General features: G+C 41.4%; 3 protein-coding genes and 1 long non-coding RNA gene across 6 annotated transcripts in view; 2 read left to right on the top strand and 2 right to left on the bottom strand.

The window, feature by feature from the left end:
* Positions 1-1422, bottom strand: part of LOC122669912 (ATP phosphoribosyltransferase 2, chloroplastic-like) — an 8318-nt gene extending 6896 nt beyond the window's left edge. Inside the window, exons 1-3 of one of the 3 annotated variants that reach the window (XM_043866819.1) lie at positions 1368-1422; positions 296-538; positions 123-182 (exon numbers count right to left, since the gene is read on the bottom strand). In XM_043866819.1, the coding sequence (XP_043722754.1) occupies positions 123-182; positions 296-526 (291 nt within the window). In that variant the 5' untranslated portion in view covers positions 527-538; positions 1368-1422. Of the gene's footprint in view, positions 1-122; positions 183-295; positions 558-908; positions 976-1367 lie in introns of those variants that run through there. The other 2 variants (XM_043866820.1, XM_043866821.1) reach the window with 2 other exon arrangements.
* Positions 1423-52924: 51502 nt separating this feature from the next.
* On the top strand, positions 52925-54460 carry LOC122667531 (uncharacterized oxidoreductase At4g09670-like). Its single transcript, XM_043863832.1, has 2 exons — positions 52925-53463; positions 53740-54460. Exons 1-2 carry the CDS (start codon positions 52978-52980, stop codon positions 54358-54360), a joined length of 1107 nt encoding a protein of 368 aa, XP_043719767.1. The 5' UTR covers positions 52925-52977; the 3' UTR covers positions 54361-54460.
* A 246-nt stretch (positions 54461-54706) lies between these two features.
* Positions 54707-71838, top strand: LOC122667533. The gene is made up of 3 exons (XR_006333809.1): positions 54707-54717; positions 64189-64201; positions 71766-71838. It is a non-coding gene; the product is annotated as an uncharacterized LOC122667533 (long non-coding RNA).
* Positions 56103-58359, bottom strand: LOC122667530 (UV-B-induced protein At3g17800, chloroplastic-like). The gene is made up of 3 exons (XM_043863831.1): positions 58174-58359; positions 57150-57448; positions 56103-57061 (listed from the first exon to the last, which is right to left on the bottom strand). Exons 1-3 carry the CDS (start codon positions 58315-58317, stop codon positions 56221-56223), a joined length of 1284 nt encoding a protein of 427 aa, XP_043719766.1. The 5' UTR covers positions 58318-58359; the 3' UTR covers positions 56103-56220.
* Positions 71839-72089: the final 251 nt, after the last annotated feature.

Raw genomic sequence — 72089 nt, 5'->3', positions numbered from 1 at the left:
AAGTACAGGTATACAGAGGATTTTATTGCAGACAAGCATCACAAATAAAATACTAAAACACTACAATATATAAGAGTTTAAGCTTCTACCACGACCAAAAGAATAATAGCCTAAGTACGCACCTGTGGAATTGCTGCAACATATTGTCGAGGATTCACCTGCCTAACAGAGAGTTGACAATCCTTTTCAAGGGGTACAAAAAAAAATGAAAGAAACACTAATATTAGATAAACAAAAGAGCACCATATAGTGAAATAAAAAGAAACATGGCCAACAATCAAGACAAGAAAAATACCTTAAGAAGATCTAAGGTGTCTTGAGCCATGCGACCTTTACTTGGTAATCCAAGACGAATTTCATCCCTTTCAGGGACCCTTCTCTCCAGATGTTGGGAGGAAGAAGAGACTGTGGTCTTGACAGACGCATGAGGGAGTAAATACGAAAATGAGTCTACTGGGTACATGTGCAGAGAGGGCATAGCTATAGTGGTGGGAAATGGTTGGACGAGAGATTGAAACGAGTTCATGGTTGAAGATGACCGGAAATAACACCTCAAGCTAGAGCCTAGAAACAAAAGATGCCAATAAAAGGAATAATGTCCAATGTGATATAATCATTTACAACACATCAACAGATAACAGAGATATAAACTTTTTGTGTGTGTGTGTGGGGGGGGGGGGGGAAGGGATGTGGAACAAAGACCCACTACAAATTGAAAATTTAAAGCCTACCCACATAAGAGAATGGGTAAGGGAACCAAACAGTGAGAAAGTTAATTAACATAAGTTTTGGGGGGTTGGGGAATCCATTAATAAAAATGACCAAGAAAGCAAACCTGAGACCACAACTAAAATTGAACAGATCAACATTTTAGAATTTAAGAATGAAAATTTTAATTCTCCGAATACCTAATAAAGAGGAGGAAAACTAACTGAGAATGGCAGCTAAGTTGGTTGGCCAAGTCTTCAAGTCTTCAGCAGCCGCCCAATTAATTGAACACTATTATGTTTCCTACACAAAAACAGATGTACATTGCATCTGAGATTTAGAGAATAGTTTGATAATCATAAGTTGTGGGATTCCAAGACGCTAAGGTATATCTTTCATCAGAATCTTCTGCATTCATATTTAAACGAATAACAAATTTTCAATATCTGTAATGAGAAGTGCGTTTTAAGTCCTATTCCAGTACCCTAACGGAAGAGGAAGACAAAGCTCAAAAGGAATCATTGAAGTAAACAGCAAAAAACAGGACATAGTAGGGGAGAGAGAAACAAAAAACGATAACAATGATAAGGATTTACATACTCAAAAACTTCTAATTCTAACAGCCAAAAAAAAGACTCAAGTTGAAGAAATCCCCTCACCAAGAAAATTGATTGTTATAAGCAACGCCTCTGTGATTGAACTCCCGCAATGTAAACAAAAGGAGCGACTGGCTGTGATAGCCGCCGGCGGAGAGAGACAGAGATAGACAGACACACAATTGAATCGGTATGGGTATGTAGCCGAGTCAATACTGTTCAGGTGGAAGGGGAATATCCGCTGCATCTACAGACTACAGAGGCAAATGACAGCATCTAATCGGATTTCATATCGCCAAATCAAATCAGGTTCGAGCTTCATAGCGGTAGACACTAGAAAGACCGACTTTGCTATTTTAGTGAAAAAAGAACCTATGCCAGGCTCTTGTGATGTCGCTGGGATGAGGGGATTCTGACCCTGAAGTGAGTTTCGAGAGGACTCACGATGACCAATGTGTTCTGTTTGGGTCCAAGAGCTTCACGGCTCAGTATAGCCACCTGTCCAGCTCCTCTGCTGACCCACCAAGGAGAAGTAACCTTAGATCTGCTCAGGCCCCCGGAGAGCGGACTACTGAGGGTGGTCCTGCTCATGATGAGGAGGAAAATGAGGCCAAGGAAGAGGAAGGGGCCGACGTCAGGGAGGATGACGACGATGAGTCCGATTCTGACGTCGGTGACGCTGGTGAGATCGTCAAGAGGTGAACTCTTATGAGAGTGTCCTGAACGATCGGGCTTTGGCAGATTTGTGGAGCTAGTATCGGATCCCTAAAGAGATCCGGATGCGCGCCCCGACCTCGATCGATAAGGTATGCTACTTCCGTGAAGGAGAAGTGTGTCTGTACTCGATCGCGTTTATCTGCGGCCTTCGCCTCCTAGCCCAAAACTTCGTAGTGGACATCCTCAACCATTTCACACTCTCTCCGGGTCAGCTGGTAGCGAACTTGTGGAGGCAGATTTTTGGGTTTTTTTTGTACTTTGCTCAGCTCGATCGAGAGACAACTGCCGCTCTCTTCGCCCACTTTTTTATGCTGAAGAAGATGGTCGGGGGGTGGTACTATCTCTCTCTTTGCCCCTTGAAGGGGTCATTGAAATCGATCCAACTGATTCACTATATGCCCCAATTGGCTAAGAAGTGGAAGGATCGCTTCTTCTTTGCTCGAATCCCAGGGAATCCTTTTCGGTTGGAGTGGAGGGAGATCCACCTTAAGGCCGTGAACCACCTGCCCGAGCTCAACCCATATGATCAGGCATCCCTCAATGTGTGCCTAGGCAGTGAACCTTTTGACGTCCGCAAGCTGAAAAGGGAAGACCTGCTGGCTCGCTATGGTTTGAGCTCGGCTCAGGGTGAGTGTCTTCAGTCCGGGTAGATGCTCCTTTCGTGTTATTTTTTTGTTTTGGTCCTGACATGTGTTTATCTAATTTTCAGTGGACGTTCAACTGGATCGCAAGGCGTTCAGATCTGATGCAGCTGCGCGCAAGAGGAAGTTGGCAGAGGAACATGCCAACCGTGAGAAGGCAGTTGCAAGCCTGACCATCGTGGACAGGCCTTTGAAGGCCCCATAAAAAGACAAGGGGTGTGTCATTCCACGCGCTCCTCAGTCGTCTCCAATGGAGGAGAGTCGCAAAAGGAAGGGGAGGGAAAAGCCCCTCGAGATGGCCGACCCCAAGAAGAGCGCTCTTGCTACGGGCACAAGCGGGGAAGTGATCCCCCTGGACGACGAGGCTGGGGAGCAAAGAAAAGATCGCTCTCGAAAGAGACCTTAACTGGTCCCCAGGTGGGAGATTTTCGAGGGTGACAGCACCTTTGAGGATCCAGCTATAGCACGGGAATGGCTCGAGCAGGGCTGTCTTCCTAAAGATCGGGCCACCGTAAGGACCCTGACTGATGAGGAGCTTATTACTTCTCTTTGCTCAGACCTAACCTTGGTGGGTTTCTCAACCCTATCCTTCTTCTCTCTGTATTTTTTTTTCCTTATCTCTTGTGCTCGCCCTTTCAGGCTGTTTCTAAGGTTGTTGATACTGTCCACCAATTGGAGAAGTATCTCAAGCTTTATTCTGAGGAGAAGAAGGTCCGCAAGGATGCCGAGGCCCAGCTGCTGGATCTATCCAAAGACTATTCCTCGTTGGAGGTCAAGGTCCGGGATTACAAGGGGGCATTCTCCGTTCTGATCAAAAGGAAGGACGCTCTGGAGGAGGAGGTCGTTACTACGACCAAGAAGATCGAGGCTGTGGAGAAAGAGTTGGAGGACCTCTGAATGAGCAATGATGCGATCCAAGCTCAGGCTGTGGAGGATTTCAAGAAGTCTTCTGAGCTTGAGGACTTTGTCAAGGGGAAGTCGCAGGAGGCGTATGTGTCATGCCCCCATTCTAAATAGGAATAGAGTGCAATAAAATGGGTGACTAGGATGACATGCGTCATTCCGTTAAGCTACCAGGATCACAGACACAGTGTCCCAATCCACATTCAATAAACACTATAAAGCAAAGCAATGACAAAGTGCGAAGGGAAAGGGAATGATCCATTACAAATTAGATCAATACCAAGCGGAAGCATTTAATTAGCAGTTACAATATGTTTAGCTAGCTAAGTGATACAAGATAATGTTTAGTACTGTTTACCGACTGACCATGATGTAACTACTCAAAATATACGTATAATAATAAATGTTTATACACGGCTAAAAGCCCAAAAGTAAACAAAAGAATAAAACCCATACGCCACTATGGTCCGTAGGTACAATCATCGCAAGGGCATCCATCACCATGCTCTTCAGTCACGGTCTCTGGATCCGCAACACCTATATCATCATAACTCGAGGCTTGAACCTCGAGACCAGCAAGATAACCGGTATCTGCATCAAAGTCTAAAAAGAGTGTGCACAGTGGGGTTAGCTTCACTTTCGCCAGTGAGGGGATGGGGAATGCACATACACATAGTTGCAAATAGTCCATGATGCATGTAATGTTAATAAAATTTTCACCTAGCACACAGTCTAAGTCTGTGTTCTATGCTACTATGACAACTCAAGTAAACATTATGGGTCACTTATGTTATCGCCACAGTGTTACCTAAATTGTCACCAGGGAGCCCACGCCAGTCGAAGCCCTAATACCACCCAAAGGCAGACCCCAATGATCAGCAGTCATCCCTAACCTAACCTCTCTCCCCGACAGGCAACAAGGAGCCATGATCATCCAACAACTAAACCCCTGTTGGTAAGGGTCGTAGCATAGGGAAAATAGATACATATCCGCAGTTATACTACATGCAAATCCTATCGTCTCGAGAGGTATTCCCGGTGCATCAACGTCCTATACCATCTAGTACCCGGGTACCAGCACAACACGGCACATACAAGCCAATATGACAAGCAATAACAGTTTCTAAGTAATTTTGGGATTCCAAAACCGGTGTCCCGGCACCATAACCCAATACAAGATGAGCAATTCATATATCACAATCATAACTCTTCATAATCAAGATAATAATATACAATAATGCAACATGCTTAATTTAATGATGCAAAAGCATGCTAGATATATGTAATGTAAGCAAACCCAACAAGTCACCCAAACACACTCACAATAGTCGAGTATCGTTCGAGTTGTTTGTTATAGATTTCCTCGGTACACGCTCTCCCGTACTAGTTAAGTAGCCTAAGGATGTGTGAAATATAAGTGTTAGTAGATGTAGGTGGACCCCTTGATGAGTCCCAAGAGTTAAAGTTAAGTTTAACAAAAGGCAACATGGACGGACTCAGGGATAGAAGAAGCAGGGTGAATCCGTTCCTGGATCAGTCCAGTCCATGGAGTCAAAATGTAAGGGACGGACTCATGGACGGAACCTCCCTATGGGTCCATTCGTGCATCTGTCCATTACCATGAGAAATACCGAGAGGGAACGGAACTACAGACGGAACCACAGGTTGAGTCCGTTCCTTGATCCGCTCGAGCAAGACACCATAATACATGGGACGGATCTACAGACGAAAGCACGACACTGGATCCGTTCTTTGATCCATCCGAGTTCCTGCCCAAGTTTTAGAAATTCATATACTTCCACCCCCCCCAACCCTTGAGATCTCAAGGCTTCAAGAGCTGGGAAGGGGTGTCCCAAACCTTCCCAAGGTCATTAACATATAGTACATTCATTGGTCTTAGGGGACCCAAAGAATTAGAATCAATTTAGGGTTTCCCAAGCCTAAGATATGGTCATAGGTTCCTTAGAACAGCAACTTGAGTTACAAGAGGGCTTTTATAATATTAATGGAGAGTAAGACTCCATTTAAGGAGCTCATAGCACCAAGCTCACCCCTTTGGGTTCCAAATGGAACTCTAGGCTATGACCGATCCAAAAGGGAAGGGTCCTAATGGCTTAGGATGGAGAGGAGAGTGAAATGAGTGAGGTTCTTACCTTAAGGATGATGTCCAGTAGGGAGTCTCCAAGTGGCAAGCCTCCTTCTTCCTCCCACACCTTCCTTCTCTTCTCTCCTCCTTGAATGCCCAAACGGTTGGTAGGAGAAATGAATAAGCCTTAAGGCCAAGGCTCCTAATAACTAAGTAGTTGGCCTAAGGGCTTGTTTGGCTTGGGTCACATAAGTCAACATATCTAATTAAATGGGTTCCAAGGCTTATGGGCCCAACAACATAGCACACACAATACGTGGAGGTCAAGAGTGGGGTCCGCCTTGCCCAGGGTATAGTCACGAGATCCAGGGCACGGGGATGTGGGCCCCACACAAGAAAACACCTAAAAGCATGAGATAACACGAATGGAACATCGTACGGCTTCAGTCCTGTGGCTCTGTTCGTGACTCCGTCGTTGCTGTAAAGGTTGAAAACTCACTGAAAGCCATCAGGCTTTGACCCACACCTCAAGTCCACTGAGGGGAGGAAGATTAAGTGTACTTGAGGTCAGTAACTTACCCCTTAGTTCGTCACGGCGCATCCCCCATGACTCTGAAAAGTTTTCCCACAACAATGCTGAGTTCATCTCTAAGCAAAGTGTCCAAATGGGGCGACATTGGGTGTGCCTTCCGGTACTCCTCGCTCTTAGGGCTGGTACTAGGAGGTAGTCAACGAAGTCGCCATCGACGAATTTTTTCCACTGCCGCTTAAGGAACCTTTCTTCGATGGGTAAGCCTATAAAGTGGTCAATGATCTTATGACTAGGCTTGACCACCAAGGAGAACAGCTCACTGGCATACGTGGTAGCACCATCTACAAGTCACAAAGATAACAATAAAATATTAGGGCCACGGGCGTGGGTATAACAGTATGACTATGGTGTTAGTGACACCATTGAGTACATCCTCGGTGAGGACCCCAAATTCAAATTCGACGCATACATCCCTCCTCCAATGAAGTCTCTGGCTCAAGTTGTTCCCAGTGAGATCGTCCCCAATGCTCTAGATCAGGATCTCATTGTTGGCCCTAGATTTTCTTTCTTTTTTTTTTTTATGATGATGAACGGGCCTTGTAAATGTTGGGAAAACACTTCCCTCCTCCATGATTGTTTTGATGATAACAAACACTTTGATACAAACCATTATATATGAGAAGATATTATGTTAACAGGATTGAAGACTAAAGAAGATCAAGCCTGGACATAAAGAAATATGGGAACATAGGTTTAAAGAACATATCAAAGAAGCACAAGTGAAGAATAGAGAAATTCAAGACAAAGCTTGGAAGGAACAAAGACTTGAAAAACATACCTTTAATCTCAAGCAAGAGTTCGTGAAGAGAAGATTGCTTGAAGACCTTCAAGAAGACCTCCAAGAAGACCTCCAAGAAGATGTTCGTGTGCACATACATACACACTTGCATATTTGTAATTGGATAATATTAATGAAATTGCATTTGCATCATATAGAGACCTTAGGAGATTGTCATTTGAACCTATATAACTTTAGGAAATGTTGGAAAATGGTTGGAGCAAAACCCCACAAAACCCTATAGTCAATACTGTCAGAATCAAGCCTAACAGGAGAATGGGACTGTGATCCAGTTGACCGGATCTTAAAGCCCAGTTCGTTCGGATGCTAGCAACAGCATCATGGGAACGTTCCTGTGACTTGGTCCGATCGATCGGATCAAGTGGGACGATGGTCCGGTCAATCAGACTATGATTGGATGAATTTTTGTCCTCCAATGGTTAGTTTCCAACAGATCTATTTCTCCAATGGCTATGATCCAGTCGACCGGATCATTCTTCAGGTCAATCGGATGGACCAAAATAGATCCGTTACAACACATTTTGCACATGTTTTTAGTGCATTAAATAAGCCTATAAATAGAGAACTTGTGAGAGCTTTTCACTCATCCAATACAATCCAAAATACTACTTTTGTGAGAGGTGAAAGTCATTCTAAAGTTCTATTGATTAAAGTCTAGTAGTCTCCATCAAGATCATTCAAGATTGACTTCAACACTCAAGACCTCTACAAGCTTTCATTCTAAAGAGAAGTTCTAAAAAGGTCAAAGCATTGAGCATCATTGCATATCATTCACCAATTGCAAAGTGTACATATCACACTCCTTGTCGTAATTCTTATCTTTTTTTTTATTATATTCACTGTTTATGCTTTTGAGTTGAGAAAGCATTAGTGTATTAATCTAGACTGTACTTAGATTAATACATGGGATTCTCTTATCTTTTGAAAAAGAGTTAGGATCCTCATATCCTGTGAAAAAAATTATAAAGGTGTTCTTCCCACCTATTATACTGAAAGGAAGAAGCTAGTGAAATTCTCTCAATGTTGAGAGGAATGGATGTAGGCTGGTTTAGCCGAACCACTATAAATCTTGTGTGTTCTTTTTTTTGAGCATTTATCTTTATCTATCTTGTTCTTATCAAAGAAAATTTTAAAAGGCTAATACTTCACTAGTGATAACCTATTCACCCCCCTCTAGATTATCTCACAATTGATATCAGAGCGGGAGCTCAATACTTAAGACTTGAAGATCCCTGGGATCACACCATCCTAATGCACTTGAGGGATTAAATGTCTCCAGACCTCTATTGTTTAATTGTGATAATTTTTCTTACTAGAGAATTATATTTAAGAATTTTATATGTGCTCACAACCTTGATATGTGGCATGTCATTGAACATGGATCATATATCTTTATCAAGAAAGTTAATGAAGAATGTGTTCAAAACCACGGATGAATTAACCTCTACTGAAAAAGAAAAAGTTCAACAAAATTTTAAAGCTATCACATTTTTGCAATATGCATTGAGTGAATCTGAGTTTGATAAGATAGTGATGAGCACATTTATGTGTGAAATCTTAGGGCATAAAGCATGCATTTTACCACATTGGACAGAGTTACTTTGGTGCTTTCTTGTGTTTTTCAGGTTTTTGGCTATTTTATGCTAATCTGGACTATCGAGAGCAGCATGTCCTATTCTACACGTAAAGTCATCATTTTTCTTTCTATGGCTGTAAAGATGACTAAATTTTGAGCAAGATGGATGTGACGGAATTCAAGTACGCATCCGTTTAGGCCTCCATGCAAGCAATTATACTTTTCAAACTAAGAAAGAATGATAGGCCAGAAATGAGCTGGAATGCAAGCCCAAGCCTGTTTACCACTGCTCAAGGGTACTTTTGACATTAAAGAAGGTGCTTTTAATCAAAGACTGAGATTTATGGCAAGTACAGGACCCCTTTTACGATTTCTAAATCTTGAAGAGAGAGAAGAGCTACCATCCACATGGAGGGGGGCCCACAAGATTCCACATTTTTGAAGGCCCACAAGCTGTCCACGATTTTTAGAGGGAGCACACAAGGCTCCATGATTTTTCTAGAGGACAATATGGGTATTTAATTAATGCTTTGAGTGGAATCCTAGTCATCATCATCACTCTCTCTCTCCTCCAAATTTCCAAGGGCACTTTAGGGATTTGACTATGGATAGATTTCTTTTGGAGAAGATTCCCTTATCCTTGGAAGTAGGGCTGCAACATGGTTGGGTTAGGCCGGGCTTTTTAAAACCCTAGCCCAACCCTGAATCCCCTTAGCTAGGCCCAAACCCGCCCTGACCCTGACTCAGGGCCTAAAAACCTTGACCCTAACCCTGACCCTGACGGGCCAAGCTCAGTCCAAGCCCGCCCTGATTGACCCTGATTGGGCCGGACTGACCTTGATCCTGACCCTGACCTCATCTTTCCTTCTAATAAAATCACTTTACTAAATAGAAAAAAAAAAAAAAAAAAACAGAGCATAGTGATCATTTTAAGAGGAATTCAATTCGGAGGGAAGGGAGAAAGAATGAGCGCTTACAAAATTACAGAAATCACAAGCAGTACAAACCTATAACAGAACCTTATTGAATCACAAAATAGGAGCTTCTAGTTAAATCTTGGTGAACAATTGGAAGAAAAAAAATTATCATTGAGGCTTTAAAATCACCCTACTCTAATCAATAAAGCAAACTCTGAGTCAAAACCATTCTTTGGAAAGGTACAGAGGCAAATTCCCATATCTTCACCATTCCATCATCGCTTGTTGAAGCTAACAGACAGGTTTCCTACAGAATATCAAAAAGCCAAGGACATGAGTGCTAAATACTCTAAACCAACATTGGAAAGGCACCAATTTGTAGATAAATATGAGCTGTGGTGTTTAACAGTAGAGATGGGACACTCTTCCTCTTACCATGATAGTGGTAAGGTGAAAGAGTGAAGGAAAGGAAATCTGGAAGAAATATTTAGCCCTATGAAATACTAATTAGATGGAATCTTGAACCTAAAAATAATATACAAGGCATAACAGATTGTTTTATGCAAGATTGTTGAAATATTCAGCCCTATGAAATACTAATAAGATGGAATCTTGACCCTGTTGCAGCCCTATTCTGCCATTAAATAGCAATGAACAATGCACAATGAGCAATAGACCCACATACATATAGAGACATAAAGAGAATGAGACATGCATAGATCTTATAAGGGTTAGATTCCATCTCTTTCTTCATCATCACCACCACCACAACCAAATAAAAGAGAATTTTAAACGACTCTTTACCTTGTTTTAGAAACAGAACCTTCGATCGTTCAGCAAGTGAGAACCTTCGTTTCTCCAGCAAGTTAGAGAGAGAGGTGATAAAGAGAATCACTCCATGAGAGAGACGAGTTTGTCTGCTTTAAATTACAAACAAAGGGGTAGGGGCTTGGCATTCTTTGAGAAAAAAACTTACAGACAGAGAGGAAGAAATGAGAGATTCGCTACTGAAATCGTTGGCTGAACGAAAACAGAGAAGAAGAAGAGGATCAAAGTGTGTCCACACTCCACCGCTGTAGTCACTTTGGAAATAGATACTATATTTTAGCCGCTGCAACTAATCGGAGACGGAGAAGAGGAAGGGAGCAGGATATTGAGGTTTTGAAGATGACTAACCGGCTGCCGTCAACCTGAAACGAGAACGGCAACAGAGCAGAAGGAGGCAGCAACTAGGGTTCCAAGCATTTTTATTTCAATTTTGCATTGATTTCATGAAATAGTCAACAAATAGATTTTTGGTCAAGAAATTGAAATTGTATTTCATTGAAAATAGGTGTAATTAGGGCTGCAACAGGGTCGGGTTGGGCCGGGCTTTTGAAAACCCTAGCCCAACCCTATGTCCCCTTAGCTAGGCCCAGACCCGCCCTAACCCTGACTCAGCCTTGTCAAACTCGGTCAAGATGAGTCAAATTTTTTTATTATGCTATAACTATGATTATATTTATATCATTGTATGATTTGGACAATTTATGACCTTCCTCGTCGTTGGTCTTTTGTCGAGTTTATCATGACTTAGGTAAAATATCGAATCTTATTTGACTCGGACAATTGATGACCCAGTCTCGTCATTTTTACCTTGACCTAATCTACAAAGTACAAAGTCTACAAACTCTGCACTTCTATAGTCTACCCGACTCTTGACCAAGTTTAACAAAATTTGACTCGACTCGGGTGACTCGCCACCCCAAGTCAAAACCCGATTTTCCAACTATGCTTTAAATAACTACTATGTTTTTTTAAGGTTTATGCCTATTTGATGAAGTGTCGTCGTGTAGGTTTTATGTGTGTGAGATTCTTGGGATCTTCAACTATTTAATTGATTAGAAACAAAAAGGGGAAATGTAAACAAAATACAAAAGTTGGAATCAAATATAGTTAGTAAATCAAACATTTAATTGAAAATGACGGTTTTTCCCATATAAAACGTTAGATATGGATCTATTATTTATACGTGCATTTTATGTTGGTTTGCATATGTACTTAGAGGTCATATTTTTTTCTTTGATGTCCCCCTCTGGCCCCCAATACCTAAATTTGGTTTTTTATAGTTTTATTTGTTTAATGAATTTGTACATTAATCCTTCGCAACCTAGTTGTAATAAATAAATAAATAAATATAATATACTTAGAGGTTAAATTTATGAACCCTATTTTTTTATTTTAAAAAAATCAAAATAATAGAAAAAGATTTAGAACAGTAGTTGGTGACTTGGTGTCGTATTATTATATTTTGTAATATAATATCTCATATAATATAATATCATATTATCATTAATTCATTATATATAATCAAGGCCAAGACCAGGGTCAAAATCAGGGCCAAAAGGGCCAAAATCAGGGCCAAAAATCAGGGTCAAAATTAGGGTCAAAATCAGGGCCAAAATCAGGGTAAAAAATCAGGGCCAAAATTAGGGTCAAAATCAGGGCAAAAAATCAGGGCCAAAATCAGGGTCGGGCCGACCCCAGGTCTCAACCTTGACCCGACCCAACCCTGACTCAGGGTCAGGAATTTTTTATCCTAACCCGCCCTCAGGGCCAAAAATCTTAGCCCAGGGCCTGTTCGGGCTCAGGACGGGCCAGGGCGGGTTCGGGCCGACAGGGCCAAACTTGCACCCCTACTTGGAAGGTTGAAAAGTCAAAGATGTCTTGATCATATTACTTGAAGAAGACTCCTGCATGGGAAATGAAGCACAAGAATAAAATTAGAAAGTCCACTTTTTAGAAAATAGCAGGTTTAGGGAGCTAAGCTTGGTATCTCTCCCACTTTCTATTTTTTTTATTTTCCTTGGGGTTCAAGCATGATGTAAAGGGAAAGAGAGATGAGAGAATATTTAATTTTCCTCTATTTTGGAGATTCTCTCCACCATACACTAGCCCCCACGGTTTTTAGAAGGAGAGAAGCTCCCAAAACCGTGGGCTCTCTCCCTCTCTTCTCTTCTCCTCATTCCCCTATAAATACCCCTATGCTCTTGGGTTGTAAGAGTGTTAATTCTAATTCAGTTTTAGTTCAATTTTAATGCAAATTCTAGTTCAGTTTTTTTATGAGATTTCTTCTTCTTCTCCTTCTAATTTGTGATTTCTCTAGTTCTAATTTGATTTTATGAGCTTAGTTCAATGATTGTAATAGTTTATGCAAGCTTTAATTTCAATTAATGTCTTCAATATGGTTGTAATCTCTTAATTCTAGTTTAGTTTTAAAGCTTTCTCGTCTAAGTTCCTAAGTTTGTGAGAAGACTTGGAGATTTGAAAGAGGAAGCCATGCAAAGATTATTCAAGTTGTTCAAGCTTCTTCAATTTCATTCATGCAAAGCCTAATCAATTCATGCACTTTCAACTTTGGTAGAAGGGAGTATTAGTTCTTATTTTTATTTTTGTTCTTGTCTTCTTCTTTTTAACTTCTTAATTCCTCCATTATTTTTATTTTAATCCCAATCTCATCCCCTCCATTCCATCCATTCTAGTAGGACCTTAATTCCTCACTTTTTATTTTCATTCTCATTCTCTATCTCTCTAATTCTTCCATGCTCATGGAATTCTATTTTTTTTATTTATTCTCATATCATGCACTATGTTAAACATCTTAATTTAATTATTTTTGTTTTAATTTCAGATTTGGTAGGAGCATTTCAAGTGTGGTAGAGAAGCAAGCAATTTCAGTCCGGTTCAAGCACCTTCGGGTTTTACCTCTCAAATCTCTTAGTCCCATTCTTCCTTTTTTTTTTTTTTTGTGTGGTTGTGATGTGTGGCTGTGGTTATTCAATCCTTCAAGCCGCGTTAGTATTGATAGGTTAGATGAATATGTGTTAGGACGCCAATTCAATTCGTTAGATGAGTAAATTCATTAGATGGATGTGTGTTAGGATTCGATTCGCTAGATGCTTGTGAGTTAGGATACATTAGTTTAATTATCGTTAGCTTAATTCAACATTATAATTAATTTGGTTCACTTTGCATTGCTTTTAAGTGAGTAAGATAGAGTGGCATACACCTCCTTGAGTTCGACCCGTAGCTACCATTGATCCGTACGCTTGCAGTTATTATTTCTTACAAACAAATTTTTGGCACCGTTGCCGGGGAGATTATTATCCGCTTTATTTCTCTGATTTTTAAGTAATTCGGAGTGCTTAGTTTCTTTTCTTTTTTCCTTTTCTTCCCCAAAAAGAAATTTTTTTTTGAAAATCTCATCTTGTTTCTCTTCTGTTTCAAAGACTGTGCGCCCAATCTAAAGTCCTTCATATGCCCAAACCCAGCCTCCTTTGGTGTCCCTCATAGGATTAACTTACCTATGACGCTGCATCTTGACTTGGTTGGGTGGATTAGCATGTGTTTTTTCTTTGGAGATGACCAACTTTGATAACAGGAAAGCGACAAAGTGAGTGCTTTTCTTTGGAAACAGAAACGTATAGTAGTCCTCCACTCTACATCAAAATCCACTTGGAGTTGCCCGTAGGTGGCTCTTGAAGACTATACGGGTTCCCTTGCTGTTAATCTATATGGCAACCTTACAGCTTTGGAACTATTGTTTTGATTCTTGAGAGACAGATGCACCATCTACCTTGGACTTCCTCTTGTTTTTAGTGATTTTTCTAGTCTTTTATTTATTTATTTTTTTTCTAAAGGAGACCTTATATCCGTTTAGGTGGCTACAATGTGGACCCATGATTCAAGCAACTGTCTTATTAGAATAACACCTTCTCCACCACCTTTGACCCCACCTTTGACTATGGGTGACCAACAACCCAAGACTCTTAAGGATAAGTTTTACCCTACCAGGGCTGCACAACCTTCATGCATCAGTCTGCCAATTGCTATAGGGAACAATTATGAACTCAAGACCCACTTCATTAGTATGCTACCCCACTTCCATAGGATGGCCAATGAAGATGCTTATCTCTTCCTTAGGGAATTTGAGGAGGTCTGTGTCCTAATTAAGGTCCAAAATTTAACTGATGATGTAGTTAGGCTTCGGTTTATAACCTTTGCCCTGAAGGACCATGCCAAGAAGTGGCTCTATGGACTATCAACTAATTCCATCACTACATGGGATGAGTTCACAATTGTCTTCTTGAGAAAAAAAAATTTCCTCTTCACAAGACCAATAAACTCAAGAGTAATATACTCCAGTTTAGGCAGAAACCACATGAGTCCTTCTCTAGGTTCATGGAAAGATTCAAAGACCTCCTGTTGGAATGCCTTCACCATGGTATTGACTTGTGGCAACTCTGCCAAATTATTTATGAGGGCATTGACTTTCAGACCAAGCAACTTTTAGAATCCATATGTCCTATAGGCTTTACCTCTTTACTGATGAGAATGAGGTCTGGACATTCTTGACCAACTTGGCTGAAAAGACTAGGGAGTGGGAATCCTCCCAAGAGGCTGAAAGGACCACTAAGGGTTACCTCATTGAAGGTGTGCCAGCCAAGGAAGCCAAACTGGATAGCCTCATCAAAAGGTTAGAGTCCATAGTCCCTAAAGAGCCTATACCGGTTAACCAGATCAATCATGTGTCAATATGCAGCTGGTGCCATACACCTGGACATCTTTTAGAGGAATGCCCCAACACCTTTGTGGGTAATTCCAACACTGAAAATGTGAGTGCTCTCAACCAAAATAATCCATACAGCAACCCTTACAATCCAAGATGGAGAAATTACCCCAATTTCTCCTAGAATCAAGGGAACCAAGTAGGCCCACCCAACTTTCACCATCAAGGCCAGCTTTGTCTCCAAAGGCCCAATTTTGCATCATAAAACCAAGGTATGTCACCCCACCCCCTTCCCTCTCGTCCTCATTTAGGACCTCCATTGAATGTTGCTAGGCCACCTCTCCTTGTACCTTATCAGCAACCCCCAGGGTTTACTAATACAGGAGAAGCAACAAGAATAATTGAGCTAGAGAAAAGCATGACCCTTCTCATGACAAGCCACAATAATATGGAGAAGCAGCTCACCCAGCTTGTCACCATTATGCATGAGAGGGAAAAAGGAAAAATTACCTAGCCAACCTGAACCAAATCCTAGACATCAGGCTCTAATACAACAAGGTACCCAAGCTCCTCAGATCAATGTTCCATAAGGCCAACAACATCAAGGGCCCTCCAACCAGGTTAATGCAATATATGCTTTAAGGAGTGGCCGTGAGTATCAACAGGTTAGTACCCCTCAGTCTTTACCATCTCATAATCCTGTTGACTCTCCCCCTTTTGATGAGGCCATTGTAGTGCCTTCTATTCCTGGTTCATCTGATGAACTTGAAGAAATTCCAGATGATTTGGTTGAGGAAACCAAAGATGATTCTGTTGAGAAAGTGAAAAGGACCACCCCTAAAAGAATATATACCCTACCTGCCCCATTCCCAAATAGGTTGGTTAGCAAGAAGTCTCTTTCTGTGGAGAAGATACAGATATTTTTAAACAGGTTCAGGTGAACATTCCTTTACTGGATGCTATAGCCCAGGTCTCCGCTTATGCTAAAGTCCTCAAAGACTTATACACCCAAAAGCGGACCACCAATATGCCCAAAAAGGCATTCTTGGCTGCTAACATTAGTTCTCTCATCGTACAACCAGTAGCAGCCAAGCATAAGGACCCTGAAAGCCCCACCATCTCTTGCACTGTAGGCAACACCACCATTGATCATGCCTTATTGGACCTTGGTGCAAGTGTAAACCTATTACCCTTTCATGTCTACCAACAACTGGGATTGAGAGAGCTGAAATCCACCAGAATTACCCTTCAGCTTGCAGATAGGTCGGTTAAAGTTTCCAAGGGGATGATTGAGGATGTCCCACTAAAGTTTGGGGAATTTGTCTTTCCTGTAGATTTTATTATCTTAGATACCCAACCTACTGCAAATTTTAAGGACCAAATCCCTATTATCTTGGGTAGACCTTTCCTTGCTACCAGTAATGCTTTAATCAATTACATGAATGGTCTCATGAAATTATCTTTTGGCAATACTTCTGTGGACTTTAATATGTTTAGGTTAGGCAAGTAGCCTGATATTGATGAAGAGGTACATATGCTTCAGGGATTCCCCGATGATATTGAGACTTTCTTTGAGATTGATTTTTATTCGGGATTTCAGGAATGTATGCATGAATTGGAAGGTGTTGACGATACCACCTTATTTGTGGTCTGGAGCATCCAACCACCATTGGAGCCCCTTGGACCCCTATCCACCTCCATTCCTAAACCCTCTATTATTGAGCCCCCCACATTGGAGTTGAAAGCATTGCCCTCCAACCTCAAGTATGCCTTCCTAGGGCAAGATCACACTCTCCCTGTAATTATTACTTCTGATTTGACTTCTATTCATGAAGAAGAGTTGATTAAGCTTCTAAAAGAACATAAGGAAGCCATAGGTTGGACCATGTCAAACCTCAAAGGTATTAGTCCCTCCATTGTTCAACATCATATTCATCTGATGGAGAGTTCCAAACCTTCTAGGGAACCCCAAAGGAGGGCTAATCCTGTGATGAAAGAGGCAATAAAGAAAGAGATCCTAAAGTACTTGGATCATGGCATAATTTATCCTATTTTTGATAGCCAATGGGTGAGTCCTGTGCAGGTTGTGCCTAAGAAAGGAGGAGTCACTGTAGTTGAGAATGCAAATAATGATCGAACGAATTCTAACCCGTATCCAAACGGGATGGAGAGTGTGCATTGACTATAAGAAGCTGAATGCGGCAACATAGAAGGACCACTTTCCCTTGCCTTTTATTGATCAGATGTTAAGAGACTAGCTGGCCATGAATATTATTGTTTTCTTGATGGATATGCAGGCTATAATCAGATCCCTATTGCTTTGGAGGACCAACACAAGACCACATTCACATGCCCTTATGGAACTTTTGCTTATCGGCGTATGCCTTTTGGGCTTTGCAATGCCCCTGCTACTTTCTAAAGGTGCATGATGAGTATCTTTTCTGATATGGTAGAGCACTTCCTAGAGGTTTTTATGGATGATTTTTCTATTCACGGCTCTACTTTTTCTAATTGCATGCACCATCTTTCCTTGGTTCTAAAGAGATGCATAGAAAAGAACTCGGTCTTGAATTGGAAGAAGTGTCACTTCATGGTGAAGCAAGGCATAGTTCTTGGTCACATTATATCCAAAGAAGGGATTTAGGTTGACAGATCTAAGTTGGACCTTATTGTCAATTTACCACCACCTAAGAGTGTGAAGGATATTAGATCTTTTTTGGGTCATACTGGTTTTTATAGAAGATTCATCAAGGACTTTAGCAAGATAGCCAAACCTCTAACTTCCCTTTTGACAAAGGACCGCCCATTTGAGTTCTCCCTTGAGTGTCATAAGAGTTTTGAGCAATTAAAAAGAGAGTTGACCTCAACACCCATTATTCAAGCTTCAAATTGGACAGTGCCATTTGAGCTTATGTACGATACCTTTGATTTTGCTATAGGGGCTATTCTTGGGCAAAGAATCAATACATTGCCCCATGTCATTTACAATGCAAATAGGACTCTTGATGATGCACAACTTAATTATACCACCACTGAGAAAGAATTTTTAGCTATTATATTTGCATTAAAGAAGTTCAGACCCTACTTGATAGGGTCACATGTTATTATTTACATTGACCATACAGCTATCAAATATCTTGTGCAGAAGAAAGATGTCAAGGCTCGCCTCATTAAGTGGGTCCTCTTGTTGCAGGAATTTGATCTTGAAATTAGGGATAAGTAAGGAAGTGAAAATTTGGTTGTAGACCATCTATCCCGGCTGCCGAATTCTTTGATTGTTGATTCTGTTGATTCTCCAGTCAACGAGAACTTTCTTGATGAGTATCTGATGGCAGTGTCTAGTGAACCTTGGTTCACTGACATTGTTAATTATCTGGTTACGGGTGTGACACCTGCATATTGGTCCACCCAAGATAAGAATCATTTCTTTTCACAGGTAAAGTATTTCTTTTGGGATGATCCTTATCTTTTTAAGACCTATCCGGATCAAGTTATCCGAAGGTGTTTTCCTGATCATGAGTAACATTCTGTCTTATCTTTTTGTTATGATCAGGCTTGTGAAGGCCATTTTGGGCCCAATAAGACAGCGGCTAAGGTTTTACAGTGTGAACTTTATTGGCCTACTCTTTTTAAAGACGCTTTTACTTATTATAAGGCTTGTTCTTCATGCCAATCTTTACGGCATCTCACCAGGAGGAATATGATGCCCCTTAACCCAATTCTGGTGGTTGAGGTGTTTGATGTATGGGGTATAGACTTTATGGGATCTTTCCCTAATTCTTTTGGTAATCTGTACATATTACTTACTATGGACTATGTGTCCAAATGGATTGAGGCAGTTGCTTGCAAGACCAATGACCACAAAATAGTTATCAAATTCCTAAAGGAGAACATTTTCTCCTGTTTTGATACTTGCCGTGCTATCATTAGTGATCGGGGCAAGCATTTTTGCAACCAGACCTTTGAGGCTCTCATGAGAAAGTATGGTTTCATTCACAAGTTGGCCACACCCTACCATCCCTAGACCAGTGGCTAGGTTGAGGTTTCAAATCGATAAATAAAGCAAATCCTTGAGAAAACCATCAACCTGAACCGCAAAGATTGGTCTAATCGTTTGGTAGATGCTTTGTGGGCCCATAGGACCACCTTTAAGACTGATCTTGGTCAATCTCTGTACCGTCTGGTGTATGAAAAGGTGTGTCACTTACCTATTGAGCTAGAGCACAAAGCCTTTAGGGCTATTAAGAAGCTTAACTTTGATCTACCCACTGCGGGTGCCCATAGGAAACTCCAACTCTCTGAGTTGGAAGAGCTGAGAAATAAGGTATATGAGAATGTCCAAATTTACAAGGCAAAAACCAAGGCTTTCCATTATAAGCATATACTGAGAAAATCTTTTGAGGTAGGTTAGAAAGTTTTATTGTACAATTCTCGCTTGCACATCTTTTCAAGTAAGTTGCGCTCTAGATGGGATGGCTCTTATATTGTTCAAACTGTTTATCCTCATGGGGCTGTTGAAATTGCCAATCCAAGTACAGGTGCTACTTTTAAGGTAAATGGCCGACGTTTGAAGCCATACATTGAGATGCCCGTTCCAGTAGGGGAAGAAGTCATGGATCTCCATGAGCCTCTTTACCTTGAAGACTGATTTCCTGGTATGTTTGCCCTCCCTTGTCCTCATTCTTTCTTTTCTGCATGCATTGAGGACACTGCATGATCTAAGTATGGGGGGGGTGTTGGACTTAATTAGTGAATTTTATGAATTTTGATTGTGGCAGTAGTTTTGTTTTGTGCATACGTTTCTTTGATTGTGAAGCGAGAGAAAGAGGAAATTAGGTGCTATAGCATGAGAAATAATAATAATAAAAAAATCTCTTTTCAAGGATGGTAATTGGTATGTATCCGGTGAGAGGGACTAAGTTGGAAAATATGAGCAATATTTCGTTTGATGGCTAGATTCCTCTATGTGTTTTATGGACCCTTTGATATTTTGGCTATTAATTGGACCAATTTGTTTATGGCAAGGCAAGGCATGAAAGTGAATGAAAAAAAAAAAGAAACAAGAAAGGAAAGTGGAATTCCTTGGGACTAGGCAGGGCACTGTTGCCTCAGGAAGTAGGGTGACTTGTATGAAATTTCTTGGAAGGAAACTAAAAAAAAAACTCTTGCATCAATGTCTCAAAGTCTTTATAGATATATGCAAAAAGCGAAGCTACCAAGTATTTGGGTGTCTGGTGTATGCTCCACCATGTCATTTAGGAAACAGTAGTGGAGAATAAATAGAGTTTACTATTGAGAAAGAAAAGTTTCTGCCTTAATGCCTGAAAAAAAAGTATGGTAAAAAATGCTCAAAGCCAAAGTCTTTTGTTCCATCGATGCTATGAGTGGTTTACCTGAAGGTGAGTAGTGTTCAGAAAATATGATGAGATCCCTTAATCTTGATACATGTTTGTTGCTTGAATTGATGTGGGGTGATAAAATTCAAGTGTGGGGGAATCTTTGGCTCCTTGATCTTTAGTTGAGCACTTTTAGGGATTGTGTGCACTATCCTACTTATGCCATGATTGAAATTTGCAGCATTCTTTTAGACTTATTGAATTTTGGGTGTACATTCACTACAAACACCCATGAGACACAACTCGTCCACTAGGGGTAACCTAGGGTTTAAAGGCTTGTTGCACATACTAAGTGCAACCGTGATTCCTACAAATTAGTTTTTTGTTTTTGTTTACTTGAGGACAAGTAACATTCAAGTGTGGGGGAATCTGATGAGCACATTTATGTGTGAAATCTTAGGGTATAAAGCATGCATTTTACCACATTGGACAGAGTTACTTTGGTGCTTTCTTGTGTTTTTCAAGTTTTTGGCTATTTAATGCTAATCTGGACTATCAGGAGCTGCATATCCTATTCTACACGTAAAGTCATCATTTTTCTTTCCATGGCTGTAAAGAGGACAAATTTTGAGCAAGATGGATATGACGGAATTTAAGTACGCATCCGTTTAGGCCTCCATGCAAGCAATTATTCTTTTCAGGCGAAGAAAGAATAATGTGTCAGAAATGAGCTGGAATGCAAGCCCAAGCCTGTCTGCCACTGCCCAAGGGTACTTTTGACATTAAAGAAGGTGCTTTTAATCAAAGACTGAGATTAACGGCAAGTACAGGACCCCTTCTATGATTTCCAAATCTTGAAGAGAGAGAAGAGCTGCCATCCACATGGAGGGGGGCCCACAAGATTCCACAATTTTTTAAGGCCCACAAGCTGTCCACGATTTGTAGAGGGAGCACACAAGGCTCCATGATTTTTCTAGAGGATAATATGGGTATTTAATTAATGCTTTGAGTGGAATCCTAGTCATCATCATCATTCTCTCTCTCCTCCAAATTTCCAAGGGCACTTTAGGGATTTGACTATGGATATATTTCTTTTGGAGAAGATTCCCTTATCCTTAGAAGGTTAAAAATTCAAAGATGCATTGATCATATTACTTGGAGAAGACTCCTGCATGGGAAAGGAAGCACAAGAATAAAATTAGAAAGTCCACTTTTTAGAAAAATAGCAGGTTTAGAGAGCTAAGCTTTGTATCTCTCCCACTTTCTATTTTTTTTATTTTCCTTGGAGTTCAAGCATGATGTAAAGTAAAAGAGAGATGAGAGAATATTTATTTTTCCTCTATTTTGGAGATTCTCTCCACCATACACTAGCCCCCACGATTTTTTAGAAGGAGAGAAGCTCCCAAAATCGTGGGCTCTCTCCCTCTCTTCTCCTCTTCTCCTCATTCCCCTATAAATACCCCTATGCTCTTGGGTTGTAAGAGTGTTAATTCTAGTTCAGTTTTAGTTCAATTTTAATGCAATTCTAGTTCAGTTTTTTTATGAGATTTCTTCTTCTCCTCCTTCTAATTTGTGATTTCTCTAGTTCTAGTTTGATTTTATGAGCTTAGTTTAGTGGTTGTAATAGTTTATGCAAGCTTTAATTTCAATTAATATCTTGAATATGGTTGTAATCTCTTAATTCTAGTTTAGATTTAAAGCTTTCTAATCTAAATTCCTAAGTTTGTGAGAAGACTTGGAGATTTGGAAGAGGAAGCCATGCAAGGATTATTCAAGTTGTTCAAGCTTCTTCAATTTCATTCATGCAAAGCCTAATCAGTTCATGCACTTTCAACTTTGGTAGATGAGAGTATTAGTTTTTATTTTTATTTTTGTTCTCTTCTTCTTCTTAACCTCTTAATTTCTTCATTATTTTTATTTTAATCCCACTCTCATCCCCTCCATTCCATCCATTCTAGTGTAACCTTAATTCTCCTTTTTTTATTTTCATTCTCATTCTCTACGTCTCTAATTCTTCCATGCTTGTGGAATTCTATTTTTTTTTTATTTTTTCTCATCATCATGCACTATGTTAAACATCTTAATTTAATTATTTTTGTTTTAATTTCAGATTTGGTAGGAGCATTTCAAGTGTGGTAGAGAAGCAAGCAATTTCAGTTCGATTCAAGCACCTTCGGGTTTTACTTCTCTAATCTCTTAGTTTCATTCTTCCTTTGTTTTTTTTTTTTTTTTTTTGTGGTTGTGATGTGTGGCTATGGTTATTCAATCCTTCAATCCGCGTTAGCATTGATAGGTTAGATGAATATGTGTTACGACGCCAATTCAATTCCTTAGATGCGTAAATTCATTAGATGGATGTGTGTTAGGATTCGATTCGCTAGATGCTTGTGAGTTAGGATACGTTAGTTTAATTATCGTTAGTTTAATTCAACATTATAATTAATTTGATTCACTTTGCATTGCTTTTACGTGAGTAAGATAGAATGATATACATCTCCTTGAGTTCGACCCGTAGTTACGATTGATCCGTACGCTTGCTGTTATTATTTCTTGCAAACAGATAGCTATGTGTGAATTTGCCAAAGAAATTTAGGACACACTTGTTGTTTCTTATGAAGGAACCACAAAGTAAAAGAATAAAAAATTGATAAACTCGTTACTGAATATAAACTGTTTAGAATGTTAGAAAATGTAAGTATTACTAGCATGTTTTTGAGATTTACTAACATTATAAACAAGTTGAAGGGCTTAGGGAAGATGTATACCAAGTCCAAAAATCTAAGTGTGGGGGTATTTGACGAGCACATTTATGTGTGAAATTATGCCATTTAATTCTACATTTTTATCTGCTTAGAATGGAGCTACCTTGGGTATTTTCTGTTATTTTCAAGTTTAGGTCATTTTATGCGATTTCATGCTTTTTTGGACTATCGGGCATCGTATCTTCAGATTTACATGTAAAGTGATTCAATTTCTTTTCATGGTTGCGAAGAGGGCTGAATTTTGAGCAAAATGGGCATGTTGCATTAAAAGTATGCATTAGTTTTGAAACCTATACATGTGATTATTCTTTTTGGGCCAGAAAAGAATAATGAGCCAGAAAATGAGTTGAAATGAAAGCCCGAGCCTAGAACCAAGGAAGGATTTGATGCAATCTAGGCACCAGTCTACCCATGGATCGACTCACATGTGATCAAGGCCGAGATGAGAAGAAGTTTCACTGAAGACCCAAGGGCATAATCGTAATTTTAGAAAATTAAGAAATTTTCAGAAGATATCCGATATTGGCCTCATATCGTCCGGAATATTAATTGGAGCAACTTTAATTCTCGGATTGGGTCCATCTGGGGTCAGGATGGAAAGATATTTTCAAAAAGAGAATTTTGATCAAATTTATAATTTAGATTAAATTTTCTCTTCTCTCTCTCTCTCACATCCCACTACGGTTCTCTCTCTCCGATTTCAATTCTCTCTCTCTCTCTCAAATCCCTCACAGGTCCCACCTCTCCTAATTCTATTCTACTTTTCTCTCTCTTTCCTCTTATATGTCTACTTTCTAATCCCTCAGAGTCTCTCTCTCGGTTTTCCCTCGGATATATATATATATATATATTGAAATCTGCCGAAGCTTGAGAGGATTGGATTCTGGAAATTAACATCATTACCGAACCAGCAGAGCATCTCCATCACCTTCTTCCAACATTTTCTTCCTGGGCAGCAACTAGCATAGAACGCCAAGCATACTTCCATAGATCATCGTCACCATTGCTGCCCTCTGTCTCTTAGCACCATGATCGGCTAAGTTCTTTCTATCTTTAGGTGTAGATGAACTGATGGTGTTTGTTATTTAAAATTCTGGTTTGCATTCTTAATTGCTTGATGTTGAGACCCCATCCCTATTTGGATGATTTTAATTGATATATTTAGTTCAGGAATTGTGTTTCTGTGATTCATTATTTTTCATTCAAGCAATAGTATTTTGTTCTTATGTGGTTGTATTGATGAAGGATTATAGCTGAACAAACTAAACGTGCCAAGCCCTACAAGTGAAAGACGATAGTACTCGTCAAGCTAGTCCATACCTAGGAGGAACCCTACATTCTGTGGTTTTATTAGGCCTGTGGTTATAATAAACCGAAGCATGCAACCAAATTGAATAACAATTCCATTGGGGATTCAAACCCTAAAGATAGCCTCCATCTCATAACTTCACATCGTAGTTAGTTTAGATTTGTTTCTTTTGTTCTTAGTTTAAAAATCAGATTTAATACAATTTAATTTTCATCACTTCCAACTTAACATTTTAGTAATGTAGCCTTCTAGTTTCCCGTAGATCGACCCCTTACTTGCTACTTGCTAGATTAATTTAGAGTTTTATTTTTGACCGGTTAACGACATGATCACTCTACCCCTAAATTCCACCATCATCGGCTCAACCTCATCGACATGCTCAAAGAAACACTTGGCTGCTCTAATTTAAAAAAAAAAAAAAATAACCTTGGTACCTTTCAAAGATAGGTCAAGAGGAGACAACGGTCATTCATTCTTGAAACACAAGTTTTTATTTTTTTCATCTGAAATTCGGGTTCCATGTAGTCATAATATATATAATTTTTCATCTCGATCTGATCTTGTAAGGGAGAACTACTGACGAGGCTTGTGTCTTGGTTTGGATGGAGGAATGGGGGCACCATCCAAATGAGTTTGTTTATTCATCACTTGTTAGTGGATTGTTTAAAGAGGGAAACTCAAAGGAGGCAATGAGATTGTGGAAAGAGATGGTAGGGAAGGGTTGCAAACCAAATACTATTGTCTATAGTGCTCTTATAGATGGTCTGTGCCGAGAAGGAAAACTTGATGAAGCCCAGAAGATTCTTTTAGAGATGGTGGATAAGGGTTGCATGCCCAACGCCTTCACTTACAGCTCTCTAATGAGGGGGGGTTTTAAGATAGGTAATGGCCATCAAACAATTCTTGTGTGGAATGAGATGGGGAAGAGTGGATGTACTCCTAAAGAAGATTGCTACAGTGTACTTATCGATGGCCTCTGCAATGCTGGCCTTGTGGATGACGGTCCGAGGGTATTGAATGAGATTATCTGCTTTTTGGGGGGCCTCACGTACGTATAATATACTCTTCAATAGTTTGTGCAAGAAGGGCGACATCTCCCGTGCAATAGACAATAGATCTAAATAGAATGTTGGATCAGCATTGTGATTGAGATTCAGATACTTGTAATATGGACGAAAAACTTGACCGAAACCTGTCGAAACCACTAAGTTAACTCGGTTTCACAAGTTTCCAAGACGAGTTGAAGGGGGATTTTATAAAATCCTTGGATTCAACTGGGTTTCGATGGTTTCGATTGGTTTCGACCATTTTTCGGTGGTTTCGACATATATGCCCATCAAAACTAGGGGAAACTTGGCTCAAAACTAGGAAAGACATGTATTTATGCTAGAAACCAGGACAGACACTTAGTAATGTCTAATATCATTTACTTAAGATATTATTCATAAATAAGCAAATACCCCTTATTTGAATCCAATAAAAATAGTTAAAAAATAAAAGGAAAAAAGGAAAAAAAGTCAACCCCCCAGTTTAAGAACAAAAACTGGATTTTCGACGGTAGGTGTAATTTTTAACTTTCTAATGCTGGGGTTTTTCTCAAATTTAAAATTTTCATAAATCTTAATATGGTAGAACATTGCTAAAAATCAAAAGTGCGATAAAATATTCATTTGTTTTGATGTCTAAAATTTTTTTTCGTTCGTAACTATTTTGATAGCATTTACGCACACCAAATTAAGTTTGACCGGTACATAACTCCTTCAATATAAATCAGATTTAGGTAATCTTGGACTTGTTGGAAAGCTATCAAAACAAAGCTTTCTAACAAATCCAAGATTGTTTAAATCTCATTTATACTGAAGGATTTATGTTCCAGTCAAACCTTATTTGATTCCATGTCCAAGAACAATATACAGTATCACACTTGGATTAAATCCATAAGTAATATTTTTAGTGTTCTCTATGTGAAACTAATGCATGGATTGGCTTTAAAATGTCAAAAATAGGCAGTACAACAAGAATCAGGGCAAAAAAATAACTTCTAGGCCTCGAAACCGAGGTTCGAGTTAGCCTGGAGAAAGTCCTAGGTTTCGACCGAGATATGGTCTAAACCGAGACGAACTCGGAATTGGCTGGTCAAAACCTAGTCGAAACCCGAGTTGTAGAACCTTACTTGTAACATCTTTCTGAAGAATTTCGATCAAAGGCCCAAATCATCTTCAAAGGAACTCTCGGTCATTGCGTAGGGAACTAAAGGTTTGTAGTGGATTTCGACTCCTTCGGCTGTGCCGGGGCTGCAAGAGATCTATTATGACGTGATCTGGACTTGCTAATCTGGAGTCAAACCGTCCTGGAAAATAACAAGTTCGGGCTGACGGAGTGCAGATCTGAGCCAGCAGAATGAACTCCGACGCCAAAGTTAGGTCGCACACACAGATAAACACTAGAATACAGAAACATGAGCTTAAAATTGTCCCCTTTTACCTGAGGGGTGTCTGGCTATTTTTAGGTTCTGCGCCCTGGACCGTCATAGGCTCTTGTCGATGCTAGACCATTATTTCGATCTAGCGGATGCATAGGTGGAGCTCTACCTGGGTTGACACTTGTCCAGGCGGATCATCCCAGACGCATGACCTTAGTCCACACGGCCTGTGTGACATGGGTGAAGTGATCCTGCCTTCACTGAGTGTGTTGGTCGATGGTCACATGAAGCTCAGGTCAATCATGGTTATACCGATCTGATCTTCGTCCTCAACTCCGTGTGAACCACCACGTCCTGTTGGTCAACTTGGGTTCAGACTCCTAAATTCAGGTTATCCGGGCCAACCTGACCTGAATGGATGACATGTGTCAATATATCAATGGTCGGGTAAGAGTGGTTATATTAGATGCCCCCACTCGCTTAGTTCCATTATGGTCTGAGCAAGTTTCGATGTAGCCCTTCTCATTCATATATATTTATTATTTTTTTTATCACGTCATATCGAGCGGTGCTTATTTGGAGGTTTTCTTCCTGATTCGCTCTGGGTAGTGTGCCATCGTCAAGCCATGTGTCAGGGCATCATGATTATGCTTCGAGGAACTGAAATGTCCCTCAATCGCATCCGTCCGTCGTGTCGACTGCTGTCTGTTGGATCTCCGTTTCTTTAGGCTATAAATAAGAGAGCATTTAGACTTCATTTTTCATTCATTGTTCGCTTTTGAAGGCCACGCTGCTATCTTACTCGGTTGCAATCTTTAAGCTTGGGTCGTTCAGTAGGTCGGCGCTTTTCTCGCTTGCTTCATGAAGTATCTTCGATCGGGTCAGCCATAAGTAAGTTCTTCTTTTATTTATGGCTTATAGCGGTAGTGAATATAGATTGCCCGAGGTAAGTGCTTCTGTAAAGAGCTTTAGTCAGGGTTTTCGACCCCGATTTGCCTAGTAGTCTGAATGCCGAGGACCTCCTCAGTTCGGCTTCCGATGACCTTGACAACGTTCATCCTGACTGGGATGTAGCGGTGGAGCACAATCGTGAGATTCGTAAAACACTAGTTTCCCATCCCGACCTAGGAGAGCAAGTTCAGACTGCCGATCCAGCTGTTGAGGTAGATGAGACTGTGGAAGTAGATATTTTGGCCACGGAGAGTTAAGGCTCGGTCGACCACGGGGTCCAAGATCAGGTCGTCCAGGATGATCAGGTCAGCTCTGACGATGGGGGTGATGATGATAGTGATGAGTCCGCGCCGGACGAGCTGGAACAGAGTGTGTATAATGTGTCCAGTATTCTGCGTCAATTCGACCTAATTCGGATTAGGAAAAAATATGGAATTCTAGATGAGGTCATCTTGAGGGTTCCTTCCAAGGAGGAAATGGCTTGCCACACCCAAGGCCCCTGGGTCAGATTGTAATGTCCTTTCATAATGGGTTGAGGCTTCCTGTCTTGGGCCTCGTGAAGGGGATATTTGACCACTGGCTTTTGAACCCCTGCCAGTTGGTTCCAAATTCCTGGAGGATCATCCTCGGCTTCTACGTATTCTTCAAGCGGATCGGCTTCGAGCCGAGTTTGCCTCTATTTTCTTTTTATTTCATGTTGAAGAAGTGTAATTTGGACGGGTAGTACTATTTCACCCGTCGTAACTTGGGGAAGAACAAGAAGGGGTCCCGCTCTTCGTGGCTATGCCCAATTTTGTGAAGAAGTGGAAAGATCGGTTCTTTCGTGCCGACATTCCTGGGGTGCCCTTCAGGTCAAAGTGGCTCGAGGTTAAATTGAGAGTTGTCAATTGGCCCATTCCCCTAAATAGCAAGGAGGAGAAAGCTGTTGCCCGATCCGCAAAGGCCAAGAAGTTTGTTGTTAGGAAGCTGAACTCTGATGACTTTCTAAAAGCAATGAACTTGGGTGAGTTAAGCTAGCTCGACTCAGTCCTTGCCTTTTTGGTCCGATTCTGACCCTCATTTTTTGTTGTTCTTGCAATGACATTTAAGTTGGATAAGAATAGTCTTGCCCGAGCCACTCTCAAGAAGAAGAGGAAGGTAGCAAAGGAGAAAGATTCCCGAAAAAAGGGAGAGACAATCCGAGCAATAGCCCCGACCAATAAGGATAAGGGGAAGGCGGTTGCTACTATCCCCCCAAAACCATCTAGGGGCGATGTAAAGGCACCTCCCCCCCCCCCCACTGGGGTTGTAATTATTGACAGGGAGGACGGGCTCAGCAAGGACAAGCGAGAGAGAAAAGATGGTAAGAGGAGGAGGGAGGAGGTCTCCCCACCATCCAAGAAGCGGTTTGAGTGGGAGAAGTCAAAGCCGTCTCCCGATGACAAAGGGAAGAAGGGTGATCTAAGGCTCAGGGACAAGAACTATTTCATCAGGTGGAATCTGAAAGCTGGGGACTCGACAATGGATGATGGCACTGTTGCCAGGGAGTGGGTCTCCAAGTGCCCACTTCCTTGGGATCGAAACGACCTGAGGGAACTTTCCAACGACGCCTTCTCCGCAAAATTTTACAAGCATTTGAGCATGGTAAGTTTTTGCTCATTTTTTATCTTTAGCCATTTTTCATGTTCATGTTCTTTTTCCTCCTCTTCCCCTTAGGGTTTTGCTTATGCGGCCGAGGCCGGCTTCTGGGTGGAGAATCTTGCCCAGAAGCAGTGGGAGATGAGCCTAAGACTTAGCTCAGCTCTGGGTGAGAAGAAGGGCCTCCAGAAGGAAAAGGAGGCGGTGGAGGCCACAATTCCTGATCTTCAGGGAAAGCTCGCCACGCTATCTCTACAAACCACTCGGCTCACTGAGGAGCGGGATCGGTACCATTACCAGGATATGGATCTGGTTAAGTTTTTGAGGATGCTCGGAACGAAGTGCGGGAGACCATGGCCATGGTGGAGGAAGAGCGGCTATCTGTCAAGAAGTCAATGATTGACAACTTTAAGAACTTGACTAAATTTGGCCGGATCGTCACATCCTATAAAGCCGAGGCTTTTGACATGGGTGCCAACCATGCCTGCCGACATGTGCTAGGGAAGTTCCCGACCTTTGATTTCTCAGACTATGATTACTACACCCCGATCGGTGAGACTACCAACGTTGACATCATGGATGGTCAGGTGGAGGACAGGTTGGAAGTTGATCAGAAAAAGAAAGAAGATGGAGAGGACGAGCCGAGAAAAAAGAGAGATGGGGAGATGGATGAAGCAAGCAAAAAGGAAGATGGAGAGTTGTGAGGAAGAGATTTTTCTAATTTTCTTGGAGGACTTCTTTTTTTAGAGGAAACATTTGTTTTGATGACTGGATAATTGGATGTTTTTTCTTCTCTTTTTCTGTGATGATTGTAAGTATTTTATTCAGATCGGCTTTTGTGTTGGAAAACACATTCCTCCATAAACTAATTTTGATGATAACAAACATTAAGATTAATACTAATATTCCAATCTTTAAGCAAACTTCATAGTCAGACGTTGGGAGCATCAAGCATCCAAGAAAGACTTGATCAACGGAGCTCACAAATGAAGAGTTAAGGAAAAGAAGAAATTTGAAGATTGAGGAACATCTTCTAAAGGAAGCCAAGACAAAGACTTCTCCAAGAAGATTCAAGTGCATTAGAACACACTTCAATTACATGTGCATATCACATTACACACACATTGCATTCACATGTAAGAGACCCTAGGAGGAACTCATTCCCATGCCCTAGACTCAAGGGACATGGCCATTAAAGTGTTAGACAAAAACCTATGAAGTCCCCAAGCAAGCTGGACCAAAAATCCCCTCGACAGGACAATCAAAAATAGGATAAATGTCCGTCGGTCGACCTACGAATATAAAAGACACGGACTGCTTCCAGAGTCCGTCGGTTGCAACCGCAGATCTATCGGTCGACCGACACTTGTAGGTCGACCGACAATCGACCTACAGCCCAAACTTGGCCTTAACGGCTAGTTTTTCAACGGCTTGTTTCGATGGTCGACCGACAACTTTTATAGGTCGGCCAGACAGGACTAAAAATATATGACAGCTTTTATATCCGTTGGAGAACAAACAAACTCCAACTTTTGGCTCTATAAAACACATCCAAACAAGGAACAAAACACATACTTGGATAGAAAAAGTGCATTGTACATTTGAGAAAGTACAAAAGTGAGAATTTGTCATTGAGCTAAGTTATTCAATTCAAGCTCTTAACTCTCCACTCTCTCCAACTCATGCCATCAAGGAGAGTCATCTAGAGACTCAAGGTGCATCACTCTCATTCATATCATTGAGCACCATCACTCAAAGGGTAAAAGTGTCACTACTCTTTGATAGGTATTTATACCAAACCTCTATTGTATTTACGTGTTTATGCTTTTGATTTGATAAAGCATTGTTGTATTAATCTAGATCTGTACTTAGATTAGTACAAGGACCCTCTCATCCTTAAGAGATTGAAAGGATACTCTTGTCCCGGAACTAAGATTGTAAGGATCCTCTTATCCTCGTTAAAAAGAGTTGTAAAGGTGTCATTTCCACCTATTGTATTGAAAGGAAATACTAGTGGAATTCTCTCAAGGTTGAGAGGAGTGGATGTAGGCTAAGTTAGTCGAACCACTATAAATCTTGTGCATCATTTACTCGCTTTTTATACTTAATATAAGTGTGCAACCAATCGAAAAAGAGTCAAAATCCACTAGTGGTAACCTATTCACCCCCTAGGTTACCCAACAATTGGTATCGAGCGGGAGCTCAAAACTAAGACCATATTGTCTTTATATTGTGCTAAAAGCGATCCATGGCATCATCATCATCTACACACCAAATTGAGGGCTCAACACTTCTAGGCCACCATACTTTGATGGTGAAGGATTTGCCTACTGGAAGTGTAGGTTCAAAAATTATGTGTGTGCTCATGATATTGATGTATGGATCGTGATTGAGGAAGGTCCTTCCAAATCACAAAAGAAGTTGGAGGAAGAATTGTACCTAAGGAGAAATCCGAATGGACACCATCGGATAAAACACACATACAACAAAACTACAAAGCTATTGCATTCATGCAATGTGCTCTTAGTGAAAAAGAATTCAATAGAACTAGTATGTGTAAATACGCCTAAGGAAATGTTTGATACTCTTGTTGTTACCTATGAAGGAACATCACAAGTTAAACAACTCAAGATTGACAAACTTGTTCATGAATATGAATTGTTTAAAATGCTTGATGATGAAAGTATTTCTAACATGTTTACTAGGTTTACTAACATTGTTAATAAGTTAAAAGCTTAGGAAAGGAATACACCAAAGCGGAGAATGTGAGGAAGATCTTGAGATCACTACCTCCAAGTGGAGACCAATGGTGACCGCCATCAAATAAGCAAAAGATCTAGAGGTTCTACACATGGATGAATTGATGGGTACTCTACAAACCCATGAAGTTGAACTCCTTGAAGATGATAAAGTCATAGAAGTAAAAGAACCAAGGAGAAAGCCCATCGCACTCAAGACCTCTTGCGAATCCGAAGAAGAAGAAAGCGATGAAGAGGATATAGAGAAAGAAATCTCTCTAATCACAAGGAAGTTCCAAAAATTCCTAAGAAAGAGAGGAGGAAGATTCTACAAAGGACAACCATCAAAAGAAAACAAAGGTAAAACATACACAAAACCCTTCAATACTAACAAGGACATTGTGTGTTATGAATGTAGAAAGCCCGGACACTTCAAAACCGAGTGCCCTAAGCTAAAAGGAAAGGAAAGCGAAAGAAAAAGGCTTGCACCCCGAGATATCATGGGATTCAAGTGATAGTGAAGAAGAAAATAATGAATCCGATGAAGAGACCGTCAACTTGGCACTAATGGCTCACAATAATGATGATGACGAGGTAAACTCTCCCTATCATAGCTCATTGTCAATTTGCAATGATGATTTAGAATATGAAGAACTTCAAGAGGCCTTTGAAGAACTTTATAATGTAAGTCTCAAGAGGAAGCTTCTAAAAGGCCTTAGAAAAAGAAGTAGCCAATCTTCTACACAAAATTGATGAGTTGACGTCACATGCACACAACCTAGAAGAAGAAAATAAGAATCTAACTTCCACATTGCACACCTTTACTAAGGGCCAAAAGACCTTAGATACATTATTAGGAAATCCACAAAAGGGACCTCATAATAAAGAAGGTCTAGGCTATGATGGTAAAAGACCACATCAAGCCAAAGGAAAGGGAAAGATGAGAACTCAAGATGGAGAAAATCAAACCAAGGCCAAACCTCACATCCCATTGTATGTGAAAAATGTCATTTACCCGGACATGAAACTTGCATCGGTGCTTATATTGATGGTAAGGTGATATATAAAGAACCGGATACAAAAGGAAGCATCATGCATTCTACTATACTTCTCAAAAGAGGACCAACAAACCTCAAAGAGAATTTGTGCCCCAACGGCCACAAAGACAATATCCCAAGCCTAAGCCATTTCAACCATATAGGCAAAATGCTTCATATATGCCATATGCACCCCAAAGACCTCAAAATCACTATAGACCAAACACATACACTAGGCCCTATGATCACCAAAGGGCCTACATCAACAATAAGTCTTACACATCACAAAATTACTATATTCCATATAGACACTATGAATTTCAAGGGCCAAGAAGAACCCAAAGATCATATGGACATCGAAAACCTACATCTATCACACCTACAATACAAAGTCAAAATTTCAGAAGAGCTTGGATACCTAAGGGTATGATCGATCCTAACCTCAATGGACCCATGAGATTATGGGGACCAACATATAATTGATTGCTTTTGTAGGTATGCTTGAAGAGCGATGAAGCAATTGAATGGTATATTGATAGTGGATGCTCCAAGCATATGACGGCCAACCCCAATCTATTCACCAAGCTAAACAAGTACAATGGAGGAATGGTGACATTTGGGGACAATAGCAAAGGAAAAATCATTGGCATCGGTGAAATCACCATTGGAGGTACAATCATATCCAATGTATGCCTAGTTGACAATTTAAAGTATAATTTGCTTAGTGTGAGTCAACTGTGTAATATAGGATATAGTGTCATTTTCAAAACCTCTCATTGCTTAGTAAAAAATTCAAATAATAAGACTATCTTGAAGGGAATTAGGAAACATAATATCTATATCGCTTATTGGATGAAGAAAATTCTAGTAATACATGTCTTGTGACAAATGATGTTGATCCCTACCTATGGCATAGGAAACTAGGACATGTTAATGTAAAAGTGATTAAGACCATTGCATCTAAGAATTTAGTTAGAAACTTACCCAAACTCAAATTTGGAAAAGACCATGTATGTGATGCTTGTCAAAGAGGAAAACAAACCAAGGTATCTCATAAATCAAAAAATGAAGTGTCTACCACTAGACCCTTAGAACTACTACACTTGGACTTGTTTGGACCTATTACTACACCTAGCCTAGGCGGTTCAAGATACACCTTTGTAATAGTTGATGATTTCTCTCGCTTCACATGGACTCTATTTTTAAAACATAAAAATGAAGCCTTTGATGAATTTGCATCTCTATGTAAGAGAATACAAAACCAAAAGGGATATCTCATAACAACCATTAGAAGTGATCATGGAGGAGAATTTGACAATCTCAATCAATTTGGGAGTTATTGCAGGTAAACAAGGCATAACCCACAACTTCTCCGCTCCTAGAACACCTCAATCCAATGGGGTGGTTGAAAGAAAGAATAGATCACTCCAAGAGACCGCTAGAACAATGATAAATGAATACTCTCTTCCAAAATACTTTTGGGCCGAAGCGGTCAATACGGCTTGCTATGTGTTAAATCGTGTATTAATTAGACCTATATTACTCAAAACACCCTATGAACTCTATCATAATAAACTACCTAAAGTTGATTACTTTAAAGTGTTTGGGTGTATATGCTATATATTGAATACTAAGGATAACTTAGGAAAATTTGATGCTAAAGCCGATGATGGCATTTTTCTTGGATACTCTTCAAATAGTCGAGCCTATAGAGTCTTCAATAAGAAAAGCTTGACTATTGAAGAATCAATGAATATAAAATTTGATGAATCTCTTCCTAAAGATAGAAACAAGGCATTGGTTGATGATGATGATACACTTGTTGAGATTAGGAGAACATAGAAAATCTCTCTCTAAGAGAACCGAAAACCAACCAAAGGATCTACCCAAAGAGGTTAGACCTTGGAAAGACCATCCCTTGGATCATGTCATTGGAGACTTAAACAAAGGAATCCAAACTAGATCTAAAACTCAAGACATTTGCAACAATGTTGCTTTCATATCAAAATTGAACCTAAAAATATAAAAGAAGCATTGGAAGATAGTGATTGGATAGTAGCTATGCAAGAAGAGCTCCATCAATTTGAAAGAAACAATGTTTGGGAGCTTGTCCCAAAACCCAAGAATCATTCTATTATAGGAGCCAAATGGGTATTTAGAAACAAACTTGATGAAGATGGATCAATCATTAGAAACAAGGCTAGATTAGTTGTCAAAGGATATAATCAACAAGAAGGGATAGATTTTGATGAAACCTATGCACGGTAGCAAGACTGGAATCTATTAGAATGCTACTTGCTTTTGCATGTCATAAAAATTTTAAACTATGTCAAATGGATGTCAAAAGTGCTTTTTAAATGGCTTTATCATGGAGGAAGTATATGTTGCACAACCTCCCGGTTTGAGGATACACAATATCCGGATCATGTCTTCAAACTTAACAAAGCTCTATATGGACTCAAACAAGCTCCTAGAGCTTGGTATGAGAGATTGAGTGAATTCCTAATCCAAAGTGGATTTCAAATGGGTAAGGTTGATACAACCTTGTTTGTGAAACACAAAGGAAAAGACTCTATTATCGTGCAAATATATGTTGATGATATTATATTTGGATCCACCAATGAAAATCTTTGTGTTGAATTTAGCAAATGCATGAGTGATGAATTTGAAATGAGTTTGATGGGTGAACTTAATTTTTCTTAGGACTTCAAATTAAGCAAACCAAAAATGGAATCTTTATATGTCAAACTAAATACACTAAAGAACTTCTCAAGAAATTTGATTTCGATAGTCAAAAGTCATCTAGCACCCCCATGAGCACCTCTCAAAAGCTATCTAAAGATGAGGAAGGTTCTCCCATAGACCCTACACGCTATAGAGGCATGATTGGCAGCCTCCTATATCTCACCGCTAGTAGGCCGGACATCATGTTTAGCGTGTGCGCTTGTGCTAGATTCCAAGCCAACCCAATGCAATCCCACTTTAGTGCCGTTAAAAGAATCTTTAAATATCTTAAAGGTACTACAAATGTAGGATTATGGTACCCAATGAACCAAAATTTTGATTTAATAAGCTTTTCGGATGCCGACTTTGCGGGTGCCATCTTGATCGCAAGAGTACAAGTGGCACATGTCACTTCTTAGGATCTTGCTTAGTTTCATGGTTTAGCAAGAAACAAAACTCGTTGCTCTTTCCACTACTGAAGCCGAGTACATTGCGGCCGGCGGTGTTGTGCCCAAGTCCTTTGGATGAGGCAAACTCTCATGGACTATGGGATACATTTTAGTTCATCTCCAATTAATTGCGACAATACAAGTGCAATCAATTTAAGCAAAAATCCCATTCTCCATTCAAGAGCCAAACATATTGATATTAGGCATCACTTTCTTAGAGACACAGTTCAAAAAGGGAAATTGTTCTAAAATACATTGAAACGAAAAACAACTTGCGATATACTCACCAAGCCATTAAGTGAAGAGAGATTCTGCTATTTGAGGAGAGAACTCGGGATTTGCAACCCTTTTGAGTAAAGTGAAGTCCTCAAAAAGCCCAAAAATCAGGTTGTTAGAGAATTCCAGGCTAAAATCCCATTAATCCCTGTTTTTGACACGTCGGTCGACCGACGACTCGTGTAGGTCGACCGACACGGAAAAATTCTGTTTTTAAACAAGAACCGAGAGGAATTTTTCATTTCTCTCTTCTTTTGTTCGAGACCTCTCCTCTCCAAAACCCTCTTTCTCTGAACTCCAAGGCAAAACCCCGCAAAAACTCTTGAGATTTCACCAAATCCAAGCCCCAAATCACTCTTCCTACACAATCTACCCACTTTCAACCCAAAATCTCCATTTCTCTCTACTCTCTAAAGCCCTAGGTTTCCAATGGCTCCAAAACAAAGCAAGGGCAAGCAACCAAAGAAGAAAGCCAAAGTTGGAGAGAGCTCTGCTGCATATGACAAATCTCTCTTCATTTCGGAAGAAGCTTCCATTCTCCGGGGAAGATTTGAGAAGAGAAAGGTTGACAAGGAAAGAACAAGAAGAGTTTCTCAACTTCTTGAATATGACATTGAAGAATATTTCAACTATTTGGGTTGGGAAAATACCTTAGTTTATGTTGATCCCTGCTATCCCGACCTTGCCGGACACTTTTCTTTGTAATCGAGAACCCAAATAGTGGATGATAGGCTTGCCATCACATCCCTAGTAAAGGGTGTTCCCATCATGTTCACTTATGAAGATCTAGGAGAGATCATGGGAATTCCCACCGTAGGAGATATGAGCTATCTTCCTCCCAAAGGGGATGCAAAACCTTTATGAATGTTGATGAAGTTTATGGTGCCATCATGAAAGACTATGTTGGGTTTGAACCAAGCTGTCAAAGCTATAAAACTTCATGAACTACCCAGGATGATCAGCTTCATTGTCGGTTACAACATCTTGCCCAAAGGAGGCCATAGAGACCAAGTCAATCCCTTTCAAGCCTACATTACTTGGTGTCTTGTCACCGCCAATCCTATCAATCTTCCATATGTGATTATGAAGACCATGGAATACTCGTGCGACTCTCATTATAGGGGAAACCTTCCATATGGCGTACTCATAAGCGCCATCCTTAAGTTCCATGACGTGGATCTCTCTGGGGAATTCATTGACCCAAAAATGATTGACATCGACTCATCCACCATCAAGAAGATGAAGCCGGGATTTGTTGCGGCTCCTCCTTCACACCATGCCCGAAGGAAGCGAGCTACCCAACATGTCACAAGGTGACGGCGTAGTCACAAGAAGAGGGCGACAAGTGAGGATGAAGACTATCTTTGGTGAACCCTCAGGGACTATGTCACCGAGAGAAGAATTTTCAAGTTTTCGCCAACAACTTGACACCCGCTGAAGGGCTTTGATGATCACTTCACCTCTCTCCACAAAGATCAAGCAGAGATTCTTCGCATCCAATAGGAGAACCAAGTGATCTTACGGCGTCTCAATCGCATTTCTTTCCTCCTCCTCCCAGTAGAGATAGTTGACTTTATATTAGAACTTTTGATATGTACTTTTATGGCATACTTTTAAACCATGGAACTTCTATTTTGAAGTATGTGATGCTTTTACAATTAACACTTTATTGGGCTTCATATTATTGCTCTCGTTCTTCACCATGCAGAAGTCATTTTCTTAGGGGAGCCACCCTAAGATTGTTTTTGTTTGCTCATGGTTACAAGACTGCGCTTAGGGGAGCCACCTAAGATTGTTTGTGCTTGTTCATGCTCTACACCTCCTTTTTGTGTTGACAAAAGGGGAGAAGTTATTATGATTCAAATATTCATATTATGTGATAATGCATACCTCGAATCATGATGTATGATAATACAAATTCATCTTGAGTTACATGCCCACATGAATAATGCATATATTTATCTTAAATTGCATATTTTGAATCACATGTTTGTCATCATCAAAAGGGGGAGATTGTTGGAAAACACATTCCTCCATAAACTAATTTTGATGATAACAAACATTAAGATTAATACTAATATTCCAATCTTTAAGCAAACTTCATAGTCGACGTTGGGAGCATCAAGCATCCAGGAAAGACTTGATCAACGGAGCTCACAATGTAAGAGTTAAGGAAAAGAAGAAATTTGAAGATTGAGGAACATCTTCTAAAGGAAGCCAAGACAAAGACTCTCCAAGAAGATTCAAGTGCATTAGAACACACTTCAATTACATGTGCATATCACATTACACACATTGCATTCACATGTAAGAGACCCTAGGAGGAACTCATTCCCATGCCCTAGACTCAAGGGACATGGCCATTAAAGTGTTAGACAAAAACCTATGAAGTCCCCAAGCAAGCTGGACCAAAAATCCCTTGACGAGACAATCAAAAATAGGATAAATGTACGTCGGTCGACCTACTGAACTCCGTCGGTCGACCTCGCTGATATAAAAGACACGCACTGTTTCCAGTGTCCGCTTCGGTTGCAAACCGACAGATCTATCGGTCGACCGACACTTGTAGGTCGATCCATAGGTCGACCGACAATCGACCTACAGCCCAAACTTGGCCTTAACGGCTAGTTTTTCAGCGGCTAGTTTCGATGGTCGACCGACAACTTTTATAGGTCGCCATGCGGACTAAAAATATGACAGCTTTTATATCCGTTGGAGAACAAACAAACTCCAACTTTTGGCTCTATAAAACACATCCAAACAAGGAACAAAACACATACTTGGATAGAAAAAGTGCATTGTACATTTGAGAAAGTACAAAAGTGAGAATTTGTCATTGAGCTAAGTTATTCAATTCAAGCTCTTAACTCTCCACTCTCTCCAACTCATGCCATCAAGGAGAGTCATCTAGGAGACTCAAGGTGCATCACTCTCATTCATATCATTGAGCACCATCACTCAAAGGGTAAAAGTGTCACTACTCTTTGATAGGTATTTATACCAAACCTCTATTGTATTTACGTGTTTATGCTTTTGATTTGATAAAGCATTGTTGTATTAATCTAGACTGTACTTAGATTAGTACAAGGACCCTCTCATCCTTAAGAGATTGAAAGGATACTCTTGTCCTGGAACTAAGATTGTAAGGATCCTCTTATCCTGTTAAAAAGAGTTGTAAAGGTGTCATTTCCCCACCTATTGTATTGAAAGCGAAATACTAGTGGAATTCTCTCAAGGTTGAGAGGAGTGGATGTAGGCTAAGTTAGCCGAACCACTATAAATCTTGTGCATCATTTACTTCTGCTTTTTATACTTAATATAAGTGTGCAACCAATCGAAAAAGAGTCAAAATCCACTAGTGGTAACCTATTCACCCCCCTCTAGGTTACCCAACATTTTGTTGGTGCCGAACATTGTGAATTTGTTTAAAAATATGTGCATGATCTATATTTTCCCTTTTCTCTTTTCTTCTTGCCTTTATTCTTCCATTTGCCACCCCGGAGGTCGGCCTCGTCTACTCATGGATGAGGACGATCTTTTTTGTTGCCGCAGTATTGAGGGCTTTATCAACCCAGAGGTTGGCCTCATCTACTCACAAATGAGGACGGTCTTCATTATTGCCTCAGTATTGAGGGTTTTCCCAACCCGGAGGTCGGCCTCATCTACTCACGGATGAGGACGATCTTCGTTGTTGCCTCAGTATTGAGGGCTTTACTCACCCGGAGGTCGGCCTCATCTACTCACGAATGAGGACAATCTTCGCTTTTGCCTCAGTATTGAGGGCTTTACCAACCCAGGGATCGGCCTCATCAATTCATGGATGAGGATGATCTTTGTTGTTGCCTCAGTATTGAGGGTATTACCAACCTGGGGGTCGGCCTCGTCAACTCACGGATGAGGACGATCTTCGTTGTTGCCTCAGTATTGAAGGCTTTACCAACCCGGAGGTCGGCCTCGTCTACTCACGAATAAGGACGATCTTCATTGTTGCCTTAGTATTGAGGGCTTTATCAACCCGGAGGTCGGCCTCGTCTACTCACGGATGAGGACGATCTTTGTTGTGACATAGCATATACGGAGGAGATGTATCATAGGAAATACTAACTTGAATATTGCAAAAATCTCTTCTTTCATGTGTTGTAGTACGGCTAACCAAAGTATGAAAAGACTGAAAAACATTATAAAGTTGTGAGCTATTCATTGGTAATATTTCTTCATGTTGTCGGAATTCCACGACCGAGGCAACTCTTCTCCTTGCAAAGTCTTGAGGCGGTAGGTTCCAGGTCGGATCACCTTGGAGATTATATATGGGCCTTCCCAGTTGGCCGACAGTTTATTAACGTTTCTTGGGTCAGAAGCGTTGGCCTTTTATACAACGAGATCTCCAAGTTGAAAAACCCGTGATCAAACTCTGCTGTTATAGTACCGAGCCGTTCTTTATTGGTACGCGGCATTTTTGGTCCGCGCATTCACCCGAATTTCCTCCAAGAAGTCTAGGTTGGCATGAATCCCCTCTTCACAGAATTGCTTGTGAAAGGACGCGACCCGATGTGAAGTTGCCACTACCTCAACTGGGGCTAAAGCCTTGGTGTCGTATACTAGTCTGAAGGCGGTTTCTCCCATGGGTGTTCGAACCGTGGTCCTATAGGACCATAACACGCTGGGGAACTCGTCGACCCATTTTGCCTTAGCTTCCAATAATCCTTTTTATAATACCATCTTTATTAGTTCAGTTCATTATTTCTACTTGGCCGTTGAACTACAGGTAGGCTACCGACGTGTTGCGAAATTCAATTTGATACATGTTGCAGAAAGCACGAAACATCCAGTTGTCGAACTATTTTCCATTGTCGGTAAGCAAGACCCAAGGAAGTCCGAACGGGTAAATGATTTTGTCCCTGAAGAATTTTTCCATGCTCTTCTCTGTGATCGTTGCCAGGGGCTCGGCTTCTATCCATTTGGTAAAGTAATCTATTACGACGACCAAAAGTTTCCTATTCCCCAAGGCCGGGGTGAAATTGCTGAGCAGATCCATTCCCCATATGGCGAATGCGATGGGGCTGAGCATTGGGGATAAGGGAGTTAAAGGTCGGTGCGGCACCAAGCCGTGCATTTGCATTGCTCGCATTTCTTGACGTAATCCCTGGCTTCTTGCTGCATCCTGGGCCAATAAAATCCTTGCCAGAGTATTTTATATGCTAGGGACCCACCTGCCATATGGCTACCACAAATACCTTCATGTACCTCCTCTAGCGCGTACCGAGCTCCATTTGGTCTGAGGCAGCGCAACAAAGGGCTAGAGACCGACCTCTTATACAATACGTTGTCAATGTACGTATAGTTTGTTGCCCTACGCCTAACGATGCAAGCTTCCCCCGATCTGCCAGTAGAACATCATCCTTCAGATAACTAATGATTGGGTCCATCCAACTCAGTCCTTCCTCGATTATATTGACTTCGTCTTTCCTGTAGGATGGTTGGCTCAGCTCTTCAACGTATACTATTCTGTCTAAAGTAGAATCTTTTGCAGTGACCAGTCTTGATAAGGCATCAGCCAAGCTGTTCTCCTCCCTTGGAATTTGTTGGATCTCAAAATTGTCGACCAGTCCGATCAATTCTCTAGCCTTCGCCAAATATTTTATCATCTACTCTTCTTTGGCCTCGTAATCACCTTGTACTTAATTCATGATTAGCTAGGAATCGCTATGGACTATAATTCAAGATGCTAGGATGGCTTGGGAGATCCTTAATCCTGCTAAGAGCGTTTCATATTCTGCTTTGTTGTTAGACGCCAGAAACAAGAATCGTAATATATATTAGATTTTAAAGCCTTCTAGGCTAGTTAGGATTAGGCCAGCCCCGCTGCTGCTCGAACTGCTTGATCCATCGATGAACAGGGTCCAGTAAACTTCACTTGGTCAGCTTGATCCTGGTATCAGGTCTTCCTCGATAAGCGTACACTCTAACACAAAATTCGCAAGTGCTTGAGCCTTGATGGCAGATCGGGGTTGGAATTCTATCTGATGCTCGCTTAGTTCTATAGCCCATCCGACGAGCCATCCCGAGAGGTCAGGTCTATGCAAGATCTTTTTCAAGGAGTGATTTGTCATGACTATGGTGGTGTGGGCCAGGAAATATAGTCGTAGCCTTCTTGCCGCAGTGACTAGAGCAAATGCCAACTTCTCAATATGGGAATATCTAATCTCCGCATTTACTAACACATGGCTAATATAATAAATCGGTTTTTGGAGCCAAGTTGTGTGTGCCTCCTTCACAAGTACTGTACTCACCACAATTTTCAACGAAGCTAGGTATACTTACAAATCTTCACCATGGTCAGGTCGGACTAGTAGTGGTGGGTTCATCACATATCGTTTTAGTGCCTTAAAAGCCTTCTGGCACTCGTCGGTCCAGCTAAAGTCCCGTGGGTTCCTCAAGCCTTTCAAGGCTTTGAAGAACAAATGACACTTGTCCTTAGCTCGTGACATAAACCTGTTCAACACGGCTACTCTCCCCATCAATCCTTGTACTTTTTTTACTGTTCGGAGCGGTTGCATTTCCCTGATTGCTTTGATCTTTGAAGGGTTGGCTTCAATACCCCGCTTTGACACCATGTAACCTAGGAATTTTCCCGAATGCGTACTTCGCGGGGTTGAGCTTCCTTTGGTTTTTCCTGAGTACCTAGAAGACTTCGTCAAGGTCAACTATATGATGCTTAGCTTTCCTTCTCTTGACCAGCATGTCGTCGACGTAGACCTCCATATTCCTGCCAATCTGATCTTTGAACACCGTGTTGACCATCCTTTGATAGGTCGCTCTGGCATTTTTCAATCCGAAGGGCATCGCTTTATAGCAAAAGTTTCCATGCTCGGTCTGAAACACGGTGAGTGATTCATCGGCCTCGCTCATCCGTACCTGGTTGTATCCAGAGTATGCATCCATGAAGGACAACATTTCGTATCCTGCCAGCGCATCGATGAGTTAGTCGATCCGAGGCAAAGGGTAGTTATCTTTCGGGCAGGCTTTGTTCAGGTCGGTGTAGTCCACATACATTCTCCATTTTCCGCTAGCTTTCGGGACCATGACCACGTTAGCTAGCCAGGTTGGGAACTCTATGGGTCGGATGAAACCAGACCTCTTCAGCTTCTCGACTTCTTCCTCAATCGCTACAAGTCTCTCATGGGCAAAATTTAATCATTTTTGCTGTACAGGTTTCCTGCTTGGGTCAACCCAAAGCTTATGCTCGGCGACATGACAAGGTATCCCAGGCATATCGGCGTCCGTCCATATAAAAATATCTACATTAGCCCTGAGGAAGCCGACTAACTTCATTTTCTACTATGGATCTAGTTGGCTGCCGATATGTACTTTCCTATCAGATCCCTCCTCCAGCTGCACCGAGATGAGCTCCTTCACCGGCTCTCCCCGCTGTTCGTTTGTCTCATCTCTCTGGTCAGGGACTTTGATGTTACAAGCCATTACCCAAAAATTGCCTTTGGTCAGCATTACAAAAGCCGCATAGCATTCCCTAGATTATTTTTTGTCGGCTCAATAGTCTCTGACCCTGTTCTCAGTTGGGAACCTCATCATCAAGTGTTTCGTAGACATGACTGCTCTGAGGGCGTTCAACGATGGTCGACCTAGAATTACATTGAAGGCCGAGACGACCTTTACCACCATAAAATTTATTCTGATGGTCTTCATGTTTGGGTATACTCCAACTGTTAGGGTCATCTCGATAGTTCCTTCTATTGTTGCCGACGCCCTTGAGAACCCATACAAGTGCGTTCCATCAGACTTGAGGCTATCATCCTTAAGCCTGAACTGACGGAAGGGTTCGTAGGACATCATATCTACTGATGCCCCGGTGTCGATAAGAATCTTGTGGACAGGTCTGTTGTCGATCACCACCTGTATCACTATCACATCGTTGTGAGGCCAGTTGATGTTTTCCATATCCTCATTGGAAAAACCAATGACAGGCTCCTTCCTTGCTTGCTTATTCACTGCCTCTGCGACCCCCATAAATCGAGCACGAGCTTTGGCTTTCCTGACTGACTCCTACCTAGGCCCTCCTAAAATTGTGAGTATTAGGGCACCCGGAGCTACCTGGCTCGTTCCGTCCTCCTTTCTATTATCGGGTGCTTTTCACCGATCTGAATGGGTCCTCGATCCGTTCTGCTTTCCCTCCGATCACCCTTCTGTTCTTCACCTCTCCCATCTCTTCTATCTTTCTTTGGTCAGGTCGGCCCCCTCTTTTATCTACCTTTGATTTGTCCACATATCGCGTGAGGCATCCTTCACTAATCAGCTTCTCAATTTCTCTTTTCAGCTGCCTACAAGCATCGGTATCGTGCCCAATATCCTTGTGGAACCTATAGTATTTTTTTGGATTCCTATCCTTCGCGTCAGAATACATCGAGTCGGGCCAGCTAAGCAGGCCATGATTTTGTATTTGCATCAGGATCTTCGAGCACCTTGTATTGAGCGGTGTGTACTCCGAACTTTGTGCCCTCTCTCTTTGATCCGTCCTGTGCCTCTTGTCATCTTTTCGATGAGGGCTTTCTTCCTGTCGATCCTTCCGATCTTCCTTGTCACCATTTCTCTTCTTGTCCTACCCCCCATAGGCTTCTTGCTGAGCTACGAGTACCTCAACCATATTAGCGTATTGGTTGCATCATTCCATCAGCTCTGGCATGGTGGTCACCTGATTCAGGACTAAGGACTTAACCAATTCTACATCAGTCACTCCATTGGGCAGGGCATTGAATGTCATCATCTCGTTGAGATCCTCAACGTCTAGGGACTCATTCATGAATCGCGTTAGAAAGTCTCGGATAGGCTCTTCCTTCCGTTGTTTCAATGCAAAGAGGTTCACCACGGTTTTCTTCTCCCTAATGCTTCTCGAAAATCTTGCTACAAAGCCTCAACCAGCTCCTTCCAACAATTGATCGACATCGGCTTTAGCTTCGAGAACCAAAGCGTTGCTACCCCCTTTAGTGAGGCCAAGAAAGCGTGGCACAACACTGCGTTTGTTCCATTATAGATCATCATGATCGAGATGTAATAACTGATGTGATCTATTGGATCGGTTTTTCCTTCGTACATCACGAAATTGGGCAACTTGAAGCTTCTAGGGAGATCAGCGTTCAGGATTTCATCAGTGTAGGGATAGTGTTAGGTTAAAGAGTGCGGGCCGGCTCCTTTCTTGCCCAGATTCTTTATCCGATCATCTAACTCCTGCAGTCACTTCTACCATACACGGTCGGAAGTGTAGTCGGGGTTCTTTAGCTTTGATTCCCCGACCTCTACTTCATCAAGCTTTCTGACCTTTTCGATGGGTGGGGTCTTTGACCTGAGCCTGGCTTGCTTTGAGTGGTTCCCGACTTCTTTGTTTTCTCATCGAACGCATCCCTGACGCGCCCCTCTTCTGTTTTGGACACGTTGCCCCGCATCTGAACCCTCAGGGCTTATCGACTGTCAAGTTGAACCTCCATCCGGGGGAGATGGTATAACTTGATAGGGTCGGGGCTACCGAGCTAAAGTGTCGAGCCAATCCAAGCATGCTCTGAATAGTGTCTGGTTTTCCAGAATCTAGAGCTATAATCATTGGATTTGTGCATTGGTCGCCGACGTGCCTGGGTCGAGAGTATCGAGCTCGACCAATGCGGGCTGCGGAGGTGGAATTAGTGTGCCCAGGCCCTCCTGGGCTGGAGGGACAATATCGTGATCCTCATGCACAGCGAGGCCTCGTCTGTCGTCAACAATCGATGGCAGTACTTCCTTTGCAATTCGCCGGGTGTTTAGCCGACCAACTCGGTCTTGTACCTGACTTGATCTGGGTCGGGATGTTTCTGACCTATCGGTAGCCATGTTAGCTTTTCTGTTTAGTTCCCACAAACAGCGCCAATCTATTATGACGTGATCTAGACTTGCTGATCTGGAGTCGAACTGTCCTGCAAAACAACAAGTTCGGGCTGAGGGAGTGCTGATCTGAGCCAGCGAAATGAACTCCGATGCCAAAGTTAGATCGCGCACACAGATAAACACTAGAATACAAAAATCTAAGCTTCAAATTGTCCCCTTTTGCCTGAGGGGTGTCTGGCTATTTATAGGTTCTGCACCCTGGACCGTCATAGGCTCCTGTCGATGCTAAACCATTATTTCGATCTAGCAAATGCATAGGTGGAGCTCTACCTGGGTTGACACCTGTCCAAGAGGGTCATCCCAGACGCGACCCTAGCTCACGCGGCCTACGTGACATGGGTGAAGCGATCCTGCCTTCACTGAGTATGCTGGTCAATGGTTTGCACGAAGCTCGGGTCGATCATGGTTATGCCGATCTAATCTTCGTCCTCAATTCCATGTGAACCACCATGTCCTGTTGGTCGACGTGGGTTCAGACTCCTAAATTCAGGTCATTCAGGCCGACCTGACCTGAAAAGATGACACCTGTGAATATTACATCTTCGGTGCGACCTGCCGTGATGTCGAAGCCTGCGAGTGTAATTCATAGCGGAATAACTACCAATATGGATGTTGTATTATCAACTGTCAAACCTTCAAGGGCAGTTGCAACTGTTGGCCGAAGTGTGCAATCTAATTCGGTGGTTATTAGAGATGTGGATTGTGGCGTTGCTAATGATAATGGGGTTAAATTACCTTCTAAGGAGACGAGGCTTGTTAGTGGCAAAGATAAGGGAGTTATTTTTATTAAATCAACGGAGATGAGAGATGGGCATGAGCATATAGTGTCCAACATACCTGAAGTGACCGTGACCAATTCTTTGAACCCTACTGCATCGGGCTGTATTTTTAGTGAGAAGAATGCTGGGATACCCAATGTTGAGAATCATTTTGCTCTGTTGCAGGACAATGACACTGCTAGATTAGGTGATGGAGGCGAAGAGGTTTCTGATGTGCCTCGTGTACGTGAGCGTAGTCCGGGCCAGGGTAACCCAGTGCTTAATCCAACTCCCCCTCTTCAGTAATGATGAATATTGCTGCATGGAATACTTGGGGTTTGAATGACCCCGGTAAAAGGAGGGCAGTGTTTGATTGGGCAATTAAAAATCATCTTGTTGTGTTTGGTTTGAAGGAGACTCGGGTTAAGGTAAGGAATTTTGATTGGTGTTTTAGAATGTTTAGTGGTCGATGGAATTGTTGTTCTAATCATGATGTTTGGCCACGGACCCCTCATGGTTGGGTTGCTGTTAATTGCGACGGGTCTGTCAAGCATAAGATGGGTGGTTTTGGTACTATTGGGTGAGATCATGAGGGAAGACCTGTCTTCGCTCTTGCTGGTGGGGTGCAGTGTGAGGATGTCCTCCACATGGAACTCTTTGCTATTAGAGCGGGGTTGTTGAAAGCAAGAGCTTTGCATTTACAGCAGGTGCAGGTGCATTCCGATTCACAGGTGGCGGTGCAAATGATTGTGGAAGCTTTTCAACCCCATTGGGAAGTGCTATGGTTGCTTGAAGAAATACGTGAACTGTGTGATGGGTTTCGTAGTTGTAGCTTCCTCCATCATATTAGGGAGATTAATACTTGTGCTGATTTTTTGGCCGGGTTTGTGCGACATGTACATGAATTTGATCTTAGTATTAATTGTCTGCCGGAAGCACTTTCCAATTTAATAAGGAATGATGCTTCTGGTATGACATACTACAGGCTGTAAGCTCTATATTCTAACTATATAAAAGCTCCTTTTAACCCAAAAAAAAAAAAGATCGAACCGTCAAACATCAAAAGAGAAGGGGCGACATGGCCTTGAGAATTTAAAAGGTTTTATTAGGGGGGGTCTCTCTCTGCGTTGAAGGACTCAGAATCGAAATTTTGAAACTCGGGGAGATGAGGAACATATGTGAAGGAAACTCCACTCCCACGAATGAATGACCGTTGTTTTGGTTTTTTTTTTTTTTTTTTTAATACAAAGACTTGTTCATCATATTGCTTTTCTACTATTTCTTCCCAGACCCTCTTGAAGCAGGCCCAAATATCTACTGGATCGATCTTTGGAAGGTACCAAGGTTTTTATTTTGAGAAAATTACTCCCCCCTCCCCTCGATTATGCTCTAATGACAAACCCCTCCCTTGGGTATTGAGTAATAACTCTTCCCACCCTGCATTAACAAGATTCTATCAACCGTACCCATTCCGTTAAAAATGGTTGTTAAGTGATGGGAAAAGACTATATTACCCTTTCACAGTTTGTCTTAAAACATTTCAACTTCTCTCTCCTTCCTCTATCGTCTCCAACCTTCAGACAAGAGAGAGTGAAGATGAGGAGTTGAAACAGCCCCTGTTCCTTCTTCTTGAATATCCCATGCCCTTCCTCCTTCCTCCTTCAAATCTTAAATATCATAAACCAACCAACCCCAATCAAGATCACAACCGAAGCAACCAACAGAGCTAGACCTCATCTTCCCCAAATCGTTTCCCCAAAACCTGCAAACCCAAAACGAAATTCTTCCAAAATTAAATAAAAAAAAGAAGAGATAAAGTGAACAAATTCTGATGGAATCAACTACCTCTCAGAGAACTTGTGTCGTGAGACTATTTCCATGTTCTTTGATGGATTCAAAGAAGAATCATCCCACTCAACTTCAAGCATTTGCGCACCATAAGCCACTTCAAATGAATCAAACCCCATTGTTGAAATCGTCCACAATGTAAAGGAAAACCCAAGAAGGTTTTCATCAGATAGAGGCAAAGCATCCAGAATGTAAAGGGAAAACTCTTGTAACGGAAGCAGAGACATTAACCAAAAAATGAAACTATATTCATAAACACAGAGTACTGACCCAGTCTGGCTGTTGAAAACATGAAGAAGAGCACCCGAACCCGGCAGTCCACTAGACAGATGGGTTCTGAGACAATCTCAATTAGACTCAAAATCCCATTTGTCCAATTGAACAGCAGCAACTTAGATCCCAATGGAGATGAAGGAACCAGAGGGAGAAATGACAAAAAAAGTTGCAATTTTTTGAGATTCAAAAGGAGGGAATCATGGCTTTAACCTCCATCAACATAGGAATCCCAAGTCAAAACATGCAAGAGGTTACTGAATCCAAATTCCTCTTCACCGAATTGGGTTTGAAACCCTAAGAAGGGAAGAAATTACAAACAAATAGGAGGAATGAGCAGTGATTGTGGTTCTGAAAAGGGTTCATAACCCATTCATCTCTTCCTCCAACATAGATTGTAGTTTTGAGAAGGGTTCAATGAGGATATGGGAGAAATCTTGATTCGCAAATCCCAAAGCCTCTAAGTTTTTGGATCTCTTATGCTCTCACTGTTCCGCTCTCTTTCTTCTTCAAACGAAGAAGAAACCTGATGTCTAAAAACCCTTTTTGATTTTTGGGCAAAGTCTGAAAACCTTTCTTGCTTTTGAAAACCAGAGAAACTGATCTGAAACCCCTTTGTATCCATCTCTCTTTTTTTCTCTCCCTCCCTCTCTCTGTGTTTTTTGGAAGAATACTGAACGAAGAAGACGATGGAAGAAGATGATGGTGCTGTGAGTCTGTCCTCTCGCTCAAGGGTATTATTGTGATATCACAAATATAAGGGCAGTTTGGGGTTTAAATGAATATATTTAAGGTGATGTCATCACTTAACAGTCATTTTTAACGGAATGGGTACGATTGATAGAATCTTGTTCATGCAAGGGAGGGGAGAGTTATTACTCAATACCCAGGGGAGGGGTTTGTCATTAGAGCATAATGGAGGGGAGGGGGGAGTAATTTACTCTTTTATTTTTTTTTTTTTTAAAATTAGAACAGCCAAGTGTTTCTTTGAACATATCGATCTTCAAATCTGAAAGAGATGGTTGAGGTTGAGCCAATGGTGGTGGGATTCGGGGCTAGAGTTGCAGGTGTTAGGTGGAAGTTGGGTCGGTGGTGTTTCTTCATCCTTATGCGAAGAAGACGATGACGAAGAAAGTAGAAGAAGAAGGGCGTGGGTCCCATTTGTTTTATTAAAAAATAATAATATCACAAACCTCTCCCTTAAAGATCGGCTTTCGGTTTTATGTGGGATACATGTCCACTGGAAAACGTTCAAGGAGTCTCCTCCTGTTATGTTTTTTCTTCAACCAGGACAGTAGGTAATAGGTTTTCAGGTTTTTTTGTAATTAACGGTCGAGATCAATCTGATACAAGATCAACGGTTCAAAACCTTTTGGCCTTTTTTAAAAGTCGCGTTAAATTCGCCCGAACACGAATTAAATCCGAATAATTCAAATTTTTATTATTAAGGGTAAAAAGGGTATCGGAGTCTCGGAGATATCCCACTCATTGTCGCCTCTCTCAAGTCTCAATCCTCTATGTGGCGTAGCACTTGCAAACAAGATTTGCTAGAGTCGGATCATCACTAAGAAGAGTATCAAGTCGGGAAAGGTTTCGACTTCTTGTAATCTTGTAGCCCTTGCATCTGTGATTGCCCTCTGCCTTTGTCTCGCAAGTCGCAACATTGCTACTGGTATGTTTTTCTCTCTGCTTCCCCTTTTTTTTGGTTTGTTATTGTTCTTCTTCTTGGTGGGATTATATTTTTATCTGATCATTTTAAGAGGATTTTAGTGAGATTAGGGATTACCCATCCCAGAAAATCTAGAGGGTGTTGTATGCGGCTTTCTAAAATTCTCAGCCAATTCTGATCCTCTGTCAAAACTCAAAATCTCAAAGCCATGGTTGTGGTGTACGAGAGTGGAGAAAGAGAAAGATGGTTGGGTTAGTGCGGTTGTAAGGCTCCACCTTTGCCCAACGTTGCACCCTCTGGTTATTATCTTCTCACTATCGTTAATGGCAGTATCCCAATTCCCAAGTGTATCCCAATTCCCAAGTGTATCAGGCTGAGTTAAGTTTATGCAGTCCCAGTAGGCTCTTATAGTATCTTTATTTAGTTTAAATTGGAGCTTTTGATTAAGATATTGATTGCTTAACCCAACTTCTTGAGTTCTTTAACTATACTTTTATTTGGTGAGAAGTTCTTATCAACAAATCTCCAACAAAGGCACCCGAAGATTAATCTTTAGTATGCTTCAGTTTGTCATTCTCTTCATCAATTGCAGGGCTCTGTAAGGCTAACACCATGAACTACACCCCATTTACACCTCATGTTGCCCCCATGGTTTGCTCACATGGTACCCCTGTTGGGCGGATTGCTATATTTACCAAATTTGGTCTCTCAATTTTTTTTTTTGGTAAAAAAATTTGGTCCCTCTTAGTTCAATACATGAAAATTGAAAGGAGACCTACCTACCGGCTTTTAATTTTTATATCACTTATATTTTCCTATCCACTTTTAATTTTTATATCACTTATATTTTATGCACAATGCACACATGCTAATTGATTTAAAATAGTTAATACTTAATAAAAATATTATAAATAATGTCCAAATTTGAATTTTTTAAAAGAATAATTCCTGAATCCGAATCCAAACCCGAATTTTATTTTGGCCGTTTTTTTGACCGGATCTTTAATCCGAACCCAAATTTTATTTCAATTGATTCTTGGGAAAATTACATGATTAGCTACTTTTGGGTTTTTATTTACAAAACTGTCCACCCTATGTTTGAGTTAACAAAAATAGACAAAAACAAGTTTAGTTTTACAAAACTAGACAAAACAGTGATTCTCCTTCTTTCCTCGGTAGTTTCCTTCTAAAAAAATCTCTTTTTTTTTTTTCCTCTATTACTTGGGGTAGCAGAGAATGGCGGTGGCCAGGACAAGGGTAGGGTTACAGGGAACAAAGGATGCCTAGGCGAGAAGACAATGACAAGGGTAAAAATGTCTAAAAAAGTAAGTGTGGAAGGGAGAGACACTATTTTGTCCAGTTTTATAAACCTTAACTTGTTTTTGTCTATTTTTGTTAACTCAAACATAGGGTGGACAGTTTTGTAAATGAAAACCCAAAAGTAGCTAATCATGTAATTTTCCCTTAATTCTTCTCCCGAATAATTCCCAAATCCGAATTTGCTAACTAAGGTTCAAATATGGGCAGTTTTGCTCTATGGTTGGTGGCCCAGAATTTAATAACTTGGGTAGAGAGGAACCAAGTTATGAAATTGGACCAGATTTAATCTCCGACTTTGGTCTTGTAATTTCAACCAACATAAGGGGCAATTTAATTTCATGCATAAGAGACACAAACTAATCCACGTAATCATCTCTCATCCATGAGTCCAGATCCTCTACTTCCAAATGAAGGATTGTGGACGTAAACTAAGCAAAGTCTCACTCCTCTACTTCGTTTCTTCCTGCTATGAAGAAGAATGAACAGAAGAGAAAAAGCAAACATGGTGGATAATCCAGTCCGTTTTGGAATTATAGGATGTGCAGAAATAGCAAAGAAAGTATCCAGAGCTATAAATCTAGCTCCAAATTCGATCATCTATGCAATTGGAAGCCGTTCGATCGAGAAGGCACAGAAATTTGCGACAGAGAATGGCTTATCAGAGACTGTTAAGATCTATGGAAGCTATGAAGAAGTCCTCGAAGATCCATGTGTGGATGCTGTTTATATGCCACTTCCAACAACCCTTCATGTCCAGTGGGCAGTCTTGGCAGCACAGACGAAGAAACACTTGTTGCTGGAGAAGCCAACAGCCCTGAAGGTGGCTGACCTGAACCAGATCTTGAATGCCTGTGAATCAAATGGAGTGCAATTCATGGATGGTAGCATGTGGATGCATCACCCTAGAACTAAGAAGATGAAGGAGATGTTATCTGATCCCAAGCTTTTTGGCCAGCTTAGATTGGTAAGTTTAGCCTTAACATGTGTTTATGAGTTATCTGAGTTAACTGGTTCCCAAGTCATTAGAAGCCTAAAACACTATTGAACCATGAAACAGAGCTGAAAGGACAGTAATAGAAGCCTATCCATGATGAATTCTATTGAAATTTCAATTTGCAGCATTGAATCTGTGAACCACAAAATCAAGAAATTTGACTCTACATTCTAAAGATAATCTATGTTTACTGATCCTTCATAAAATTCTTCACAGTTCTGCAAATGTCTTTTCTTCTGGGTACAGATACATAGCACATCAACATTCTCAGAAACTCAAGAATTCTTTGAGAACAACATAAGGGTGAAGCCAGACTTGGATGCCCTTGGTGCATTGGGAGATACAAGTTGGTATTGCATCATGGCCATCTTGTGGGCGGTCAACTACCAATTACCGAAGACTGTAACTGCTTTACCTTTTCCAACTTGCAATTCCGACGGAGTCATCTTGGCCTGTGGTGCCTCTTTCCAATGGGGAGAACAGGACATCAAGATTGCAACTTTTTACTGCTCTTTCCTCTCTAATGTGTCCATGGACCTCGCTGTCTATGGTTCTAACGGATCCCTTCATCTCAAAGACTTCATCATCCCTTACCAAGAGAACTCTGCTTCATTTGACTTCTCATCTGGGGCAAAATTTACAGAACTGCACTTGGGTTGGAATCTGAAACCAACCCAGGTTCAAGTGGCTTCAGAACTTCCTCAAGAGGCTTTAATGGTTCAAGAGTTTGCAACACTGGTCAACAGCATTAGAAGCTCTGGGTGCAAACCTGATAGGAAATGGCCTGAGATTAGTAGGAAGACTCAACTGGTTCTGGATGCTGTTATGAAATCTATTGAGCTTGGATTTAAGCCTGTTGACCTGTGATTGTTGGCATTCTAGCTCACTGTTGGGTTCTGGTATGTAAGGAGAAAGGAAAAGCTAGTGTCTCGACATGTAATAGTTAACCACAGTTTATAATTCCTGATGAATCTTAGCCTACGGCCGCTTCTTTTGAGACTGAAAAGCAGTACCCATTAAGAGCAGGTTTCATTGTTTCATTTTATCAATAAGCAGTAGTGCAGTACCTAGTAAGGATGGGTGGATTCCTATTCCAAATAGATAACACTAAATGGAAAAGAATATTATCCATTAATCCAAACCAATTTCCGTGTTGCACTAAACCCATAAAATAATTGGGTCAAAGCTAGGTTTAGCCACCCCCAGCATGTAATGGACTGGGAAGTGGTAACATAACAGAAGAAAGCACTGTTTTAACTTTTACACCACACTCCTTATTCCTCCCATACCTTCAAGTAGCACAAATCTACAACACTCATTTGTTCCTTAGATTGTAGCAGCACAAATCTGCAATCCTGAAAATCCTATCCACCAAAAAACCTCAGGCTTTCTCTCCAACAGACAGGAGAAACTATCAGATCTAATGCTCAAAGGCTTAAAGTAAGAATCTTAACTTTAATGACGAGCCTTCAAAGGCAATAACAGCATTACAGGAGCTGGGTGGATTGCTATGAGTATCAACAATAGAGGTTTTATCTTAGCAGGTGCAAGCAGGTATTATACTGGAAAAGTGGAAAGCCTAAATTTGCAGAAGCTCTCCCAGTGAGGCATGTAGTCATTTTGCTCTGGTGCAAAGAGGGAGTCTATTGCTGTTCTATCAGATGCAAAGAAAATATCAATCAAATAAACTTTATTTAGATGACTGACAAAGGGGAAGCTTTAGAAAGTTATTTTTCTTGTACTTTTCAGCATCTATAGGTTGCGGAACAAACATTCCAATGAACTAGCTCAACAGGGTCTACAAAATAATGTATTTCAGTTTGTGTTCTATGACTGCCCTAGAGATTTAGGTGTAATTCAGAAAGTATGTTTAGCTTGCAGAATTTCCATATTTGATGCCTATTTAATTTCTTTGTCAAAGCATCACAAGGTTTCATTTCCTTCATATTAGCAAAATATTTTGCTTCTGTTATCCAACCACATACAAGTATTTCCATTTGGTCACCCGGCTAAATAAAACAGTAAAATTTTTATTAAAAAGTCAATGCTCTAGAATAAAGAAAAGAGGAAGAATTTATATATATGAATACGAAGAATTCCAATACATGTCAGCCACAAGATGGACATTCGATCGATATTCTTAGCCAAACAAATGGACATTCTATGGATATTCTACGGTCATTTTTGGCTGGATTTTGCTTCCAGAAAATCCGGAATCCAGAGGAATCCTAGAATCCTAGAATCCAAATTCTTGTTTGTCCTGAAGAATGAACAAAAAATCTTTGATCCTGAGTTTCAATCATCAGCAGACAAAAGTGAGCAAGAATTTGAGGGATTTCCATGATAATGAAAGCATTAAGATCCCCTCCCCCCGGCAATGTACACTTAAACCTGCTGCTTCAAATCTGGTCCATAGTACAGAATCAGAATCCTATTCAAAATTTAGAATTCATCATACTCAAAACTACATCTTAATAAATGTTAGGGCCTATGATGTCTCAAATACATAAAATTTAAGATATCTGGCTCTGAGCAGTCTGATCAACATTCAGGGTCCATTTGCTTTGGCTGCAATTTAGACATAATAGTTACAGACACGAATCCAATTTAAAGCAAATGATTATCTTAAGAATTTGGGTAGCAACTCTACTATTCAAAAGCAGTAGATGCAAGTGAACAGAACATTCTCCCTTTTATACGGTAGAAGAAGCAAACGGGCAAAACAAACTAATTGGCTACGAAATGATACCTAGAATCAACATAACTCTCAACATCCCAGAGAAAAGACCCAAAAGTCACAGCCTCCAACATAAGCCTCCTCAAACCCCCAAAGCTTATTCTGATGAGTTCATCCTTGGAAGAATCGATAGTACCTTCAGGTGTGATCACAATCTCAGGCCTCCCAAACAATGCCTCCGTGTGCTTCTCAATGATACTAACAGCTTCCTTGGATCTAATTGTTGCATACCTTTGCAACGTCTCGGCATCAAATGACATCACATAGGTCCTTAGTCGTGACGGCTTAATCCCATGCCCAAATCCCCCAGAACTGAAGTTACCATGTGAAACCTCAGTGTAGGTTTGCTCAACATGTGGAGAGTCTGGTGACGCCTCAATACCACTGGGTCTTATCTCCTCCATCATGGCATTTCCATTATTACTCCCTTCTTCATTCAGTCCATCTGGGAGGATTTTCATCGTCTTCTCAAGCTGGAACCGCTGATCAACTCGCTTTAGGAAATAACCATACATTACTGATGCCGCATAGACTTGCCCAACCCGGAGTTTGCTTATCTGTGCAGTAGTTTTAGAGTCTGCAACTCGATTCCCCAAAATGAGAGCCAGGTGGTTTTGGACCATTTCATAGGCTTCAGCTGAGTGCACCTGCACAAGCTTCTCCTCTTGACTTGGCCATGTGTCTACTCGGCCAGAAGGGTCAGATGATGATAGTGAGGATATTGCGGGTATCAAAGATACATTTGCATCCATGAATTTCTGCACAACTAGTGCATATAGAATCTCTTCCAAAGCCTTTCTTCTCTCATTAGCCTTGAGCTCAGCTATTCTCCTATAATTTTCAGAAGGGAAAATGACAAAATAAATAAATAAATAGTATAACAATAAAATAGTCACATGGGGTGCGGCTTTCTACCAACCTGTACAAGACGATATCAGTGCCAGAAGTAGAAGGTTCTTCTTTCTGTTTCTCAGCCTCACGGTCAGTTTGAAGTTGTTCAAGTTGCTGGTCCACAGCAGCAGGGACCAGATGAGGATGGCTTTTCAAGATCTGAGATAGAAACTGCCCAACTGGAGACTCCAATTCAAGAGGAGCGATTGGAGTTGCTGCTTCTGCAGATTCATGAGATGAAGATGAGGCCCTTACAAGAAGGATTTTTCTTTGTGCGAAAATTGATTTCTTGTGGCTTTGCTTGGGAAAAGCAATTGAAGGAGAATGCTGCCATCCATTAATCGAATAAGAAATAAAATTGAGCTTTAGTGCCTATTTCTCAACATCTAAGAACTCTCAACAAAACCCCCAATCAAACAGAAAAAAAAAAAACTAACAGAGCTTTCGTTTTTGCTATTCTACATAACAACTCTTACTGGCTCCAAATCTTTAAGTACAACAAATCTATAAAATCCAAAATTGCTACACCAAGTTATCTCAAGCAAACTCCCAACCAGATGGGGGAGACTATCAAATTTATGCTTAAAACAAATTACTTGAGAAAGAACTAAAGTTATCTGTTTACTCTAATTTTTAATACATAATTAATTATTGTTTAAATGTCTAATCCTTTTCATTTGGGTTCTTCAATCACGGCTACAGTTGATTATTGGGGGGGGGGGGGGCGGAAACTAGTAATTGATTTCTTAACTCATCGAGAAAATAAAGATATCACAAAGAATCTAATTGTGGGATCTTCTTCAAACAACTGCAGTGTTCAATTACTACTCCTCTACAAAATAAAGTGCAAAACTCATTCATAAACCCTACAAACACACACACACAAACATTCTTATCCCAAAATTTCTAATTGAAAAAATAAAAATGGAAGCCATAAACTTCATTCATAGACCCCAGAAAGAAGAAACCCGTACTTTAATGATTACATCCGAACATGTTAGCCATCAATGCACAAAAAACGAAAATCAACAAAGGGAGAAAATTCCGCATACCTTAATCAAGCCGTTCGGATAACGAAATTTAGTATTGAAACACACAAAATCAGGTAAACTAGTCGCTAGAAGACCCGATCTAACCACGAGGCTTGATGATTCACAAACCCCATACGACGATTGAAAAACAGCTGCCGAGCCCATCCGTAAAACTGCAAAAACTCCCACACACACAAACCCTCCATGAAACCAAATTCAGAAACCAAATTCCTTAAATATCAATCAGAAAGATTTTCATCAATACCTTCGAAGAGAACACCCCCCAGCGCGAGCGAGAGAGAGATAAAAGCGTTGGAGAAGTCGTCGTCTGTGTTACTTGTTGATGATGAAACGATTACACTGTTTGTACTATAGAAGCTAGCTTTGTTGTTAATTACTGAAAAAACCTGTGGGCATTTGGAGAGAGGAGATCGGTGGAACGAAGGCATTAAAGGTTAATTTGGTAATTTAGAAGAAGATCTTTTCATAAGAAGTGGGCTTATCTAGGGCCTTCATGGGAAATCTAGTATGGGACCCACGTATGGCCCACATTGCATTAGCAAATTCTAAGCGGAGAGCTTCTACTTGTCTCTAAAACTGCCACATCAGTTCTCCTTGAAAGCATACAAAATTTTGTGGCTCCAAAATTAACATCCTTTTTTACTCATTTTATTTTTATACATATCTCTAAAATTGCCACATCAGTTCTCCTTTTTAGTTATTCTATTACCTTTAAAAAAATTTGTCCTTCCTTCATCCCACAAAGATTGTCCTTTTTCAAGTTTTTCAATGTCTCAAATTATTTGTTTATTATATTTTAGGAGGGCATACCCAAATGTAGGCAGTCTTACCCCTACTTTCATCGAGAGGTTTTTTTCAGACTCAAACCAGTTTTTCGTTACATCTTTGATTCCCTCAATAAATTGAATTCATACGTCTTCTTCTCCCCTGCAGTTTTGTAATGGCCAAATTATCCCATAATTAACCTATTAATCGACTCTCATAAATTGTGTTTTTTTATTAATTTCTTATTCTTATCTTTTTTTTTTTTAGTAAAAGTGAATATTACTGAAGGGAAGGGGAACAACCAACAGTTTCAGTCACACAAAGCTCCTGAAGCCACCGAATGAAAACTGGCCAATCTGTTGCGCACCCAAGAGACAGGGCCTTCCTAGCCAGGGCATCTAAGACAACATTCATAGCCCTTGGAACAAAAGAAAAAACAACTGAGGAGAAAGAAGATGCAAGCCTTCGCACGTCAGTGATAAGGTCCTCCACTTCCCACACCAAGGTCTTCCTGCCTTCAATGAAAAGAACTGGCGTCCCTACTGTCTGTTTCCTCCTGAATATTGTCAAAACCCAGCTCTAGAGCAGTAGTTAAAGCACTACGAATGGCAAGCACCTCTCCTTGGATGATAGAGCCAAACTGGTGAGGGAGGGACCTCACCTTTAGAAGGGCGCCCGTATGATCTCTGAAACTCACTCCCAATCCACCCTTAGCAGTACCCTTTGGCAACGTTGCATCGCAGTTGACCTTTGTCACTCCCACCGGAGGGGGGGACCAGTGGAGGGTAGTAGGAGGGACGGCCTCGCTTCTACTAGACATTTGAAAATCAGACTTATGGGCCACTGAATCAAATTCTAGGTAAGCCTTTTCAGCCATTTGAATAACCTTTGAAGGAGTCCATAGCTTCCCATTGAATGCCAACTCATTTCGAGCCCTCTAGAGATACCAATAGAGAAAGGAAGCTCTTGAAATAGAATCCTGAGCCTTCTTCTTGTCCTGTTTAAACCAAAAGTGCCAACTTTGAATCCAATCTGCCAGCCGAGGTGAACCATCAGGAGGGAAAAACTACAGAGGGCTCCCAAACTAGACACACCGTGTGAAAGGGCAATCGAACAGAATGTGGTCACCCGATTCAGGGGAGGCTCCACACCTCAAGCAACTTGGATCAATATTGATCTGTCGAGAAAGCAAACCAGCACTCGATACCAAAGCTTCATTGCAGGCTCGCCAAAGGAAGGATTTTATCTTCGACAGAGTTTTAATAGACCAAATACGGTTCCAAACTGAGTCTGAAATTTGTTCCCACTGGCGAGTCCTTGAAGTTGAAACCCTAGCCCAAAGGTCCTGCTCTTCATTCTTAGCAAACAAGTGATAGGCAGATCTGACAGAGAAACGACCATCACTAGAAGCCCCCCAACACCTCCTGTCCTCTCCAGGAAAAATACTAAGACGGATTTGGATAATAGCGTCCACATCCAATGGGTGCAAGATCGATTTGAGCAGACTGAGATTCCATCTTCGAGCTGCTAGATCAATAAGGTCTGCGACCAATACAAGATCACATCCGACAGGTTTAGGGTGTTGAAGTTTACAAATCGGCAGAGCTGGGACCCATCTATCCTCCCATATATTTATCTTTGTTCCATCACCAACTTTCCAAACAAGGCCTTCCAATAGAGCTTCACGGCCCAAAAGAAGACTTCTCCAGCCCCAAAAAGGGCGATTCCCAATCTTAGCCTGCATGAAATCACAATGTGGGAAGTAAATAGACTTTAGAAAAAGGGCCCAATGAGAATCCGGGCTAGACCATAATCTCCAGGCAGCTTTCGCGAGTAAAGCTTGGTTTTGAAGCTTTGTATCTTTGAAACCTAAACACCCTCTAGACTTTGGCCTACAAAGACGCTGCCAAGACATCCAATGGATCTTCTATTTCTCTTCCGCCTCGCCCCAATAGAATCTAGTAGCAGCTTTTCTAATTGAGTCATGAAAAGAACCAGGCAATTTGAAGTGAGAGCTAGCAAAGTTAGCTATGGGAGCCACCGCCGCCTTCAACAGAACTTCCTTCCCTGCATGAGACAAAAGTTTCTCCGTCCACCCTTGAAGCTTGTAGAGGGTTTTTTCCTTAATATCATTGAAGACCTCCTTCTTCGACACCCCAAAATGGGTAGGCACACCCAAGCACTTAGTCGGGCCGTCTCCATGTTTAACCTTGAGAATCCTAGAGAACCATCTCTTGATTCTATCATGAGTGTTTGGACTGAAAGTAAGACTGGATTTTTGCAGAATAATGGCCTGCCCAGTAGCCTTGCAATAAAGATCCAAGCAATCCTTTAGAGAGTTAATCTCCTGCAAATTGACTCTAGCAAATAATAGGCAATCATCAACAAATAAAAGGTGAGTGATAGGGTCTCCTCTGTGCTAGACTCTAACTCCTCTAAGAGTACCAGCCATCTCTGCCTGTCTAATAACTGCAGTGAGAGCTTGGGAACAGAGAATAAAAATTGCAGGTGATATAGTGTGTCCCTGACGGATTCCCCTAGAGGGAGTAATAGCACCCTTTACACACTTATTCTTATCTTTAATTTCCTCTTCTTCTCCTTTGGTGGACTGCAGCGAACCATCTGGGATGGACGTTCCATCGCACTCCTGATAGTGCCCTCACCCCACCCCTGCTACAACCCTGCGACCACCTTGCCCCACCCTGTAAGTCCCACCTTTGACAAACATGCTATCGAGATGATTCCATCTGGTTGGAGTATGTTGGAAACGTCTTCTTCATCCAGATTCGGCAGAGTGACTAGTCACAGATGAGGATCGATGGAACAATTTGGAGACGTAGTGGGAGGAAGAAAACAAAGACATTTGACTAAAATAGTTTGCCATGTAAGGTAAAATGATTTCATTCAATCAATAATGACATGCATTGTTAAATAAATTTAAATCCCTAAACTACCCTTTAGCAGTGTATTATAAATTTAATTCTAATGTTTTAGTATAAGGGTAAAATAGTCTTTTCACATCAATAACTAATAGCAGCCTAACACCGTTACTGTAGAGGGGGTGATTTGAGTTTTTTTTTAAACCAAGGGGTGATCTGAGTTTCGTTTGAAAATCAGGGGGTGACGTGTAATCTACCCTTGACCAATGTTGAAGATGAAGGAAGGATAGTATTGTAAATTTAATTCTAATGTTTTAGTACAAGGGTAAAATAGTCCTTTCACACTAATAACTAACAGTAGCCTAACATCGTTACTATAGAGGGGGTAATTTGAGTTTTTTCAAAAACCAAGGGGTGATCTAAGTTTGGTTTGAAAACCAGGGGGTGATGTGATGATGTAAAATTTAAATCCCTAAACTACCCTTGACTAGTGTTGATTTACGATTTTACCCTTGTAACTAAAAACCTCAAAATTCATCCTCTTCCTCACACCTGCAACTCAATCTCAAGCAGAAGTTCACCGGAGATCATCGGAGAGAAGAAAAAGGAGAAGAGCACGACTTTGATTCCGGTGACAGGAACCCAAACGACTATTTTGATCTTCACTAAATCTTCTCCAGAATCTCTGGTATTTCATCGATAACCTCCGAATTTCCCAGCGAACACCAGAAACAAAATCTCCAAAATAGTCTTTTTCTTCTTCTAATTCTAATAACAAGCGGTTAACATACAAAGAACCCAAAAATCGTCTTCAACAAGTTCTCAGACATTCTCAAATATCAGATTTCCAAGATTTTGATTCCCAACAAACAACAAAGCGGAAATATTTCCTTCACTGAAGGGACTTTATTTCAGATTGGGATGTAGTGCCATTTTTAGTCATGGTGATGGTGGAGTTTGCGGAAGTTGTTTCTCTAATATTTCAGAGGTATATCTACAGAGGATGGAGAAGGTGGGAGGAGGCCGCTTGTTTCTTATAAAAAACAAGTAATAGATCCATTTTTAGTTACGGGTATTACAAGAGCTATTGTTCTTTGATTGGAATTTTTAGGAACAAATAAAAGATAAAACCAGAAAATCATTTGGAAATAATAGAGCAGAGATTGAGACGGATTGAAGAGGCGGACATAACCAGACCTCTGGAGGAAGAAAGAAGTGGGGAAAAACAGGATCACAAATTCATGTCCGTCGGGTTTGGGCAGAGGTATTCTAATGGCGTACAATAACAGGAAGTTCCAGCTCTAGGGGATCGTTTTCTCCAACTCAATCGGCTCGTTGACCAGGTTTGGATTGCAAGGAAGCAGACGACAGAGAGAGATCTAGAGAGCATGGGCATACTACGAATGGACCACAGGGCTAAAGCGAAGTAGAGGCGGCGGTGGCAGTGCTGCCAGCGGAGTTGCAGGAAAGGGTTGGGGTGTTTTAGGTTAAACTGTTGAAGATGAAAGAGGGGTAGCATTGTAAATTTAATTCTAATGTTTTAGTACAAGGGTAAAATAATTCTTTTACACCAATAACTAACAGCAAACTAACACCGTTACTGTAGAGGACGAGACGGATGAGTATTTTCAAAAACCAGGAGGTGATTTGAGTTTCATTTGAAAACTAAGGGGTGATGTGTAATTTACCCAAAAAAAAAGAAGAAGAAATCCTAGATAGAACACATAAAAGAGGGAAATATGGTTATACAAGGGAACTTCCCTTCACAAACCTAGGTCCATGGTATACTTGGAACAAACTTCCCCTTCTTGGCTGATCCTCAATACAGACATGGTATGAGGGTTCAGCCTTGTACAAGAGCTTGGCAAATCTGCAATAGTGAGATTAAAGAATAGAACTGTAAATCCCTGATCCTACCCGTTACTAGCTTAGAGTCTCTCTCAAGGGTGATGATGAACCTGCACAACCTGAAAAATGATACATACATGAGAATTATGTGCTAAGTGTAAACCAATTTATAGTTCCGGCCAAATGGTAAGAACTATCCAACTCTTAATTATGTCCAAGTGTATACCAGAGACTATTATGATATAAGGAGTACATAGTTATCCAATTACTTCTCTAATGAATAAAAAGTCTAAGTCAATGACATCAAAGAATAAGGATAAATTATTCTTCTACAATATGGTGGTAAATAAATATAAGACCATGTAAATTCACAAGAATAACTCTAACTAAAATGGGTGAAATTAGAACAAAAATTTACACAGAAGAGTTAAGGGGGGATATCATAGCTTAACAAATTTAAATCTAACCCCTATAAAAATTCAGAGAAAATCAATAGGGTACAACACAAATGACATGGTGAGAGAGAGAGAGAGAAAGTTTTTCATAAACACTGTAATGGATTCTACAGCTTGAAATGAATATATAAAGAACATGCTCAAATATACAAAAAGAGGAATCAAATTAAGGGGTAGTCTAAATATTTTAAAAAGTGGGGAAAAGAATAAGTGAAAGTTTGTTTTATGTGAGAAATCAGATTCCAGAGGAGAGGGGAGTTTATTACGTAAATATAGGTTCATTTTAAGGGATTGATAAATTCCCCTTTCTTATTGGACTGATTATGATTATTATTCATAATCCGGAATATGTGGCAAAACCCTCACATCTACACACAAACAGAGAGAATGAGAGAGATAACCTCTTGAAATCAAGTTTGTGAGACAGATCTTCTACAAAATATAGAGAACAAACAAAAAAGAGAGAAGGATAACAGAGATTCAGTTTGAAACAGAGTTCTTACATTGCCCTGTTATTGGGCGATAAACCCAAGGTAGATCGAGTTTGTGAGAGAGAGAGAGAGAGATAACAAAGAAACGACAAAGTTTGTGTGAGAGAGAGAGAGACTTACATTGTCATTTCTCCACCCAGAAGCTTGAACCAAGGTCGTTTAAAGCTCTCAAATCTTTCCCAGATCCATATCTGGAATTTTGTGATTTTTGTTCCCACCTTCAAACTTTGCCAGACCAGAGGACGTAAGAGAGACAGATTTCTTCACTAAGGAGCCAGAGGAGGAAGACGATCGGGGTAGGTTCGAAAGAGGATGAAGAAGATAAAGCTTGTTTCGCTGGGAAGAAGAATGGAGCGTTTTAGATTTGAAATGAGGACGATGGGGTATGTTTCGTTTCTTTTATTTTAGTTGTAAACTGGTCCGGTTTAGTAAACCCAGACTGGTCCGGCTTGGTTGAATGCCTAAACCGCTTTTAACTCAAAGTTTTCAAACTTTTAAAAACTGACCGTTGGATCCTTCACTTTACAAGTGTCACGCTCAGGTTGTAGGGCCGAAAGAAGGCTACTATAGCCTAGGTCGTGGAAGATTTGAATCCTCTCTGAGCACTCGAATTGTTCAAAGAACCCTCTTTCATAGAGATATATGATAATAAATATATAGATTTGATTTTCCTACAATGCCAGATTAAAACTCAAACTGCACGCCCTTACCCATATTATTGTAGCACACCCCCTGTTAGTGCTCATAAATCCTCTTTATTGAGTCGGTCTGTTGGTTTATGCGAACCCTCCCTACTTTATTCCCTATGTTATCCTATTCCCCTAAGTCCCTAACCCTCCCGACTCTCTCTCTCTCTCTCTCTCTCTCTCTCTCTCTCTCTCTCCCCTGCATCCATCCCCGATTGTAGCACCCCTTGCGACACTCCTTCTGTACACAATCCAGCCCAGTCCTTCACCCGACTCTCTCTCTCTCTCTCTCTCAATCAATCACACACACACACACACACACTCTCTCTCTCTGAACCCTCTCTGTTACAATACTGGGTGACGTGGATGCCCAGGCCAACAAGACAGCTGATAGGGATGGAGTCACGTAAATAGCAACACTACGAAGGAGCATGCGCCAGAGAATGAAGCCTGTATTCTTAAGGGACTATGAGTGAAAATGGTTAGAGAGTGTGAGCTGTCACTAAAGGGGTTGAGCATATCAGATTGTTCTAACTAAATTGTAAGGCTTCTTATATAAAGGAGTATGAATAGTAATGAAAGGCATGAGCCAATTTTCTGTCTTCTCTGTTTCTCTTAAGGAGGTTACTACCCTCAAAGTAGTATTATCACCCATATGTTCCCAGATCCTAACAAATTGGTGCTTTCATTGAGCCTGAAACTCCCCCCGCCATGGCTGAAGGTACCCGCCTCCGTCAACTCGACGACGCTGTCAAGTCTCTGTGTGATTCCCTTTCCACTCAAGGCCAGTAACTCGACTTCCTTCAGAATAGTTTCACCCAACAACAACAATCCATTTCTTATCTCATCACCAACTTCACCACCATGGATGGCCGTCTTGAATAGGCCCTCCGTCTTCCCTCCCACTCCCGTCCTGAATCTCCCCTGGGCCAATCTTCCAATTCCATTTCTCCACCACCTGTTCCCCTTCCCATCCAGACCCGGGCCGTTCGTATCGAGTTCCCTCGTTTCGATGGTGTCGACCCTCTCGACTAGATCTTTAAGGCTGGACGTTTCTTCGACTACCATGGCACGATTGATGACCAACGCCTCATCGTTTCTTCCTTTCACATGGATGGACCGGCTTTGCAGTGGTTTCAATGGATGCATCGCAACACCCAATTTACTTCCTGGCATGCCTTCACCAGAGCCCTGGAAATTCGCTTCGGCCCATCAAAATTTGACGATCCACAGGGCGCTTTGGCTAAGCTTACACAGACTGCCTCTATTGCAGAGTACCAGACGAGCTTTGAAACTCTAGCCAATCGCATCTACAATGTTTCACCCTCGTTCCTGCTCAGTTGTTTTATCTCAGGGTTGAAGACTAACATACGCAACGAGGTTTTGGCGTTTCGTCCTACGTCGATGGCGCAAGCGGTGGGACTTGCACGTCTACAGGAGTCTAAATTCAACGAGACTCGTTGCTTCCAGTCTCGTTCGTCGACTCCACGTGGCCCACTTTTGTCTTTACCGGCACCACTGGCAAATTTGATCACTGCCTCTACTCCTCCCTGTTTCCCGATAAAGCGCCTCTCACCTGTGGAAATGCAACAATGCCGCAATCGGGGGCTTTGTTACAATTGCGATGAAAAGTATTCCCTGGGGCATCTCTGTAAGGCTCAACAACTTTTTCTCCTGGAATACGATGAAGACAAGGATCTTTCGCCTCCGACCATTGACGAAGTGGATCTCACTGCTCCAGATCCACCCCCTGAGAATCTCCTTGCAACGAAAATCTCCTTCCACGCACTGAATGGTCACTCCTCCCCCATGACACTGCACTTCATCGGCGTCATCGCTGGAGTGCCAGTCTAGGTGTTGGTCAACAGCGGCAGCACCCATAATTTCCTGCAGTCCCACATGGCTCATCACCTCAGTCTTTTGATCGAAGAAACAACCCCCGTGAAGGTGTTAGTGGGGAATGGTGCTCGGCAAACCACCGAAGGCATTGTACGACAGTTGCAGGTCCTACTTAATGACCACCCTATCCTTATTGATGTGTTCGTTTTACCTTTGGCAGGTGCCGATGTCATCTTGGGTGTACAATGGCTCTCGTAGCTTGGTCCAGTGCTATTTGATTACGCCAAGCTCACACTGCAGTTCCACGATGGCGACAATACTGTTCTCCTTTAGGGGACAGCACCACCACTGCCATCCCAGCTGTAGCTTCATCAGCCCCATCGATTGGTTGAGATGGATGCCTTGGCTACATTCCTCCACCTGGAGTTTCTCCCATCCACGGCTTCACCACCTATACAACCTGTCAATGCAGATCTGGAAGCCCTTCTCAATTCTTATCACTCTATTTTTTAAGCTCCTAAGGAATTGCCACCACATCGCCCACAGGATCATGCAATTCTTCTACAACCAAGGATGGAGCCAGTCAATGTGCAACCATACCGCTATCCCCATTTCCAAAAGACCGAGATCGAATGATTGGTAGCTGAGATGTTACAGTCCGGCATCATCCGTCTGAGTACCAGCCCATATTCCTCCCCAGTGTTATTAGTGCGGAAATGAGATGGGACCTGGAGATTTTGCGTAGATTACAGGGCTCTTAATGCCGTGACCATGGAAGATCGTTTTCCCATTCCCACTGTGGATGAATTGTTCGATGAGTTGCACGGTGCTATGTTCTTCTCTAAATTGGACCTTCGAGCTGGATATCATCAAATACGCGTCCGTGCCGGTGACGTCCACAAAACAGCTTTCAGGACCCATGACGGCCACTATGAATTCCTTGTGATGCCATTTGGGCTCACAAATGCCCCCTCCACTTTTCAGGCCATGATGAATGACGTTTTTCGGCCGTTCTTGCGGAAGTTTGTTCTTATTTTTTTTGATCATATATAGCTCCACTTGGTCTCAGCATCTAGAACATCTACGCACTATTCTGCAGACCTTGGCTGCACACTCTCTGTTTGCCAAGCCCTCAAAGTGTGAGTTTGAGCAACATTTTATCGAGTACCTGGGCCATATCGTCTCCTCCAAAGGGGTGGAAATGGATCGAGCGAAGATCATAGCCATGCTTGATTGGCCGTTTCCAACTTGCCTTAAGGGATTGCGAGGATTTCTCGGTCTTACAGGGTATTATCGTCGATTCATTCGGGGTTTTTCCAATATTGCCGCTCCCCGGACGGATTTGCTCAAAAAAGGGGGATTCGAATGGAACACTACAGCGCAGAGTGCCTTCGAGGCTTTACGCACTGCCATGACGACAGTGCCGGTTCTGGCTTTATCGGATTTTTCTGCAACCTTCGTGGTCGAGACTGATGCGTCTGGCAGGGTATAGGAGCAATATTATCCTAGCATGATCATCCAGTTGCTTATTTCAGCAAGAAACTCTCGCCTCACATGCAAGCCACCTCCACCTATGTTTGAGAGATTTACGCAACACAAGTTGTGATGCGTTGGCGGTAATATTTGCTGGGCCGAAAATTTATTATTCGTACTGATCAGCGCAGCTTGAAGGAATTAACAACACAAAAGATTCAGACCTCTGAATAGCAACAATGGTTATCGAAACTTCTGGGATTTGTGTTCAAAATCTCATATCGTCCCGGCAAGGACAACGCGGTGGTTGATACCTTGTCCCGACCACCATCCACAGAAGGGTCCATCCTCGCCTTCACATCTGCAATTCCAGATTTTTTGCCTCAATTACGGTCTGAAGTTGCCACGTTGCCAGAGCTCCAGGATGTTTGTAATGGTCTCCAGACAAACCCATCAGCTTATATTGGCTATTCATTGAAAGATGGACTGCTCTTTTACAACAAGAGACTGGTTATTGGGTCGTCCTCCTCTCTCTGCTCCATGTTCCTAAGGGAGTTCCACTCTTCACCCACTGGGGGTCACGCTGGGTTTATGCGCACATATAATAGAATTGCTGCTAATCTCTATTGGAGGGGCATGCGCCAAACCATTAAATAGTTTGTGGCCCAATGTCAAGTCTGCCAACAAATTAAGGCATCAACCACATCCCCAGCAGGACTCTTGCAACCCCTCCCCATACCTGAACAAGTTTGGGAAGACGTGGCAATGGATTTCATTATAGGGTTGCCTACTTCTCTGGGGAAATCAACAATTCTAGTGGTGGTTGATAGACTCACGAAATATGCCCACTTCTGCGCATTAGCCAACGGTTTCACTAGTCATAAGGTCGCCGAGGTCTTTGCAACGCAGATCACCAGATTGCATGGCCTTCCAAGGACAATTGTGAGTGACCGCGACCCCCTATTTCTGAGTTCATTTTGGAAAGAACTGTTTCGGTTACAGGGTACATCTCTAGCCATGAGTACAGCGTATCACCCGCAGTCGGATGGACAGATAGAAGCTTTGAATCGTTGTCTTAAAATGTACCTCCGTAGTTTTGTCATGGATACTCCAAAGCAGTGGGCGAAATTCCTAACTTGGGCTAAAAATTAGTATAACACCCCCTACCATCACTCCGCAGGGATGACCCCCTTCCAAGCTCTTTATGGTTGTCTTCCCCCAACTCTCATTAGGTATATACCTAGAACTTCAGAGGTGGAGGCAGTGGATCAGGACTTAAAGACTAGAGATGAAATTCTCCATGTGCTCAAGACCAATCTTCACCGTGCCCAGGCGCGTATAAAACAGTAGGCTGACAAAGGATGGCTTGATAAACAGTTTGAAGTTGGGGATTGGGTCTTTGTGAAGTTACAGCCATATTGACAGCAGTCGGTTGCCCTACGCCTCAATCAAAAGCTTGGCCGACGTTTCTTTGGACCATTTGCAGTAGTACGAAGGATTGGCAAGGTGGCTTATGAGTTGGAACTTCCCCAGGAGGCCAAGATACATCCTGTTTTTCACATCTCCCTTCTAAAGAAATGTCATGGGGATCCCACTTCTCAATCATTGCCAACCCCTCTTTAAGTTGAGAATGAGGATGCTACACCCACGCCACTAGCAGTTCTCAACTTCAGGCGCATCAAACAGCAGGGCCAGTGGGTGTCTCAGGCACTGGTTCAGTGGCAGGATCTTGCTTTGGAAGAAGCTACTTGGGAGGATGTCTCACAGCTTCAACACCTCTACCCATATTTGAACCTTGAGGACAAGGTTCCTTCCCAAGCAGGTGGCAATGTTACAATACTGGGTGACGTACATGGCCAGGCCAACAAGACAGCTGATAGGGATGGAGTCACGTAAATAGCAACACTACGAAGGAGCATGCGCCAGAGAATGAAGCATGTATTCTTAAGCGACTATGAGTAAAAATGGTTAGAGTGTGAGTTGTCACTAAAGGGGTTGAGCATATCAGATTGTTCTAACTAAATTGTAAGGCTTCTTATATAAAGGAGTATGAATAGTAATGAAAGGCATGAGCCAATTTTCTGTCTTCTCTATTTCTCTTAAGGAGGTTACTACCCTCGAAGTAGTATTATCACCCATCTGTTCCCAGATCCTAACACTCTCCCCCCATACCCATCTCCATTGTCAACGAAGGATAAAAAAAAAAAAAGAGGAGGTGTGCAACGGTCCAAGAAGCATTTTCTCCTTCCTACTAGGCAAGGTTTTCAAACATCTACGATATTGGTGATGAACCCTCACATATGCGATATAAGAACCCTTACATCTATGGTATGTGAGAGGGTGTAAAGTGCTCTGCTTGCTCAAAGAACCGTCTTTCATAGAAATATATGATAATAAATAGGGTAAATTACACTGTGACCCCTTGAGGTTTGCTCTAAATACAGTATGACCCTTGTGTTTTTAAAATATACGCTCGACAACTTTAAGTTGTTGGTGTTAAGCATAAAATTTAAATGGTAATTTTGCCCTTCAATTAAAACAGCTCCAAGTCGGATTTTTTTTTTTTTGGAGACAGGAGGGGTATCCAACTTTAGGCCGACTAAATCTCCTCGGGCTCGTACATGACCCCCACTCCACGCACGAACCTGGAGCTTCTGGGCCCTAGTGAGCCTCAGGCGGGTGGCCCCAAGAAATTATGCAACGGCGAACCAAATCGGATTTTTATCCACTCAAGTTCCCCATCCCCCCTTAGAAAACCGACACCTGGCAGGTTTTAATCCAACGGTTAGATTTGAATCCATGTTATTCACCCACCCAACCCTAACCTAGCCCCAGCTAACCCGATTCTCTCTCCTCTCATTCCTCCCTCTCTTGACGTCGAGCACAACCCCGACGATGACAATGGGAGAGGACTCAGCAAGAGGTAGCGGTAAGAGATAAGGATTGGGTCTAGTGAGGTTTCATTTTTGGCGGATCAAGGTAACACCAAAGCTCCGGTTCTTCACCGGAATAAACTCACCAAAGAAGTTCTTCCAGAGACTTAGGGATGGGTATGTGAAGATGCTGCTTGCATTTGCAACCTCTAGGATTTTCATCTCTGGCTATGGCGGTGGTAGAGGTGGTGGGTTTCGGATGGGAAAATCCGCAACAATGAAGGAGTACAATGAGAAGGTGATGGTTGAGATCTACAAATCAATGATGGCTCATGGACATTAGCTCCCTCGTGATGTTGCAAGACTTGTTGCTATAACTGTGACGGCAGTAGCGGCAACATCCATAGGCATAGCTTGTTGATCGTAGATGCTTACATGTCATGTGAGAACAGAGACTTTGTGACCAAAACCAGACCAACACCTGTTTTTATTCTAAATTTTATGTTTCTCTTTCTTTTTAATCTTCCCTCGAACATGTAGCTTAATTTGATCTTATTTTGTTTCTTCTTCACAATCAGAATCCATAATTGTACTTCACCACTTGCTA

This window comes from Telopea speciosissima, chromosome 7 (assembly GCF_018873765.1).
Source record: "Telopea speciosissima isolate NSW1024214 ecotype Mountain lineage chromosome 7, Tspe_v1, whole genome shotgun sequence".
Lineage (NCBI taxonomy): Eukaryota > Viridiplantae > Streptophyta > Magnoliopsida > Proteales > Proteaceae > Telopea > Telopea speciosissima.
The sequence above is the reverse complement of the archived record's forward strand: the minus strand, read 5'-3'. Positions and strand labels throughout refer to the sequence as shown.

Excerpts from the sequence above, each read along its gene's own strand:
- LOC122667531 (XM_043863832.1), top strand. The coding sequence starts at position 52,978 with ATGAACAGAAGAGAAAAAGCAAACATGGTGGATAATCCAGTCCGTTTT. Across the intron at positions 53,464-53,739 it reads TTTTTGGCCAGCTTAGATTG|ATACATAGCACATCAACATT; the intron begins GTAAGTTTAGCC and ends TTCTGGGTACAG.
- LOC122667530 (XM_043863831.1), bottom strand. The coding sequence starts at position 58,317 with ATGGGCTCGGCAGCTGTTTTTCAATCGTCGTATGGGGTTTGTGAATCA. Across the intron at positions 57,449-58,173 it reads ATCCGAACGGCTTGATTAAG|CATTCTCCTTCAATTGCTTT; the intron begins GTATGCGGAATT and ends AATGGATGGCAG. Across the intron at positions 57,062-57,149 it reads ACTGATATCGTCTTGTACAG|GAGAATAGCTGAGCTCAAGG; the intron begins GTTGGTAGAAAG and ends TGAAAATTATAG.